Here is a 68,121-nt window from a genome sequence, read left to right as displayed (position 1 = left end):
GATCGACATTGTACACAACATTTAAAATGAGGCATTTCTAGTGCATTATACAATTTTAACACAACATTCCTTGATTTTAATTCTGTGCTTTAGATTACCGTATATACAGTGCAGTCCGTTAGTATTTGGACAGTGACACAATTTTTGCTGTTTTGGCTCTGTGCAGCACATTGGATTTGAAACAATGACTTTTAGCTTAAAGTGCAGAATGTCTTCTTTAATTCGAGGGTATTAACATCGATATTGGGTGAACCATACAGGAACTCTTTTTATACATAGTCCCCCCCATTTCAGGGGACCAAAAGTAATCGGACACATTAACATAACATAAATCCTTTGCAATTGATGACTGCCTGAAATCTGTGACCAAAAGACATCACCAGACGTTGGGTATCTTTCCTGCTGATGCTCTGCCAGGCCTGTAATTCAGCCATTTTCAGTTCCTGCTTGTTTCGGGGGCTTTTTGCTTTCAGTCTTGTCTTCAGTAAGTGAAATGCAAGCTCAATGGGACTCAGGTCGGTGATTGACCTGTCCAGTCAAAAACATTGCACTTTTATAATGACTTGGCTCAGTCTTCCCATTGTGCAGCCCTGAGTGCGCCCCCTGTCTGTAGGGACTGACGGAAGAGTCCTTTCAGGCCCTGTGGGGGGTTTATTAATCTCGAGTGCTTCTAGTACCCAAAACTCTTCTCCCTCTTCTGTGCTGATACTGTCCAGTACAGACCTGTGTCCTTCTGTTGCCTGAGGCCGGTTGTTGACTTCTTCCTCAGTGAGCACCTGAGAGAAATACTCAGTACATCAGTCATTTCCCCTTCATTGTCCAGATGTTTCCCATGATTGTCCCAGACGCATTTCATAGAAATACATTTAAAAAATAATTTAAAAATAAAACTTTTTTTTATTTACAAAATTTTGTGACTTTTTTGGGAGGAGGGATCCTTTTATAATCCTTAAGCATACAAAATTAACATCGTTTCCTCCAACTAACGAGAAATCTTCCTTTGCTGGTTTCCACAAGCCTGTTTCCTGCTAAATCAATGTCCAAGCACTGCTGGGTGGGAATGTGCAACAGAAAAAACGTGGTTCCTCACAGTGGTTTGTCTTCTAAGTCATTTTAAAATGGTGAAATGTCAAGCTTGTCCAGGGCCAGAAACAATAACAGATCTTGTGAAAGAGGAGGAGAAATACTACAACTAACTACTACTGCTACTGCTACTCCTGCTAATGATAACAATGCACTGGTATCGATATCATAAGTGGCACAGCTTACTTTTTGGAGTTTCACCTCTCAGAATGTCCTATTATTTCTGTAAATGACATTTACAGTAAGTTGAAATGCTTTAAACAGATGTCGGAAAATGTGATCGGCAAAGGCAAAGCAAATTAAAAACTTTGTTTAAAGAGCCTCATTGTAATGATTACAATGAAAAGAGGCCATTCAGCCCATCTATCCCGCTTTTATCAATAGCTACAGAAGCAAGGATCTCATGCAGCTGTTTCTTAAAGGAAGCCAAGATATCATCTTTGACAACATCGCTGGGTAGCTTGTTCCATACTCCTACAACACTTTATCTCTTGTTCTCACTTTTAAACACTCTTCAGGTTACAGTCCAGAAAAACAGAATTTCCCATTTGTGATGTGAATGTAGCAGACTGCGTGTCATTCCCAGGCAACAGGTGTTTGTGTTTTTTGCTTGGTTTTTAGTTGCAGCTCGGCTTCAGCTCAGTCTGGTGTTTTACCAGTGGAGGACGGGTTTCAGGCTCGCCTCTTATGAGAAGCAGAGTTGGAGGAATGACTTCACAGCTTCCCCATCTGAACACAATACTGCTCCACTCAGCCTGGAACGTTGCTGTCGTTCCAGCAGCTGGATGGCCGCGGGCTCGGCTGGCTTGATTGATTGCCGGAACGGAGGGACAGCAGCATCTTCCGCACAGTGCGAACCCAGTGAGGGGCGATCGGCCTCAGCCATCTGCAACGTCATGACGGGACTTACGCGAACTATAAATGAATCATTCCCCATTACAAAAACTGTCAGCGAATGGAAAAATAAGAGATTTTGAAAAATCAGCAGGTTCTGTCCCCATGTGGCAGTCATTAAGAAACAATTGAGGTCAAATGATTCGCGTACTGGGACAGGCAGTATCTTCTCAGGCTCTGTACAGCTATAGGCAGAGCTGACTGGACTTGAAGCTGCAGTCACTGCCGGTTCTGCTGGTGGTCCTTACTGGTGTGTGGAGAGTCCAGTGTCCCACAGGTCAACTTGCACACCTTTTCCTTTGCCTTTCCTCTCACAGTCCTACTTTCGAATTTCCTTATGTAATCTCTTGCCTGTCCCACATTATTTGTTCTGCCTACATTTACACTTGCATGTACACTTGGAATTGAATTTTTTGTGCCAAAAATACTGATCTGACTTCTGAAGACCACACTTCAAAACACAGAAGAAAGGGAGCAGGGATGAACTTTCATGTTTCACAGCAGGCTGCAATGCTACCTGCTTCACTGATGGGCTTCAGAGCCTTGTACGACCACCAAAACACTTCACAATTACTCTGGGGACACACAACAATGTGAAAGTTTGCTTATGGTTTATTGATGTGAAAAGCCTTCTGGAAGAATCTTAGGGAACCACTGTCCATGGTGCAATTAAGTTAATCAGGTTAATTCGGTTAATCAGGTTTCTGGACTATCCAATTGCTATTGTGTTTAAATGCAAAGAAAAGCAAGAACAAAATGTCTTGCCTTGTAACAGGATCTGGAATAAGCTAGAAATTCAAGAATTGGAAAAAAAACATTTGATGTTAATTCACTTTTGTTATCCTCTGTGCTCCTTTTAGGAAGTTTAGATTGCAGCAAGGCATCTCTACCAAAAGGAGCACAGCATCAGGATATTAAAAACACATTTTCTCACGATCCTTTTTCTGTTTTTTAAAAATGTGATTGCCTGAAGGGTATTGCACAATAGCAAATATAAACTTTAATTGATTCATTTTGAGGAGCTAAGTGTTGTTTGCCTTTTAATGGGATGTCTTTACTTTTAGAAATAATAGAGCAAATGTCACACTGCAGGGAAGGCTTTGAAGAGGCTCCAGTGATCACTGCTGTGCAGGCAGCAAAAGACTGTGTCAGACGCAGAGTGTCTCTCCCAGGGCAGCACATGGACTGCACATGGGCTGCCTTTAGCCACCTTCAGGTAACACGTTCTCTTATTAGTCCATCGTGGCACTGGAGTCCCACGTGGATCAGTGATTAATCTTTGAGTTAGGAAGTATTTGCACACCGGCAGTCGCTTGGGAGCTGTGGCCTAGATGATGCTCTCTCTCTCAAAAGGTGAAATGTCAAAGACTCCCTGTCTGCTCTGTTTCCAGACTGGTCCTCTTGAAGTGCTGGAGCTGCTGAAACACTCTTAAGGTTTGCAAATCAAAATCACAGTGCTAGAGAAATGCAATTCATCATCTGAAGGCTTGAAGGAATGATTTGTGAGGTTTGCGATCTGTGCCAAACGTTTCTTGATGCTATTTTGTGTGTTTTCAGTGTGTGTTTCACTGAGATTATTGGACTGTACAAAATACCTCCTGAAGAGATTTCTGAAAGCTGGTAAGGAATCAAGTTAGCATCCTGCTTTGTGCAAGGGGTGAAGTTGGCAAGATAGGGTGTCCAAACAAGGACTCTGGCCAAGTTGTGCATTACCTAAGCTTCAGCAAGAACACTGAGACACCCCTGAAGTGTCAGCAAGGCATCTTCTGACACAATTTAGCTGCCAGAGAACCCAAACTGTTTCAATTAGAAAACAAATCTGGGGACTGGGACAGAGCACAGGCTCAACTATACTTTTGTCTTTTTTTCTTTAAAAGTTACTTTAATGGTTTTTTGCATAGAATTTTAAGTAAGTTTTAAACAAACAAAATATAGGAACAAGTAATAGGTTTATTCCATGCTGAAAGGAGAAGAAGGAAAACAATGGTTCAGCTGAGGAGCTTTCTTCAAGTGTAAGTACCCACCTGAACTAAAAAACATGTACAGTATATGTATTAGCAAAGGTAAAGTGGCATGTTTATGTGTAATCCTGAATCTCTCTTGCTGGTAATTTGTGGCTGGAAGCTGTTCTGGTGAAGTCAGAGGACGAAGCTGATGAATTATGGCGTGGAATTAAATGGAGTTTTCATGATTTGGCCTGGTATTCCCTGAGGCAAGATGATGCCAAGGAGGTTAATATGTTTTCATAGAAGCCTGGGTCTCCCTGCCAAATGCCAGCTCTCATAAGGGAGGGAGTCATGAAAGTAATCCTGAACAATCCATCAGCAGCTGCACACACACACTTAATCCCGGGACACAGCCTGCACAAACTCAACGAATTGAAAAGAAATCTTTTCTTCCACTGTGCTAGTCGCAGTAGGTACTGTAAGTCTGCCTCTGCTGACCCATATGTGCTCACTACAGGAATGGAGACTAGAAGTCATGTAACGTGGGGCTTCAGTTTTCTGTTAAAGTAGCGTGCACCCGTCGGTACCACTGGCACAATCGAGGAAACTGGAAAGCAGCCAAAGGGTGTGTGGCGTGGGGCGTCTCGATCAGGTTTGTGCCTGCCCTGGTCAGGTCGCACAGTGAGCGCCGTGCTTTCCCCCTAAAAATAATATGTCTTGAGGACGTCTGGCATGGAAAGCACAACGTGTGCCAAAGCCCTTTAAATAATAGCAGAACCAGAGGACACACAGTAAGTGGAAACAGCATGGAAGCGTAAATAAAAGCCAAAGCAGGAGGCTCTTCTCGGCCCAGAGGGTCACACAGCCGTGTTGCTGAAGCCGATTTCTTTCAAGAAAGGGCTGGATCTGGATGAGATCCTCAGAAACTACCAGAGTTTCCACATGAAACCCCCTCTTGTTTGTAGCTTTTCCTGTGTTCTTATGGGTTAATGCTCTTAGTCTTTCATACCCTGGGCCAAAGGCCATGTCCGAAGGCACTTCCTGCAGTGCAGTGGGCCCAGTCACACTACATGGGCATTTGATAGCGCTGGTCTAGAAGGAGGAGCGCCACCTACTGGTCCACCAACATCATGCAAAGTAACAATGTGGTTTTCCTTAAAGGTGTTCTGCTGGGTTATGATCAGGCCCAGCTTTTCTCATCTTCTGAGATCTGGGTTCAAGAAGGTATTGATCCTCTCATTGTCCATAGAAAGCTGTCTCTAGAACTGCCAGCTGTCCATTACAAACATCATCAGTGGTATGTTCTTCTTCCCCTCAAAAAGCAAGTCCTGTGATACGTATAGTATTTTGTGGAGTTAGTCATAGCCCAACTTTTGTTGTTTCTCTGAGAGAATAAATTATAGTGAACACAAAATAAAAGTATTTTTGATGTGTTTGTTTAAAGTAAATATTAAGGGTTTATAAGATTGATTGGTTGGCTGCATTCTTTCCAAAATGTGCAGATCTCCAGGGAAGAGATGGTGTAATAATGACATAACTGGGTTGTGCTGCCAGTGCAGTCCTCCAGTGTCTGTGCCCGTTAACTACAGTTTAATTGAATATTCTGTTTGGTAAGGGTGTCCCTGCACCTCTGCTCAGTGAAGATGACACTCAGTAATTGAAACAATGCAAACCGCTCAGAATGGGCTTTGATATTTGTGTTAGTGCTTCTGGTAAGTGTTAGTAAAAGTAAGGCCAGCCAGGCACTTTCTGACAAACTATGAATAATTCTGGCTGATTTCCTTTGTAATAGTGTGCAAATTCTTCTAAAATACAGGAGAAATTAAGTTTTATAACCTGCAAAATATTATTATGCAGATAAGTAGTATTTTATGCAGATTTCATATTCAATATTCACTGGATTCATATTTTGGGAACAGACTGTGTCTTCAGGAGTGTCAGGGTCCCCGACAGTCAAATGAATAACATCTTCTCTCGTTCTGTGCAGCGGTTTCTCACTTGGTCAAATCCTCCTTCCTGCTGAATTGCTGAGGACTCTTATACTGTATGTCTGTTGTCCCCAGACATTCTGAAACAGCTTGCTTTAGCCCAGGTTGAATTGAACAACTAAGAAAAAAAATTAAGATGAATTTCTGAGAATTTAATAAATAAGCATTTCTGAAACAACGTTTACAAATACACAGAATACGCTCGTGTGGACAGTAGAAAACAAACACCATTCAGACTACAATATATTGCTTTCTCTTTGTTAATCCAACCTCTTACAAACTAGGGGGAGATCATACAATCATGCAGAGGCAGCAGTGCTAACCACTGCTTCTGTGTGATTTCACATTGTTTAAACAAGAACATGTGACAGGGTGCAGATGAGAGGGGCCTTGTGGCCTGCTTAGCCCATTTGGTAGTTAGTAGTTAGTAGGATTGTTGGATACTAAAATACTGATAGTGTATCAGTAGCTAATTGTTCCCAGAGTCTCTTCCAGATGTTCTTTGCAAGAAAACAGCTTCAACAGCTTAGCAGGGCAGCTTGTTCCACACTCCCACAACTCTTTGGGTAGACAAGTGCTTCCTGTTCTTGTTTTTGAACACACCTCCATGTACAACAGTTTATGCTTGTTCCCTTTGGTTTGTTTCAGTCTTCATTCTGAAGAAGCCCACTGGGTTGACTTTATATTAAAATAAAAAATAGCGTATCTTGTGAAAGTCTGAGTAATTTACAGTACACTTGAAAAGTTTTACAGGCTTATTGTTATGTAAGGATTATAATTCCCACAAATACTTTTAAGTTAAAAATGAATTATAGATGCCCATCATGGTGTCAATTTAGACTAAAAACTAAATTATAGTAAAATACAGTATAACTAAGTTATCTTTATTCCCACAGCTTCTAACCGGCTTAATTTGGACAATTGGTGTGTACTTTATTTTTTCATCTCACATACAGTATATGTTTGTGTCTGTTAATGGCTTTATGTGGTGTTAAATGTATTGTGTATTGCGTTATGTCTCTTTCTGCCTGCGAAGCGAATTTCCCATGTGGGGCGATAAAGGAAGTAAGCAAGTGAGTGGCAAGGCTTTGATGAAGCCTCCACCAGTGTTTCCTATCCGTGCTGAGGCAGGAGGGGATCTTTTCCTATTGGCCAGAAGGCGCATTGCCCTCCCTGCGGTGTCTCGGCCAGCAGCAGCGGGTGCCACCATTAGTAGTAAACTTATAAAGGAGCACCGCGTTAATTTCATATAAATTATTATTGTTGTTGAAGAAGAATAATACAGCAGTAGCAGTGAAGCTTGCTCGAACAGAACCATGTTCAGAGTTAAAAAAAAAACGATCAAACAGCGCAACACGCCTAAAAGACATTGTGTGACTGAAGTTGCCACAAGATGGGCTTCGCCCCCGCGGAGCACAGGCGCGCTGCGCGCTGTCTCTGTCTCTGGATGCCGGTGTCTCAGCGCGCCTGTGGCGAATTCCGTTCTTCGCTTGAGCATTGAATTCACTTGCATCCCGGCCGTCGAGCTACCCAGTGAGATGTGATATTGCCCATTTGAATGCTGTCCCATTTCACCCACAACGTCGTCTTTATTTCCCTTCTCGCGCATTGTTCTTCAGCGTGTTTCATATTATTTTACGGTCTTTATCTCCTCTGCATCACAGACCGCTGCGCTCCGTACACCAGATTCCACCATTAAGCCCTATCTGGCACCAGTGGACACGCTCCCCGAAGTCCAGATGGACAGGAGGAAGACTCGCTGGAAAAGGCTCAGAAGAAGAAAACATACAGTAAACTCCAGCGAAGGCGCAAAACTCCCCATCTGCTGCCCGGAGAAGGGTTTTTGCGGTTGGTCCCTAACTGCTCAGACATGTTTAGGTCGTACAGTGTGTTTCACAGAGCAGTTTTAATGTAGGACTTTCTCTTTCTTTCTCTTCAACCTGGACGCGGTTGCTGGGCAGGATTCAGCTGCTATTGCGTTTTCACTTTCAGATTGTGGTTGTTGAAGGACTGGATAACCGCTTCAAGCTACTTCACAGATAGCGACGGATAAATGAAAAAAATAGTTCTGATTGTTCATATAATAATAATAATAATAATAATAAAATAATAATAATAATATTTTTATTATTATTATTATTATTATTATTATAGCTAGGTTACAAAGTGCCAATATATGTTTTACTTTATAACCTGTCTGAAAAAGCCAAAGTGTTCTCAGCCCCAGTTTAAAGTTCTTTGATTGTCTATGTTTAGGCAAACTTACTTAAGCTCTTTGTCATACGGTGTAATTCGATAAACTTCTTTTTTTTAAAAAAGAACTCTTGTTTCCGTGTCTTTTCAAAGCCCATCCACAAAACGACATTCGAGCTCCCTAGCAGAAGCGGTTCTGGGTCAGCTACAGCCTGGAACAAGGGAAACGCTCCACCGCCTTTGTGTCTCAACCTGCGCGGCGCTTAGTGTGACCGCGAGGGTCTCAGCCTCATGCTGTCCCCCAGGGGTGCAGGTAGAAATTGGTTGAGGATATGTAGTTTATTTAAAAGAAGGAAACGTCACACGTGTGGGTGTTTTCTAGGGAACTCTTGTATGTATAAAACGCGGTGGATTGTCTCAGGCTCTGACACAAACCTAGTGACGTTTGATCACAATAGCTGACGGAGTGAGCGCCCGCGGTGAGGTAAGTGCACGTTTATTTTCGCCAGCGAGAGCGCCCGGCATTTCGTTCCCACACTAACTCGTTTAAAGCGTTTTGAGATACCGGTTTACTTACACACGAAATAACTCCGTGTACTCAGCAAAGTCATAGCTTTGCAAACTCTGTGGGGAAGCGCTTGATGCTTTCTCAGCACTTGATGGATCTGCTGGGTTAACTCAATGCCAGCAGGTGTATGCCGCAAAACGGCACTCCGCTCTCACACAGGAAGAAGCTGATAAGAGGGGTAAATCTCAGAACAGAACAGAATCGTAAACATACCCACACTTTAAAACCAAGTTTAAAAAGTTCTTAACCACAAGTACACATACAGTAGATACGTTTCATTAAAAAAAAATAGAAAAGGTCATTTTTAAGAAAACCCTAACTCGAAAATCAACATTAAGCTGTAATGGAATTGTGAATATGCTGTGTTAATTCTCTGATGTCCAGGGCCTGTGTTTAACTCTTTAGCGCTTTAGTTGGTAATGTATATCCAGTACAGTGTGCGCGAGCTCTCCTGAGTCCACGTGATGTCGAGGTCGCGCGCGGACGCCTGTGGGTTTTCGGAAGCCTGACACTGACAGCCGTGATCAATGGCGATCCTCCCAGTCCCAGTTAACAGAACTGCTGCTGATGGTGGTGGATAACGAGAGGAAGCACTAGGGACAGAGCGTGTTCGGAAGCTGGATGCAGAAGCGCTAAAGTGCAGCTCACTTGGCGGGGGGTGTGGCTGATTGTCGGAGGCTAAACGATTCCCACGCGTGTTTCCACGGACAGCTCCGGCCACGGGAGATCTTCCCTTCCACTCAGTTTCTTTCCTCTCGCCTCCTTTCGGAGAAAGTGTATTTCCGGTGGGAGTAAACTGAAACAAGACCAGCACAGACCTGAAAGCGCACCTGGCATAAGGGGTCCAACATGCTGTACATCCACAGCTGTGGGCACGTTTAAAAACAGAATAACGTCACCATTAGAGCCAACACCCGGGAGGTCACAGCGCGCATACTTCCTTTTTAGGTGCTGTACCTGTTTCAATCAGTACCTGATTAAACTAATGACTTACATGAGCTTAACTTAACGAAATAATACACCGACACCAAATTGCGGAAAACGCATTGTGAATATAGGCCACCGGGTTTCATCCAGATGCTACTCGACTTGATACCGTTTTTTTGTGCAATGGATACACGCTGGTGCATGAAACGGCTTTATTCGTAAACAATCGATTAGGTCTGAGTTGTAATCACTTCTGCTGACTGATGCCTCAGATGATTGCTTGTTTACACTCTTAACATTTCTGCACACAGGCCTTCGTTTAAAAAAAAAAACAACTCTATCTCAAAAGCACATTCAGGACATAGAACTTCCCGCTGTATCCTTTCAGCCGCTCACCGAGAATGTGCTCTCAATCTTGTCCAGACCGCTATGAGCTGGTCCCCACTTTCCGGCCATCACACCTGCGAGCGCACCTGAATATAATCACTTCTGAAACTCAGAAACTGGTACAGGCTTGATGCCGATTACGAATCGCATTCAACGGTCCTATAGCCGAAAGCACATTTAAAAAAGGGTCTCGGAGCCCTGAAGTCTATTAGACTGTGATTAAAGAGCTCCCCTCGAACAAAAAGCAGAGGACACGGGAGTCACGCTAGACCGGGGCTGGGAACCAGTGCGTTAGACGAATGAATCTACAGCCAGTGCAGAAAAAGCTGTAAATGGCGGTTTACTGGTGTGCTCGCACTCGGGTCTAGATTATAGACGCGCCCTGATCTTGACCAGCAGTCCGCCTTTCCTCTGCCGCTCCGCTGCACCCTGCGCGCAAACACATCATTACAATGAAATTAAAACAAGCGTGCGAGTTAGCAAGGCGGGTTGTATTTTATGTCTGTGTTGTCTTAGAACTAAAGTCCTCCAGTCCGAAGGTCACAGAAGTCAGCACGGCTCGACCTCTTAGCAGCTGAAAGAGCCTCGGTACACGAGTCTCTCCTCGCCTCTCTCTCGGCGTTATGGAGCAGGTCCCGAGTGAGGCGCGGTTTGTAAACGCTGTTAGGCATCTTTGCGTTTGTTGCGGTGAGTCAAGTACAACCCAGGCGCAGTAAAACACAAACGTGGTGACAGCAGACCTCAGCCAGAATTTCACCCGGATGTCCGAGTTTGTGGGTTCAGAGGACCGGACAAGCTGCTCGTGTGCTGACAGTTGGGAGTCCTGCGAATACAAGTGCGTGAACTCAAATTTCGGGAGACTTGACTAAATATTAGCGCAGTAACTCGGACTAAATGAGTTACTTAAATATTCAGGCTTTCATTTCCGCCTGCGTTCTACTCTTCATTGAAAAGCTCTGTATACAAATCGCCGCGAGACGAGGCCCCGGCGCATTGATGCCCATATGAATTAAAGTCGCTATTCGCCAGGTCTGGTACATAAAAAGCCCCAGGCAGCGCTGTAAGGAGCTTTGTAGCCTTGTTGATGGTTGACTCGCCCTGTCAGCCCCGGATTAAATGTCAGGGAATGGTTTATGTACACTTTCCCTCCGCGATCCACTTGTCTAGCTTCGTGTAACTTGATGCGGATCGGAAGACGGCTGTTTAAAGACGGTAAATGCTTTGAGTCCCAACATCCGAGGGGACCGAGCGCCTGTGACAAGCTGCAGACTCTAAACCAGGTTGTCTCGGACAAACGCCTCCAAATTTCATTCGGCACTTCGTGTGTCGATTAAACGGACCAATGTGCAATGGAGAGTCCTGCAACTGTCCTTAAACCCAAACCCAGCGTCGTCGAACCGTACTGGTTCTTGTCATCCGCTCGCCACACGTGTTCTGTGTTGACGAGAAATACTTTCACAGGTCAGTGAATCGAAAAATATAAACTGTATTTTAGCATATTAAATTGGAAGAATTAGGTCCAGAAATATCTGATGGAGATTCTAATAACAACGAGTTGCTAAACATAAACCAAGCACAGACAACGGAGAATCGTTCAATCAAATGTTCTAGACCTGAGCGCTCAATGGTGTAGTTCAACAGGTGGGAACAGCCTCGCTCAGTGAGCACGGTTATTGCCGAAAAAAGATCGAGGGATATGGGTCACAAACCTAGCAACAGGCAGATATTAATTGCGTCTATAAATATAATCCAGAAGCCTTATTTAGCACAGCAGATTCAGAACGTCATCCAGACATTCTAATTAACAATGAAAACGGCAGTGACATCTACAGTATTTGTTCTGGGCGTTGCGCTGCATTAAATTGTTGCTGCAGTTAAATGTAAACTATAATATTTTAACTTTTAAGAAAATGTTATTTAATTGTATAATTGTAATAGACAAAGTTGACCAAAAACTGGATACGAACTATCAACGTTAAATTATGAGCTGTGAGCTGTTGGCGTTTGTTACCAAACTCGAGTGCCGCGCTTGTGCACCCCGGCTCGGGAAACGGCGATCAATGTTCATTGTCTCATTGTTCTTCGGTAAGAGAAGAGTAAAATTGCCAGAAAATACTAATCGCATGCGATGAATTTAGAAATATTTGAGAAGTAAGTGTTTTGGGGGCGATCTTTTGTACAAAGAAATATTACGGATAGTACGGTAAATAGTACGGTAGTTACTTAATAGTCTGATGCTGGTATTCTTTCTTCAAAATAATTATCCGAGTATCAGTCTTGGCGACCTTGTTTACCTGTAGTATTTAAATACTTTTTTCTGGTGATTTGATGCGAGTTCCATTAACATTAGACAAGTAAACATAATTGTTGGGGGAACAAAGAGGTTAGTTCCGCGCTGAAAAGTGAAGACAAAAACATATTTTACAGCCTGAAAAGTGTCGCAGCTCCCCCGTCGAATTTAAGTGGTTTACTGAAGTGTTAATCCAGCGCGAAATGAGTCTTTGAATCGAAATTACTGCGCGATCTATGGTAGAGGTTTGCAACCCGTGGTACAACGTGTCTCCCGAGAAATTCCACAAGTCAGCTATTAATTTCGTGAACGCCAGAGGCGAGGTCAAAACAGCTTCGTCTTGAAAAGAGACTCGGCCGCACGGAGCTCCCGGCGGTCCGCGGCGCCTGGTGGGCCGGGCCTGGAGCGGGCTTGGGCGGGCTTGAACGCCACGGCAGCGGCCCGGCCCGCAGTCCAGGTCGCCCATCGGTGCCTTGTAGTCGTCTGTCTCGCTGTCCTCTTCCCCTGCAGGTGCACCAGACAATTTTCAATTCAGTTCAATATGGTTTATTGGCATGACCGATGGGTACAATCAGTGTTGCCAAAGCAAATAAGAATACAATTAACATGAAACAAAACACAAAATAAAATAAAATCTACAGACAATTTACAGACATTTACAACAAATACGTAATAACATATTTACATACAGTATACTGTAAACATATGGAGCATTATTTGGAGACAGACTCACTGTTTCTCAGGCTGGGACAGGAGATCACATACTGGGCTGCCAGTTCAACTGAGTTGAACCAGTAGGATTGGGACCCGTTGTGATTCTGGCAGGTATGGGAACTCGTGGATTAGCTGTGTAAATGTGGGGAAGAATGTTTCTCTAATCCCAGAGTATCTGTCACAGTGCAGTAGGAAGTGCACCTCTGTCTCTGTTTCTCCCCGCTGGCAGTGGGAACACAGCCTGTCCTCTCTGGGCAGCCAGGTCTGTCTGTGTCCAGTGTCTGTGTCCAGGCTGTGGTCACTTAGCCTGTACTTCGTCAGGGTGTGTTTCTTTTTGCTGTTTGTCTCTGCATTGAGTCATGAGAATGGTTTGTCCTCTCCTCACAGCCAGGGCCCATAATAAGAGACATGCATATTTCCTTACTGTTTAGGGAAATTAGATCAGTCTCTGGGGGCTGTACAAGAAAGCGTTGGAGTCAATCCAGCAATAGGCACTTAAATCGCGCTTCACACTTTAAGCCTTACTTAATAACAATGCGTGTTAATATCCATAACATGAAAAATACCGAGTCAATATGAATAAAAAAAACCTACAGGGTTTTTATAACGTTCAGAAGAGACAACATTTTTTAATTTTGTTTCCCCTTCTGACAGAAAATGAAAATTCGAAACCAACTTCTTTTAACGCAGAGAATCGGCACAAAATGGTCTTTCAGCAAACAAGCCTGTGATAAACGGGCCGTGGAACGGCCGTGTGCCAGCGCTTCTGAGACCCAAGGCTGGAGAGGTCGCAGAAATGAAATCATACCAATATACGGGCTCTTGCGCCGGGCGAGTCCTCAGACAATCCAGCGACACAAAAACCGCGAAGGACGAATGAACGTCAGAGATTGCTTTTGGAATAAAGTCATGTGCGAATAGCGAAGTAAATGATATTTTGGCATAAGCAGTCCCCTATTTTTTTTATCACGATCTCTGCCTTGATATTATGCTGACGCGCTTCATGCGTTTTAATTGCTCTGCTCCTGACCGGCCTTAAGGTACAGGAGGTTGTGGGGTCGGCTTTCTGGGCTTCAGCCGCAACGTTAAGTAACTCTATTCTTACGGTTTGTTCTAACGGACTGGGCAGCCCACGGAAAAGGGAAAAATAACACATTTCATCATTCTTGTCAGAGGGAGGGGTTAATGACAGCCCTGCTCTCGGGGTTTGAAGGTAGCTTTTTACTGAGTTTCAGATCGATCGCAGTTCTCAGGCGTGCGCGCGAACAGCCCAATAGTTCTCTCTGGGCCGCAGCTGCGCCAGTCATTACCCTTCCGTTAATTAAGAGAGGCGTTAAATTGCGCTGTGATAGTAATCGCATTCGGGGAGCTTAGAGATATTTTCAAAGCTTAATTAGATATAAAATGATCATAAATAAATACAAGAATTATATAAAAGTGTGTTACTGCTGCTTCTAGATTTAATTTACCTTTTAGCTTTTCACTGGCAAAGACTAATACGTGTTCAAAAGTAAACTTAACTTTAATGACCAGCGGAACCCTTCGAAAACTACAGAACAGAGACAGAGTTTTCCCTGTTCTTTTCTCTATGGCCACATTATTTTTTTAACATATATAGCTATATTTATTGTAATATTTTTTTATAATATATTTATTATAATTCCATTATTGTATTGAAATAATAGAGACCGCAAAGCGAATGAATAAAAACAACACCATCGTGATATAATGGCTATAGTATATTTCTGTTAAAACGACAGAACCGCCGTCTTCAGACAGAACTGAGGCGATCGGGCCGGCGGTCCAGCTGCGCAGCTCGGCGATTCCGTCCCAGAGCGCAGAGCTGGGGAGAGGAGAGATCGCACGGCTTTCTGAGGCTGCAAACTTTTCGGAGCCGCTAGGCAGCAGTGTAGGGCAACGAGAAGCCCTGTTAACCAGCAGCTGCTGGAGACTGAAACGATTTCTTAGAAGAACAGAGTAGTAAAAAGCGACGAAATGAGTTGAATCACCTAGAGCAGGCAGTGCAAACACGGGTCACATTTACTTTGACCTTAGCGAATCCGAAACAAAATCCTAATATCAGAAGGAAAAGACAGGACACTGGAACTGCAACCAAAAAACCCTTATTGTAACAAACATGTAAGGATTTTACCCTCTCGTCTCACGGTCCTCTAGCAGAGAAGCGCTGTTCGCTTTCTCACACTAACGGGTTTAAGACTCGTTTCGGTCAACATGACTTCAGGGTCCCCGCCGTTCAAAAGTCCCGAGGGGCTGATTGACTTGATATTGAGGCTTTCTGTAGTGACAAGAACCCGCGGAAAAGTCTGCACCTCTGCTGCTTTGATTTAAAGATTTTGCTACCAAAGTGCTTCTCGAGACGCAGCCTGAAATAAAGATTACAAAGGCAGTTAAAAGATTGGAATAAGTCACCGTCTGCATTATTTTATTTTGAAGGGTATATCAAATAAAGATGTCTCATCTGGGGACCGCTGAGAAGAGACCTCGGTTCCAGCTGTCCTTAAAGGTCCGCTTCTACATGCTGTACTCCCGCAGAGGCAGCGCTCCGCTGTAACCCGACCGGTTCCGCGGTACCGGACCGAGAGACGCGCTGGGCTGTACCTGCTGTCAGGTGCGCCAGGGACCCGCCGACGCAGCGGCGAGGATGGTGTTAAAACCAGCGCTAATTTACAGTTATTCTGGACGCGAGTATGGAGTATATAACTGTTATTCTGATAAATGGTTTGAAAACCTTTAGCTGGTTACGAGCCTCTTATATGCTCAATTGCGCCTAATTATCGCCATAGAGTTTTTCAGTTTGCGCTAACGTCATATATATATATGCCGTATACGTGCATTTAAAAGCTGCGAATACCCCTCTGATAAACTGTACTTATGTGCGGCTGTAATGCTTACGTTAATTAGATTGTACCCTATGTGTTCAGGGTGAAGATCTGTATTAGTGATATATCCTGCTTAGAACGTAATGACCCGTCATACCCACTTTGGCTATTTAATTAATATAAAAATAATGGAAGTGAAAATGTCACTAACCCCGGGTACTACTACCACACGCAGATAGCGATGGTATTCCTAATTATCCAAATACACAACTGCGAATAAAGTGACACCTTTGCGCTGGGAAAGTTCTATACGAAGCTAGTTTTAATTTTATTACAATATATACATTTTACTGCCTGAAAAAATCCTTTTGCACGTTAAGGAACGGTACTCTTACGGCATAAATCCGTAAACACCAAGTAATCCCCTAACATTTGGGACTCTTAGTCACGTTCCCTTCTGTCTTCATGCAGACTCCGAGCTGCTCTGAGGCAGGGTAAAGGCGTGCTGTACCTCCTAGTGAACTCGGGTACAGGATTCGGCGCTTTCGAGCAGCGACATTTGCGCTCGTCATCTGAGCGCGGACGCGTTTCCCATTTCCAGGTGAGACCGAGAGCTCCCAGAAACGTCCGATGAGCGAAATCCAAATTTCAAGACGGGGAAAAGAAACTCTTAAGCATTAACCCCGATCGTCTGCCCCCCCACCTCACCCCCCCGCGCTCTCCCCGGGCCGCTGTCCAGCTCCCGCACGCTCCTGCGCTCGGGCCGCTCACTCTCCACCCCGCCTCGGAGCGGGGGGGGCGCCCTGGCTCCGCGCCGCCGCACTGCCTCCCCTATATAAACACACAGTGGAGGCTCGCTCTGCGACTCGATCTCACATTGAGAGACTGTGTGTGAAAAGAGAGAGAGAGAGAGGAGAGAGAGTGAAAGGAGGTAGAGAGAGAGAGACTTAACTTTCCACCACCATCTGAAGATTTTAAACATAGTAGCCTACAGCATCTGAGAGCGAGCTACAAAGGATTATATATCTCAGCCTGACATTTATTGCTACTGTACTTGACTCAGATCAGTTTGTTTTGTATAGGTGATCGAGATCCTACTTAATCAATTTGAAAAATTCGGGGGACAAAGTAGAAAGTTTTTTTTGGGAGGAAATGGAACTTTTTTCCTTTTAGTTCATCTTAATTTTAATTATTTCTTATTTTGAGTTACGTTTTTTGCAAACTGCCCCCGCCCCGATTATATAGGAGGATAAACTTTGCAGGAATATGGCTAAACTGAATTTCTAAAATGCGTGTGACGAAAAACACATCATCAATTTGATCAATTTGACTGCAGAAAACAGAAAACTACCTGTCTTGAACTAAAGCTGAAATGTTTTCTCCAATAACTCCTTATTCCACAATCTCTGTCAGTTTTATCAGGTGCTCCGCTAATTAGGATTTAAACTAGACGCAGTGAAGAGCAGCTTTAGTCATTAACACAGGAGAAAAGTTATAGAGAAAGAAAAAACACAAAATAAAAACAAAGCTAACAATGCTGGCTACCAGGTGATCTGAAGAAGTATATGATTGCTAGGTTCCATTTGCTCATTTCAAGTTTTTAAGAACTTTATTTTTGCGATTTTTTGTTTTATTACTCAAGAGACAGCGCAGGACTCCACCGCCGTCACGATGCTTTTTGACAGTTTTGACCTGGTGTCCGCTCTGGCGACTCTGGCGGCGTGCTTGGTGTCAGTGGCTTTGCTGCTGGCAGTCTCCCAGCAGCTGTGGCAGCTGCGCTGGACCGCCACGCGGGACAAGAGCTGCAAGCTGCCCATGCCGAAGGGCTCCATGGGATTCCCCATCGTCGGAGAGACCTGCCACTGGCTGTTCCAGGTAAGCGCGCCCGGCCGCGGTCTGCCTGCTGCTGCTGCTCCCGAGGCGGGCCGGTACCGGCTCTGGCACACGCCTGCTCACGGCTGGCCCGTGGTATTCCTGAGCACGCCGCGTCTGTGTCGCGAAGCCAGGACTCAGTTTCTTATACAAATCACACATTTGTTTTAACACACGTTATTTCTGTGGTGTCCGTTTAAACCGTTTTGTAAGGGAAAAAAAAGGGTTTTGAAGGATAACTTTTTATTTTTACTCATGCGTGTTAATCAATCTAATTTCCTGAAAACGGTGCCTTAATTGAGCAAAATTAGTGATGGCAGTTTTAGAACTGTTTTCACGCCAAGATATTAATCAGCGTTGGTCTTCGTGTGTAGCCAGCCTTTCGCACATTTACACCAAAATATTTTGTTCTCTCTTTCATTTTAATGCCTCTTCACATATGGAAAATGAAAACAGTCGTTAAAATGCTTGAAAGCCGTGGTTTATGTTGATATGGCAGTGAGAAGGCACAGAGCGCAGTGCGTGGTTTGGACTAGGGGCTCAGAAACGCGTCTGTCTCGGGCACTGCGCGCCGCGCTCTGAGGAGACGTCAGGCACTTTCCCTTGTCTGGGGCTGTGTGCGTTTCCGAGCCTCGGGCACTTTCCCTCTATACGATCTGCATCTATTCTTTACATTCAGCAGAAGTACAGGACAAAGTGCCTCATCTGCCTGAGCGTCCTATGCGCAGAGGTCTTGATTAATTCCTGGGTAAGGCAGCGCTGACGCGTTTTCCTCAGATGTGTTTATTAGATATTCCCATCGGCGACAGGACGTTACTTGGCAAACCCGAAGCCGCGTGTTCAGATCACTCGCCAGCGTTGAGCAATCGTTATTAGGTCGATTTCCTACAGCCAGGGAAGGGAAACTTTTCCTAATATTCCAGGGTTTCGTGGCACTGTTTCAAGTGGATATTTACCTCTGCCGGAGCGCGTGTGCATTCCCGTGGGTTGGCGAGTTTGACAAGTCGCGCGCGACAGCTCTAGCGCTGCCTTTCCAGCGGGAGAGGGCTGGTACACGAGTCAAGAGAGGAAAACCTATCCAGGTTAATTACTGTCGCTCTGTCTCGGCACCCTCTCTCAGGCGTGTTAGGAAACGGGGGCATGTTTGTGTCTGTCCCGCGGTCTTACATATTTGTGGGGAGGAATTCCGATTACCGTCTTGACCATTGAAGGGGTATGTTACTGAACCGACAGGTGTAGCGAGTGAACGGAGCACAACAGGAAGCCTTTTGTTTTGTTCTGTTTGAGATCAATTATATTTCCCGTCTTCCAAAATCATTCCACATTGAACACTTCTCTTCAAAACTCGTCACGCCCACTCTTGCTCACCGTGTCAGAATCACCATGTGAGAAGTAACACCGAAGCTCGTATAAAAAAGCTCACATCACGCCTATCACGCTTTTGCGTTATAGTAAAAGAAGAAAAAAATGCAATTAAAAACGTCATTGCCGTAGCAAATGAAGAATTAGGTATTTTAGCTGTTCCAGGTAGTCTAATTCACTAACAATCCGGCATTGTAGAAGGAGCCCCCGGAGACTGGGACTGGTTTGCACGACTGCTCGGTTCTGCTCGGGCGCCCTGTCGTGTCGGTCCTGACGCCACAGCGGCGCCGCTTCCGGCTCCTGGACGGAGCGCTGTGACCACGCGCCGGAGCGTGCCCTCCCGCGCGTGCCGGGACGCGGAGCTCCGCGCGCTCCTCGGGGGTCCCGGCTGTCAGGCTGGCGAGGACGCTGCACGGCGCGACCCTCCTTCACGGCCCGCCGCCGCCCCTCACACCGCGCTGCCGCGCTCGCCGGAATGTCCTATAGTACCCCTTTCTCGGCCGCGGTTCAGAAGGAAGTTTCTCGTTTTTTCTTCTCCTGGAAGACATTCAAAAATCTGATTCTCTCTCCCCCCTCCCCACCCTTTTCGTGCTTTGAGAGGAAGTTTTATCCGTCTCTCTCCATGCACCCCCGTGGCTCTGCCCTTCTGGTGTTCACTATGGGTCGTACAAGCTGTGAAGACATCGTTGTGGAGTCGTGTCTTCGAGGACAGCAAAGACTGCGCAGGAGACAGAATTCGCTCAGCCTTGAATATCGTCGGTTCACATTTTAGAACGAGGCTCGTGGTGCGCTGTCTCTCTATATAGCCCAAAAGACCGCGCGCAGTGCATCTAAAGACGTAGGTGTGTCTTGTGCTCTTCACGAGTCCAGGCCGGATCCCTGCTCGTGTGTGGAAAGGGCCAGGACCTGTGTGGGCAGGAGAGGGAGCTGTGGACAGCTGACTCCAGCGAGCCTCTGGACGGCCCCTCGCGCTCCACATTCATCAGGTGGCTGAAGCGGATCAGGAGCGCCTCCTCCATGTGTGGAAATTATACTCTGAAGAGGGAGACGTTGTGAGACGAAACAACACATTTATCAGGGCTGAGGGGTCAGGGGTCAGGGGCAGGGCGGCGCAGCGGTCAGCATTGGTGCCTCGGGTTCGATTCCCACAGTGCTGTCTGAGTGGAGCTTGTATGCTTTCCCCATGTTCGTGTGGGTTTCTCGTGCCTGTGAACCGGGGGTGGACGGGCATCCCGTCCAGGGTGTACCCCGCCTTGCGCCCCTTGTTTTGCCGGGATAGGCTCTGGCTCTGGCGGAAGGGGGTCAGGAAGTGGATGGAGGACGGTGGACTGGGGACCCGGGAAGCCCTCCTGCCGGGAGACCGTGAGTCCTCAGAAGCTCCTAGCAGGACGAGGCCGACTGCAGATCGCCCGTCTGCTACCGTCAAGGCTGTCCGAGATTCCTTTCCTCTTCCCAGTTGGACAGGACTGAACAGGCGCTCACAAATCCCTCTCAACCAAAATCCTTCCCTGCCGCAGCGCAGAGAGGTTTCTTGTTGGAATATTGTGCGAAAACTTGGTTTCATAAAAAAGCGCTCCGTTCTTGTCCACACGACACGACGAGGCGCTCTGGCTCTCTGACGGCACCAGTGGCACATGCGTTCTGTGTCGGACTGTGTTTGCCTTAAGCGCCCAGGCAGGCGACGGAATGCGTCTCTGGAGCGCTTGTGGCAAGAGCCATTTTTTTGTTTGACTGATTGAACTATTTCTTTGGAATCTGAGTCACTCGTCTTGCCCTGCGCAATTGCTGGCTGCGGAAAGCCAGCAGCACAAAAAAACGCTCCTCAGATTTCCATTCGCATTGTGCTGCACAGGAGTCTTCTCTTTCCACTGGCACAGAGCTGCTTCTGTGGCTTCCTTCTAAGTGCCTATTGTGGCCTGTTTTCTCCTTTTCCTCCTTCTGATTTTGAGCTGGCAGCTCTTTTCTCTCTGTTTAAGTGTAACCCATTCAGAGTGGGTTGCCATCCACCCTGACCTGCCTCTGCACTCCTGTGCTGGCTCAGGAGAATCAGAGACGCAAGCCCCTTCCAGACATGTGTTGTTAATCTGGTGGCTTCTTTTTCCCCCTCACTGAAAACCTGGAATGAGAAAAGTTGAAGGCTTTAGAGTCGGGGAGACGTGTCCGGCTGAGAGAGGCCAGTGAGCGACAGGGGTCGCTGTTGCTTGGCAAACCGAGGGTCCCAGAGTCGTTACTACTGAGCTCGTTCCTGGGGGCTTGCAACTAGTTTCACATTTCCATTTAAACCACTGCCATCTGAAATTGGCACCTCGTGGCCTCATACCAGCCAGTGCCAGGCAGTGTAATTCACCCAGTGTTGCTGTGGTTAAAAGAATCTGAACGTTTTTTCTTCATCTTTTCAGTTTTGCAGTTTTCAGTAATGCTCACCCAGTTTCGGATTTCCTTTTAATTGTGGGTGAGTAATTAATAAATACCTAATTCGCTCAAAAAGCACTGGTTTGGTGATGTGACATTATGTGTCTGTTGATTAACCCTTTATTCTGGGATGTTCAGTGCATTACTGTTGCTGTTGGGTCTCTGTACTTGGGTGTACTTGGGTCTCTGTACTTTACACTGACCGGATAAAAACTTCCAGTTCTGTTCTCCTCCAGAGTTCAGCAGGGTATCTGGTACTGTAGATACTGCACTTCACAAAAAAGCTGATGTCTGGAGAAATAACATAAAACGTATGAACTGGCTGTTAGTTATTTTACAGATCCCATTCTGATGAAACTACACACTCACAGGGTGGGTTCTTAATCAGCTTTGCAGGGACCAGCAAACACAGAGATAAGGCCTGCCTCATATCTACATTTAAACCTTTAGCAGTCATGGTCCATTAGGGTTCTGTCTGACCTTTGCTCTTTGCAGTCACCAACAAAGGCTCCTTCACAGGCACTGAGTGTGATTTTCTAGGAGGCTGACTTCAGTGCTCATATTCTCACAAAAAGCTCTTTATTCTTACCATGGCACCTCACACTGCTAGCACACTACAGCCAAGCAGGGGGACTGGTACTCTTCCACAGAGAGGAAGAGGAGGGCAAAAGCACAGAGAAAACAAAGCAAATGAAAACAAACACATGGTGACATGTCATAAAACCAACAGTAATGCTTACTGTGCCCAGTTGCAAAAACTGTCATAAAGCACAAGGACTACATGAAGGCGACATTAGAAGACTACCTGTCCATCTTTCCCTCTGTATTGCATGGTATAGCGAGCCATGAAGAGACACTGGACTGGCAGTAAAGCACTGAGAGGAATCCAGGCAGAGCAGCTCAGGAACAAACGCTCTTCCAGTATACTTGGTTATTGGGCCAGTGGTGCCCTCGCAGGGTGAAGACGCCATGCCAGCTGTTGCAGGGTCTCATACACGGTGCTGTACCTGCTGCTGATCCTGCTGCGCTTTGTGCCACTGCTGGCACCTGGCACGGGGCACGGCTAGCCCTGCTTCTCGGTTCAGGCAGCGGGCACCATTGATTGAGGCTGGAGGCAGTATGGGGGGTGGCAGCCTGCCCAAGGCCTTGACAAGCCCAGCCCCGGGGACAAAAAGAGCTCCCCAGGGGTCCCATCCTCACGGCCCGGTCTCACCGCCCCCCCGCCGCGGGAGGAGACGGGTGCTTCGAATCTGCATGCAGCGCGCCCGCTCGCTGCTCACTCCCCGGAGGCCCCGAGCGAGACTCGGCTTTCTTCACAACACTGCCCAGATTAAGAACTGACTGGCACCGCGGCCCGATGCCCTCGCATTCACCTCTGGAGACCAAAGTGTCCTGAAACGACTCTTGTGTTGGAGCACAAAGAGGAAAAGGTCTAGCAGGGCCCAGCTTGGCAGCGCTCGGGGTCTTTTCACAAAAGAGGTCCTGGGGTGAGCACTCACACACACTGAACAACCATAATCTCGCTTCTCATAGACCTTCCAGGTTGAAGGTCAGGCCATTTTCCTTTGCTCCTCGTCCACTCTTGGCCCTTTTGTTTGTGGGTTTTGTGTTTCGGGGGTAATTGGTTGGCTTCCACCTCTTTTTCCCAGCCCTCACAGCCTGCAGTGAACGCGTTGCCCCGCAAACCTCCAGCCCCGCGCTAATGCATCGTGCGGGCTCTGAGACTGGCACTTCTTTTCCTTTTCATACACAAACGGAAGACCTGTCACTTTCTTCCTGGATTACAGATCCAGCTGCCCCTGTCCCTGGCAGTGGAGCAGTGACTGTGCAGTGCCACCAAAGGGAGAAGAATAGCAGGGCCATTCTCCCCGACAGCCACACAGCCCACTTCAGTGCATTCATTCCCTCCTGAAGTCATGCCAGTGTGCCCTTGCTAAAAGACTCCAGTGGTTATGTTTATGTAAATAGAGTAAAAAAAAGCAGCAAAATCTGTCTTTAACTGTTTGTATATGGTTTTTGAATATGATACTCCTGCAAACATCGGTATGCTATGTAATCCTTTCTACTTCATTCCCTCTGACTCTCCCAGACTTGGTAATTCTGAAATGTATGGACTTTGGCCCCAGCTGTTTCTGTGTTAGTGGTGAAAGTGAGCACACCAAGGTCAGCGGTGGACATAGACTGAGAGCTTCCTTGTGAAAGTGACTGCTTTTCCTCAGTAACCTTTAATATACATGGAGCAGCAAAACGAGCTGAAGAGACAATAACAGCAGAGCCCCAGACATGTGCTCCATGTGATACAACCATGTCACATACATAAAAATTTTATACAAGAAAGTAATTGATTTCTGCTTCAGCAAACAATAAATTCGACTGAGGTGGCTATAGCATCTACACCTCACTTGTGGAGGATTATAGTTAGACATAAATCAGAACACTGGAAGACAAGATTAATTAAAGCTCAGAGAGGACGAATTCTCCATCCATGCATTTATCCTGTTTTTAACCACCTTGTCCTCTCCAGGGCTGCAGGGCACACAGGGCCTATCCCAGCAAGCGACATTTTTCATTTAAAGCAGTAATTGCACTGAACAATTCACGTAATCAATACGGTATAAATAAAAAATATCATATTAATCTGCATTTTGAATCCTCCGCACATTCCCATGTCCCGCACCAGAGTAACAAGAAAGACGTCATTCTGATGAAAGTTCTTTTAATTTGTGGTGATACCAGTACTTCAAATATCGCCATGGTACAGATGGATTGACAGAAATAGTTTTTGGATTTAGTAATGTTCCAAAATAGCTCAGTGTTTCATTTCTTTATGTTGTGAACTCCTTGCTCAATGTGCAGTTTTAAGTCGTCTGTGAAATGACAGACTCTACCTGGAGGACTGATTGCATGAGAATCCTTTACTGTTAAAGGGCTAATGAACTCCAGTGTTAGGGTAACTCCTGCACTGATCTAAATAAATATAATTAAAGGGCTGTTTTGTGGTGCTAATAAAAGAGTCATTTGTACAACATTTCCACTGCTGCACAAAGACTACCTTTATGTGATGGGAGTTTCAACCGGTGTCCAATTTATACAAAAATTTGTATTTTTAGTCTTGTGCTCTGTTTGGAAGGAGTCAGTGGAAAAAGCAGTCCCCTTTATTGCACCCCTTGTAAAATATCTGATAAATTTCTTTTAAAAAGAAAAGAACTATTGAGAACTGTATCTTAACTCTGTCATTTCCAGCCAGCCTTCACAAGAGCATAAGCAGTGCAGTGTGTGTGAGGCCTGGGATTGCTTTTTCAGCACAATTTTCACAGATTAGATACAATTCAGAACCAACCCAGGTACAGTAGCTGTCTGTCTGTCTTCCAGTGGGTGACGGACAACATGAGATAAGATTGCATGCTGCAAAACAAGTTTATTTTCCTGTTCAATTTTTAACTGGAAAATAGTGACTCCTTCTTCCATTTCATTTGTGTTTTGAGGTACACAAAATAGTTAATGCTGCCCTACTCCACCTAGTTTGCCTTCAGTTTCAATTGACCAATCAGAATGCACTTCATCACTCATACTCCAGAAGCCCTGCCAGCAGAGACTGAGGTCAAAGAGCAATTTGGAGCTAATTTCTGTTCTCCGTCTCACTCAGGTATTCTTGCTGCCAGGAAAAGCACGTTTAATGTGTGAGTTATTCATTAGACGTCTGCAAAACAAGCAAACAAAAAGCAGATTTCTTGATCTGAGTTATATTTTCTGATAGGCATGGAATTTTCTGCACACAACATAACCAGAAACAAAAAAAAAATAACGAAAGCTAGGAGACTCCTATAATTTAAAATGGTTTCCACTCATCAGAGCTAATAATGCAGGCATGACATCAAAGCTTGCAAGTTATTTGTTTCAGAAAATGAAAGTGTCTGTGAACTTTTCAAAAGCTAAAAAGATGAATTTAGATTTTCAAAAAGGATAGTATGATACACATGCACACTCAGCTATATTACATTCCTGTTACTGGCTGGACTGGTTGTGAGTTCACTTGCACATCTGATTTCTTGTGAGCCCCTGGAACCAGAGGGCATTCCTCGCCTGCTAACTGAATGTCACCACAAACGTTCCGCTGGAGAGAAGGTGTCATATGAAAGGCAAAGCCAGAAAGGCTCAGTTTGATGTACAACAGGCAAAAGCTCAAGCTTATTCTCGCTTACAGGGTCCAGTGGGTAATACAGCTCTATGAATTATCCCTGTGCCAAAATACAGTTGAAAAATATAAATGATAAAATATAAACCAAAGGCACAGCAGGAGCCCAGAGGGTTCACTGGAGGAGAGCAATGTCCCTAACCTCCCCTCCAGCAACCTGAGCCTTTAACAGCCCTGGGAGGCCACAGGGGGCGCTGTGTTACTGAACCTGGATCACAGAGCATAGCCTGCGCCCAGGAGAGCACCTTTACCCATCCATTGATACTTCTGAACAAAATCAAGCATCTTCAGGCACAAAGACTGATCAGATTGTGAGGTCTTTACTGAGTGGAGCGTGTCTCAGGTGAAGCAGACTGGGACTGTTTAAACCCACCCTGAGCTCGCTCTTCTGCGTGTGTGTGTGTGCTCCAGGGCTGGCCCTCATGGGCCCAGGCCCGAGGTTTATTCATATGGAAAAGCTGGCAAGGAGGAAATTCAAAGGAGAAACAGAAACAGAAACAATGCAGGCCAACAGTGTGCACAGACCAGCACCTGACAGGTAGACAAACACAGCAGAGCTCTTAGCTGTACAGGTCTTGGGGGACAAGAAACCAGCTCTGGACACTTTATCACCTACTCCTTCAAAAAAAAAACTTGTTGTGCCTTTAAAATCTTTCTCATTTTCTGATATTAGACAAACAACAGAGCATCTGCTTTGGCTACTGAACATATGAACTACTTGGTTACTTGGGCCTTATAAAATTCTTACAGGAACTTTTTTGTTGTTAATAAACCTTTAAGGATAGGCATCTCAATATTTCTACTGCAGAGAATGATTTGTAAGTACGAGCCTAAACTATTTTAATATTCTCTACCATTATTCTAACATAAACAACAGCTTTCAGCTTTTTTTAATCAAGAACAGCACAACTTAATTGGACTACAAAGTAAACACATCAATGCAATAATTATTTGTAGCTCCCAAGCACAAGAGAAAGACTTCAATCTTTGAAACGTCTGCTCTGTCAAGAGTTTGAAAACATAGCCTTTCCTCCTCAGACGCCTGGTATGTCTGAACAGTAGCTGGCAGTGTTTTTGCTCCACTGTGTTTTTGCAAAAGAACAAATATCCTTGGATAAAGGTAGGGAAATAAAATGTCTGCCTAATGCAGCAGCTTGCATATTGAGAGAGGCCTTAAAGGTGTCGATGTAGAGTCCAAAATTGCAGGTACTGTATGTTCATTGATTATCCTGTACAGTCTCTTATCAGGAAAACATCATCTGGGAGAATCGGAGGAGACCGCTTTACAGATTGTTCTCCTTTAATAACACAACAGAACTACTTGTAGAGAGCAAACTTCCAAACAGACTAGGGGACCTTGGCAACAGCCATCTGAAAAGAATTTTTAAAAACAGGCAAAGAAAATTGAATGAAATGCTTCTTTGGAGAAGCTGATTGATTTTTGAAGGTGTAGAAATATAACATAAAGTCTAAACATGGGAATATGTGTGTATGAGAGTGTAACTTTCTCTGACCCTCTCTAGTTCTTGTTTTGTTCTTTTGGACCTCGCTCTGCTGCTTTGGCAATAAGGGATTCTTTCAGCTTGTCCCCTCTGTGATTCACAATCTTCTGCACTGTGTCACAGTGGCAGCGGTACAGTGCCAAAGCCCCTTCAGTATAATTGCCATGCCACTCTGTTGCAGCCCCATTCTGAAGCCTCAAACGAGCTGTGTCTGTCAGAGGCGAGAGATTTAAACCATCCCAAGCCGGGAGCAACGGCTGCTCTGCATCCATACGACCCTTCAAAAGGGCAAAGAATTTGCTCTAGTGTTTGTTTTCATTAAGCCCTATTCATTGAGAGAAAGCCTGTTGAGGGCTTGTTATATGATGTCTGAGCAGGCTGCTAATGCACCATGTCAAGCGATTGGAGTGAACCTGCTGTTGGGTTAACAAGAGACGATTAAGCCCTGCTTGGCAGAAATGGGAGGGACTTTTCTCCCTGAAGGTGAACAGCCAGTGAATTCTCCCAGAGCAGCATTGTGATTTTCAACACTTTGACACTGATTGATCTGCCTTCCTCATTATGTGCCAAAGAGTTTGGCTGCTCTTCATCTTCCTCACTCATGGAAGTTCTTGAGGAGGAGCACTTAGCCTCCGGCAAAGTCATTTGTTATAAAACCCCGCACCTGACACGGTCTCCAGCTGGCGCTGGCTCACACAGAGGACAGGGATCCGGTCCTGTGGGAATCGGGCCGCTCTGGGAGATACTGTACCTGCAACATGGGTCAGACCCAGTTCAGCCCTGCTGCAGCGTGGCGGGCTGACTGTGCAGTTCCTGACTCTGTCCTTGCTGTAGGTACGGCCAGCTACAACAGACTCTGGCACGTCGAGGTGCTTCAGATATTTAATTTGTACTGTGAACTGCTATTTCTGTGTCATGGGTAGGCAAGCCAACATTACTGGCAGTGTATGCATGTCTCTGAACTGTATTTTCTTTTCTTCAAAACAAAACAAAACCCCATGAAATTCCAGAGGGCGAGACTGAAACGGTGGCAGAATTTGTAACTGTTCCAGCTCGGAGCATTCCCTGAGGCTTTTGTGCACGTAAACGATTTCAAGCACGTTTTTTTTTTGTGAATAGTGCCTGTGAGTTGAAAATATGAGCAAATGAAACCCCAGATATTTATAGCCTGTTGACTTACTGTGACTGACTTAAAAAAAAAAAACTTCACTGCAAAATACCTTTAGCGCAGACAGGGCAGCACGGATACGCCAAAAAGCTGTGGCAAAACCCTTTAGGAATTTGTACAAAATCACCCTCTAAGCTCTGTAAAGATTAATAATATAAATAAAAACAACTGTCACTATTCGAACCTTAGCAAAGGAAAGTGAGGCCAACCCATTACTCGTTCTGGGTTGACCTCTACAGCCTATGTCGCAGGCCATGTCAATAGCTGACTATGACCAGGATCTCTCAAATGCCAGGGGCACAGCTGAGTGCCTGGGGGCACGTCTGGAATTAGTAGGATCCTCTCAGCACCCACTAGCCCCTGCTCTCTGGTGGACACTAGTGGGCTGGCTTCTGCACTTGGAGCTGTCTTTCCCATGATGCACTGCAGTGCTTCCCTCGTGTTGCAGGACACATGGCCCTGCAGGTGGGTCTCGATCTCTTCTGAGCAGGAGAAAGAGCCACTTTCTTGTGGGTGTGTCCCATATTTCAAGATAGTTGGCAGTCCCAGAATTTAACGCTGTCCTTGGTGGGTAGGACAAAATTCAGTAGCAGAACTGGGAACTATGTGTGGGCAGCCTGGGTGTCTAACTGCGTGGCCTTTTAAGAATGTTCAAATTGTTTTGGGTGTTTCTGTTTTAAAACAGAATGAAAATGTTCTGCGAGGGCTTTGTCCGGTTGTTCTGAAGTGTTGGAATGAAATAGGTTAGGCCTTTGGTAGTGAGCTCCAGGTCCTGTCGCTAGATTTCCTCAATAATAGCCAAAACATTATTAGCTTCCAGTTCCACCCTTCAGACACCATATTATGAGTCATTAAACTTTGGAGAGTTTTGTCTGTAGGCCCGAAGGAAGCTGTTGGCAGCCCAGATTGAATCCTGCGTCTTTGAGCTGATTTGTCAGTTGTCTCTAGAGCTTCTTCTTATGCACTAAGCACAGGCAGACATTGTCGTGTGGTAGCTCAGTCTTCAAGGTGTCCATGTGGGAAGAAGACAATTGTATGAAATGTGTTAAAGGGTAAATAAAATGAGAAACAAAAATCAGACACAAACTATTCCAAACTACGCCAGCCCTGGGCCAGGAACAAGACGGAGCAAACACAGAGTCTCCCCAGTCACCAGGCAACAATATTACATCATTCATCATTGTTAAACTGTAGAGCTACAAATATTTATATAAATATTTGCATCCTAATGAGTACATAAGGCAAGTGAATCAATCAAATAAGGTGGTCTAATAAACAGATCTTGAGTCAGTGAAAACTGGTGGTTCTAATTTAAAATTTGCATTACAACTGGAGGACAGAAGGGGAAACTATGTGGATGTGCATTTCCAAGCACAAGAGGCCCTTCTTTAGCCAACCGAGGACGCAGCAGCACAGTCTCTGACAGGTTAAAAAGGGCTCAGCTCCATGAAAGAGGGTTACGCATGAAATGCAGCAACAGAGACATTATTGCATAACACTATTAATCGCCTTATTGTACACCTTTGCCACAGGGACTGAGGGCACACGGCTTTCACATCGCAGGAAAACCTGCACAGCGGATTGGAAATGTCTGGCAAAAGAAAGTCTGCAGTGTGGCTATAGAACAAATACACTGAGCTTAAAGGTTCACTGACATCTGTGCTGAACTTTCTTTCAGTGCCTCTCTCATAGGGTTTGTGCTAATATCTGCAGGAACGCCTACCTCTGAGATCAGTTCCCCCAGTCTAAACCCCCAGCTACTACCCATAATACAGATCTTAAGCCCCTCCAAGTAATCTCTTGAACTAACCCAATAACAGTAATCCTTCACTGTAATTCATAAACCCTTTTTTAATCCCTAAAGCTAACCCTTGACACTGCAGCCCCAAAACCTACAAATATCCGCTAATGTTAACACCCAGCCTTTAAAATAATCCGTTAATTTAAAACTAAACCCTCACACTTAAAGCAACATGAGACTTCCAGCTCTGGCCGGCTGTTCTCCACCACAGAAGGAGCTCTGCTGCCTTTCCCAGCAGCGCTTATCTCCCTGTCTGTCTGTCTGGTAATGTTGCAGAAATACATTCTGATTTGCATGGGGAATAACCACGCTCATCTGTGGTTTTCAGTCTTTGCAATTTTACACTCCCTTTCAGATCAAATTATTTTTGCTAGTGCACAATTGAACTGTAAAACATTCCTTTAAAACAAGAAAATGTTTCATTTTGCGTTCTTGCAATATTTATTCTCATTCTCTTTTATACATCTTGGCAGTTGGACACAGTGTAAAATACATGTTATCTCATCCCGCTGTGTGTTTTTATACTGTGTAATTGCTGCCTTTCTTGCGCAGCCTTCTTTGTTGAATAAAAAAAGACAAACCTCTGACTCCTCCAGCACTCTGAGTAAGTATAGAGAAAGATGAAACAGAGTAAACAGCTTTTTGTGTACGGTGGAGTTTGTGTGAAGGACTAGTGCCTCGGTGGAGTGCAGGCTCAGTTTGCCTCTGCCTGTTTCCTTAGTGTGTTCCTGTCCCCTGTGGACAGTGGAAAGTGGTCCATAAAGCTGGATCCCAATCCCACTGCTGTGAAGAATTAAGGGGCAGGAGGACTGAGCTCCTTCTATAGGAATGTACTTGCAGGGTCCTGGGGGTCCGCCATGCAGGGAAGCAGAAAGACAAGGCAACGCTGTGGTCTCGGTAGCTCATGGTCTTCCCTCTGCAGGGATCCGGGTTCCACGCGTCACGGAGGCAGAAATACGGCAACGTCTTCAAGACGCACCTGCTGGGGCGGCCTCTGATCCGTGTGACGGGTGCGGAGAACGTGAGGAAGGTGCTGATGGGGGAGCACAGCCTGGTCAGCGTGGAGTGGCCCCAGAGCACCAGCACCCTCCTGGGGCCCAACAGCTTGGCCAACTCCATCGGGGAGATCCACCGCAAGAGGAGGAAGGTAGGAGGCTTGAGTCGCGCTGCCGTGCTCGACCGCGCGTGCACTTGCGTTTGTGCACGTTGTAACAACACAGCATGGTGGAAACGCCACAGCCCCGGGCTGATCAGACAGGATCTGCTCTGTAGAGCTGACATCCTGAAATCTGTTGGACCTACTCTGTCAAGCTGTTCAGTTTCTGTTGTGTATTTGGGATCCAGAGCTTCTTGAAATCACATAAGACCTGTCACATTTTCTAAAAAGAGAATTGCTCCTGGCTAGGTTCTGTGGTGTCTCTTAATTGGCGCTGTGCGTGTGTCCTGCTCTGGACTGGCGTCTGATGAATGGTGTTCCAGCACAGCCCTATGCATCTGGGATAGACTTTGGGCTTCTGCCATCCTCACCTGGGCTCAGTAGCGTTCCGATAATGGACCATGATTTAAAACCGTGCTTTCCAAGGTGCTGATTCTGGAAAAAGGTCATGAACGTTCAGGGTGCAGTTGATTTAATATAAATTGTGAATGCATAAATCTTCTAGCAGTCAGGTTTCTAACTGCAGGCTGGTCACTTCTCAGAGTCTAAAGCAATGAAGGAAACATTTCTTGAATGGTTCATTGTTTGAAGCCCATCACTGATCCCAAAGGAAGCAACAACAACATACCTAAAAACAGTTAATAGGACTGATATAGATGTGGGGTTTTATTCATCTATATCCTGAATTATCCAAGAGCATGCGAGACCTCAAGGATCTTGAGCTTCAGCTTCCCACTCAATACACTGCATCCCTTTAGTGGGTATTTTTGCCACAGAGCTACAGTGCGGAAGCTACTAGCTGGTCTGAATGCTTTTCTGACAAAGTGTTCTGAAGAGTTTTACTGGGATGTGAAGAGTTGTGAGTTGTGTAAAAGAACTGTCCCTGAGCCCATGTGCTTCTGGAAATGAAAGTGAAGTCGCTCTGTCACAGAGATGAATCAGTAGGTGGTGACGTTTTAGGGTGGCAGTGTTTCTTCATGTGTTTATTTAGTGAAGATGTTCGTTGCGCTGCTCAAGGAGGGGCGTAGAGCATGTAGGCAGAGTGCATCCTGGGAATGTGTGTGCTGGTAAATCCCAGCGCGTCATGACATGAGGAAGGGCCTGCTAATAGGGCGGAGCCCGCGGAGGGGGACGAGTGAAAGTGGATCGTGGGTAGAGCCACACAATGCAGGAGTCAGGCAGAGCAGTGAAAGGTAAGACTCATTTTCTTCCCCTTGCTTTTGTGTGAAAGCCTGCTTATCACCCCTTCAGCTTGGGCTCTGTGAATGAGGAGCGCCTCTCCAGAAGAGCAGACGCAGCTATCGCAGGGGCATCTCTGCCCGCTCCCTTTGTGCAACCGTGAGAACCTCCCTTCGTCGGGAGTCTGGAAAGAAAGGAAGGGAATGTCACCATCAGACCGGGCCCAGATCCGCCGATACTGACTAACGGGTTAACAAGGAGGTCTCATCGGGCCATTACAGGAAACTGCACAGGCCTTCCTTTCTTCTTCCAGCTGAATACTCCGGCCCCATTGTGCAGGAGCTGAATGCTTCTGTCTCCTGGCCAATGTGAGCAGATTCTTCCTGCAGCAATTCCAGCGGCTAGTGTTTCGCCTCACACACCTGTACTATTGAAAGGTCAAAGGAGTGTAATCATCAGCTAATCCTCCTGCACTGGGAGCCTAATGATAGATAATTAGTTATGTAGCATTTTCTTTACAAAGAGGGCTTTTTCCCCCATCGTAATAACATTTTCTCAGGCCAAAGCTGTCAGGGAGTGCAGGGCTGAACAAACACACATGAATGCAATGGAGCAGCATGCTGACCGAGCTCAGCCTGTGAAAACCCGAAAGACACAGCAGGTCTGATGCCGACGCTTGTTAGCACGGTTCCTGTATCCCTGCCAAGGCGCGTTGCCCAGGGATATTGTTTATAAAATATTAAACGAAACTTAAATGTTTAGAGAGGCTGTCTGCCCTCTCAGTGGTAACAAGGCCAATTGTCCGTGACTTCAAATAACAGTTTCAAAGTGTGTGGAAGTGCTTACAGAAATGGGAATTTCAGTACTGTTACACAGGCATTGTCTTTAGAATACTGTGGCAGTATTTATTTCACAGGGCCTGAAGTTTACATACGGCTTACACAAAATGTCAGGTCAGCTGAAGGAAACACTCAGAACACAAAGGTCACGTAATAACTTGTCTTTGCAGTGATATATGTGTTGACAAAGACCTGTGTTCAACATGGAACAAGCAGATACATTGTTGCAGGCAGCAGGAAGAAGCCAAATGGATTGGCTCTATGACCAGTCACGGGCCCACACAACTCTTTCTGCCTTACAAATTCACACTCAAAGAGCTTTCCTGGCATGACAGATGAATGGCACTGTTTCCGAAGTGTTTCCAAAGCAATAACAATTAGCAAAACATTTAGAAACAATTACAATAATAACCTATTATTATTCCGGAACTGGGATTCCAGTTCTATTTTGATCCCTGTTCTCTCTTCACTCTTAATTGATCATAATCCAGTTCTCATCAGAGCAGTAAAATACACCAGGAGATTCATCAGTGCCCCTATCTATCATTATGTTCGTGTTTCTCTCACTATGGTTCATGTAAAGGTCCATACAAACTGCATTTGCGTCCTTTTAATTTTAACAGGAAATGATGCGTTTGGACACACAGGTCACAGGCACTGCACTCAAGAACATCCGAGAGGTTACAGCTTAGAGGAGCCCGTTCGGTCGGTTTCTTGTCAGTAAGAGAGGCCAGGGTCAGCTGTTTCCTGAAGGAAGCCAGTATTATATCTGTACATCATTGTGCCGGAACTATTTTCTGGTTGCACACCTGGGTGTTGTTCATGACTTGCTGTATTGCATGCATCAGTGTGGATGTCAGGGGTGATGTGAGAACTTTTCTCTGTTAAACGGACTAAACAGAGTTTCCATGTAGGCCTTTCCTTTGAGATCAGACCACAATGCAGCTGACAGTGACAGTGACAGAACACCTAACAATGTAGCTGTGATGTGGAAGAAGATGACCAAAATTGTACACAATATTCCACATTAGATATTAGATTAGACCAGAGCATTGGGTGGTTATAACCTAACATCTCTTGATGGAAATTCTACACTTTCTACTACAGGTCTTGACATTTTAGCATTTTATTGCTTCTTCACATGTTCTAGAAGATGAAAATGATGTCTCAGCATGACCTACATAAAGAGCTTCAGAGATAGCCCCTTCTACCTCAGTGTTTTATGTCTCGCATCTTGTGTTTCCTGCTACCTGTATGCTCTGCAGTTGTTTAAATTTAACACCATTTGCCTGGTGTTTGCCCAGGCTTGTATTTTGTTTGTCTTATTGAATTTCCCCTACAGCTTCTACTGTGTTTGCCAATCCTTATTTTCATATCATCTGTAAATTTGACTTGTCTGCTACCTATTACAGAATCTAACTTGTTTATATAAATTAAGAATACCAGTGGGCCTAGTACAAATCTATGTGGTACTCCACTAATTACATCACTTCAATTAGAGCAATTATTCAATCAGTGGGTTTCAGCCCAGTCTTGAGCCACTTTTGGACGTTTTGTTAACAGTCAGTAAACAACATTTCCAAGCACAATTAGCAAAATATCATCAGGTCCTGAGATTTGTTTATCTTAAACTCTTATAATCCCTGTAACATTACTGTCTCTGTATGCTAATACTATTTAATATGAGGCATATGAAAGTTTGCTTAGACTGAAGCATTTTGTCTTTCACTTCCTCAGTAAACACCTCAATGAAATATTCATTTAATATTCTAACCATTTCCCTTTCATTGTCCAAACATTTCCTGTTGTTATCTCTGAGATGATACAGTGATAGATGCATCTGGATCATTCTTACAGTATATCTGTCTGTCATCAGAAAGATCCCTTCCAATTTCCGCTGAGACCTGCAAGACAAACTCTTATAATGAACAGCCAAAAAAGCCTTCCTTATACCTATTTCTTATACTACAAACCTTATGAGAAGTCCACTATAGCTACAAAGATGCAATCATCGCTGCTTCCTCTGACTGATGGTTTGCTAATCTGAGGTCGCGAAACCCACAATAAAACATTTCTGTGCAGGTTCAAACACTGGGCCCAAGTCGGAAAATGTCAGCTACCAATTTATTGCAGAAGCTGATGAGTCAAAACCAGGTCTATGAAAATTTCTTATGCTAGCTGGCTGCGGTAAAATACATCTGTGCCAGCTTTAACTGCAAAAAACAGACTGGACGCCTTGAGACTTGGCACAATTTGATTTGAATTCGGCTTTCCCAGACATCTCTTCCCTGCGTCAGGCAGACCTCACAGGCAGTGAGTGACTTGTGAAAGGGCATGTTTCTCTGCCTGGCCTGGCAGACTATGGTGGCAAATGTCTGTGAACTTTTAACAGGCAGTGACAGTCCTGGTAAGCAAATTATATCAGAGAATGGACCTTTTTTTCATCCTCTTTCATCATTTTGGTCACCACATTATGGAAAAGATATTGCTGCAGACCAGAGGAGAGCAATCAGATACGATTCAGAGAATATCCTGAAAGAACAGGATATTTTTCAGTCTTGAACAAAGGAATACAAGGCAACCTCATACAAGTATTCAAAGAGCTCAAAGGCCATGACAAAGTCAACCCAGTGGATATCTTCTGAATTAACAATCAAACATGAGCCAGCGGGCAGAAGTGGAAAGTATTAGGAAAGGATGATAAAACTGGCAACAGGAGGCATGTCTTTACACAAAGGGTTGTGGGAGAATGGAACAAGCTGCCCAGCCATGTTGTTGAAGTGGATACCCAGACTTCTTTCAAGAAATGGCTGGATGACATCCTTGGGTCGACTAGTTGCCGCCTGCCAAAAGGTCTAATAGGTGCCTCCAGGAGGTATCTGTTCTTATGCTCCTGGTTTGGGCTACGAGACCTTTGAGTTAAATCTCTCCTTTGTCCTTGTTCCATTTCAGCGCTAAAACGCTTCCATACATCAGACTCGGGTGCTGTTATTCTGTGAAGTTAGTGTGCTAAGGCGTGCAGGGGACAGACAAGTCGGAGGTGTGAGCTCTGCTCTGTCCTGATCCTCAGGCTCCTTTACACAAGTATGTGCAGCCCTAACCAGCGGTGCTGCTGGGCCTGGAGCAATTGGAGATTACACTAATTCACCCTGGCAGCATGATGCAGTTAAATGCTACCCAGGGGCCAACCCAAAACAATGTGCAAAATGGTAACATATGATTCCTACAGCTTCAAATCAAAAAGATGATCTTCCTAAAGTCAAAAATATTATTTTTTTTGCACACGTCGTCATGGACTTCTGATTTCCTTGCAGAAGAAAACGAATCTCTCCCATGGGAGATCCCTGCCCTAGCAGGTCTGTCTTATAACAGGAATTGTGTGTGATGTCCGCAGATTAAGAAGGCTGTGGTTGCTAACCTGGAACTGACTCCGTGAGCAGGCGTAGCCACTAGTTCAAGGCAATTAGACTTTTTTTTACAAGTCGCTTGAGAGAAAAGGATTGCCTTGAAAGTAAAAATACTTTTTTAAACAGCGTCTAATGCTTGTACTATGACCCCTTCCCCTCCCATCCAAAGAGGATTTACTAGTTGAAAAGAAATTAAAATGCAATTGCATAAGTGGGCCTCCTTCATACAAAAGCTGTCTACAGTAGTTCAGAGAAGCTAAAGCTGAAAAAAACATGTATTATTTACAAAAGGGTTAAGCATAAAATGAAAAGGCAAGACAGCATACTTGTGGTTAACATTACAGTACATGACTGTAACAGGCCAGCTTTAAATAGCTCTGTGGTGTGCCTGCTGTTCATTGGAGTAACACGCATTTCTAAAAACAATCAGTAGAGGGCGCAGCAATTTTAGTCTGTAGCTTGTTGATGGCTGCTTGTGCCAAAATTATGAATGAGAGATTGTGTTTCAGCCAGTGTGGGTTTTTTTAAAGTCCTATAGAACAGAAAAAGTCAAACCAGCAGCTTTGAACTTTTTAATAGAATTTTAGACATATGGAAAGTTTTAAAATATGAATGGAGGTTATTAAAAGGTCATGTTTTGTAACAAGGTAAGGAATAAATTTGAACTTTTTTAAAATATTTGAGATTCTCCAAAAAAATGGGGCTCCTCAGCACATAGACAAAGGACAGAGTCCTTTAGCAGCATCATAAATCTGTGAAGATGAGTGTCTGATATACTCATGTACTAACTGGAAAGCCCTCTCAGCCCTGCTAAACACAAACAGCAGTAACATGCAGCCCGTGAGCACCCTGGCCATCTGTGGACAACAGAGGGAGGGGCTGTCTTTGGCTGTCCTCTGCTTCGACACGGTCCAGCTCTGTGCCGTGATCCTGGTGTTAAACTGGGCGCTCCATGTGGAAGTGATGCTAATATGGGAAATGTCTCAAACAGGGAGGTGATTAAAGTCAACTGATTCCAGCTAAAGGGAACGGAAACAGAATGTGATTCTACTGCTGAGAACTGCTTCCAAGTCCTGTTGATGCTGGACAATGCACAGGACACTCCCAGACTCCACTGTCATTATAGAAGATGATCAAGCTACAGAAACAAGACATAATTCAGGGTCATTTAATTACAGCAATTTCAACAAAGTTTGAGAGAGTTTCTGACACCGTGACTCAAAATTACAAAAGGCTATTCTGTATAGTGTGGCATAATACAATTCTGTACAGTACAGAATGAAGTATGATATAGTATACAGTGCATTATAGTGTAACTGTTTCATGTTATACATACTTCAGAATTGGATGATACGTTTTCAAAAACGATTTCAAATAGCACTGCTTAATTACAGAAATTACAGAAAAAAAGTCAAAGTGGAAACCACCAATATTTCCAAAGTTTCCTCCAGTCTCTGGAGATTCTCCATGAATCAGATTTGCATCTGCGTTTTTTTCTTAGGTGTGGATTATTATCAGTGAGGAATAACAATTGAGCATAGTTGAGAAGCTGCTTGATTTGAGCAACAAAAAAAGACACCAAAATAAATTTTAGACTTGAGAGCTAGCATCAAAAGTCCCAGCAAGCCAGCAATCGGCTGGGCAGATTCCAAGTAAAGTGATCCCATCTGAGCAGGCCTCCTTCTCTGGTCAGATACAAATACTACTCAGAAGCAGTCAGTGTCTTTAATGGCTTAACAGTGATGTATACTGTCTAAGAACATAAAACACATGGAAGTGTTTATAGGAAAATAAGTCTTCTGAGGGAGCAATTTAAAAGAAAAAAATAAAAAACCTGCAGTTTCCATGAATCCAAATGAATTAAAAATAACTGTTCCTATCTGAACACTTCCACATGCTTTGAGTTGTTCTTTTCACACTCTTTCTTCCCCTGGAAATAAATCCTCTGCCTTCAGCCTTTAATAGTCGAGTCGCACACAAGGGAGTACCCTGCACCGCTGTGTACATGTAGCACAAATCACTAGGGGACTGAGGAAGCAGCCCCCCAGTATGACACAGCGATACACAGACAGTGACAGAAACTACACCCCTGGACAAGAGCTGGCGGTCAGAGGGGCAGGAGATCTGCCCTCCAGCAAGCAGCACAGGGCTGCTGGTCCTCCCGGTCACTGTAACACTGCCCCACATCCACCAGCAATGGACACCTTAACCTCTTGGTTTATCGTGGTGGAGGGGTGTCCCACTCCCTTGTTTATTTGGCCAGGTTGATATCCCTTTTTCCAAGCAGGTTAAGGCCAAAATGTCAATTAAACGTTTTACTTGAGCGCTTCATTTATTGCTGGATTAATTCACTATAGCGCAGCCTGGCAGCAGAGCCTGCCCCTGGCGTTGACAGGTATCCAGAAATGTGATGCTTCAGTCACTGCTTTGCCATATTTTCATGTGTAGCGTAGTGTGATCGTGTGCAGGAGCCCTAGCTCTTTGATGAGAGCTGTAACCAGTGTTGTTCACGTGTCCAGAATCTCTCTCTGAATCGCACTGTGAATTACTGGCTGTCCCAGAGGGGCTCATCAGTTGCAGTCAGACGCTGACTATCCCCAGTCTACCCCTCCACCCCACAGTAGCGGAGACCCTGCAGTGTGTGCTGCCTGTCTGAATCGGGAAGGAGAGGCATGCTGGAGAGCAGCGTACAGATTCGCACCAGAGAGCCTGGAAGTGTACAGTACTTAACTTCTTAACACAGCATCTGATCTGAACTTGTGCCTCAGCAGTGCAGGGCTCTGAATGTCTCATTGTTCATTCATTGGCCTGACCCCTGAAAGCAGCAGGGAACATTTACAAAGAGAGGGAGAGGGAGGCCAGGCTGGAGAAAGACTGGGTGTAGATGAGAGGGGTGTGTGGAGACATAGTGAGGGAAAAAGAGATGGGAGTGTCTGGGGAGGAGGGAAAAAGAGAGAGAGACAGAGAGAGGGAGGGAAGAAGATACATTTGCAGACTTAAGGCTACCTCTCTGCAATTTTACAACCCTGGAAAACCTTCCTCAGCCAAAGTATTTGGGGTCAGATCTTGCCGCGACAGTGGATAAAAAGTGCTATTGTTAGCCCCCAGAGCTGGAGTTTTAAGGGAACATGGATGTTATTTTACCAAACAAACCCTTGCGAGTGAGACGCATTAGAAATGCACAGCCTGGGCCAGGAAAATCTTACCTTTCTCAGGGGCTGCTGACAGTCAGGGAAACTCTCCTGCTTACAGAGTATGTTTAATTTCTCTTTTGCTTTAACGTTAAAAAAAGAAAGAAAGATTTTTCAGAAAATTCCATTGGAAATAAAACACATAAAAAATGTGTTTTTGCAAATCGTTTGACCCTTTGGCAGAGTGACTGGGTAATAGTCGATGACATTTTCTCTTTTTCCTACTATTAATCAGGCAGCACTGAACATGCTGAGACCTCTGTGGCTTTGCCTTTGTTAATAAGTTCAGTGTCCCGCAGGGGAGGAGAGTGTAAAGGCGGGCTGTGCTGGTCAGGTCCGAGTCAGTGCTGCTGTCAGAGACAGCTGAGTGATGTGGAACTTGAGGACAGCCACTGGGGAACTGCAGGAAGAGAGACAGAGGAAGGGAACTCCAAGAGTGATGTGATGCCGGAGAGGGGCGGTGTTATCAGGCGGGGGGTTTGCCCTGGAAGGAGGTTTATCATGGCTGATTGATCGCTTAGCAGATGTTGTCAAGAGCCTTTTCTGCCTTGGGGGCGAGGCAGGTTGGGGTGAAATGGAAGCTGATGAAATCCTGCAGTGGAGTGTCAGCGAGTGGCAGAGGGTGTTGTCACGCCCTCTGCAGCCAGAGGGCGCTCCTTCTCTGTCCTGTCCCTAGTTTCCGGTCTGCTGTCCTTCCTGTCCCTCTCTTCCTTGGGCTATATATTTCCGGGTCTTGCACTCTGTCCTCGCTCAGCATTGAGGTTCGGATGTCCTGAGGCCCGCCTAGCACCAGGGTGCCCCACGTCCGCTCCCTGAGGGCATAGGTTTCTATACGGCATTCCTGAACTCTTTGCACTAATGAGCCCGGGCCTTTTTCCCGTCTTGCCGCTACGCATATGGGTCTTTTTCTGCTCTCCTGCTCCCCACGGTTAGTCCCTTTGGACGTCCGCGACAGGTGTCAGTCCTAGCATGCAGAGGGCATGCTGGGAAACCACAAATCTCCAACCTGGTTTCTGGAGTTCTACTGGCTCAAGAGGCTTCTTGAGATTATCTCACTGAGGAGTTGCCAGTATGTGTTTCTGTGACCAGCAATAGCGATTGAGCTTTCACCTTACTGTTTCTGCCCTTTCATTCCTTTTCATACCGAACCCTTTGTTCTGAAAATACGAAATTATGTTCTGAATGCGTGAGCTTATTGGCTGCCAGTGAAATACTGTCTGTCACACTCTGCTAAAGTAAACAAACACCTGCAGCCCACAGGGAAACAGTATTTTATCCCTTGTGAAAACTGAGGCCCTCTATAGAGGCCAGAAAAGTATCCTATGGCTGTTAAAATGACTGGGTGATCTTGAGATCGGAAAATGCTGTGAGATTGAAAGAGAGGACATTCTCCATTTCTTCTGCACACACAGCTGATGGGAAAAACAGCAGCTCCTTTAATCAGGGTCTGCATTTCAAACCCTGTCTTTGGATATTCTGCCTTGCCGGACACCAGATCAGCACCAGTGACACAAAGCACAGTCCCAGGGCTGGACACACTGGTCAAGTTGGATGGCATCTAGGGGATGGTGCAGTCTGGGGCTCACTGCCTCTCCTCCTACTGCTCTTTCCTCTCCGGTGGTCACTCAACAGGCGCAGCTGACCCTTCTTGTCCCTCCTGGCTCCGCAGGTGTTTGCCAAGGTGTTCAGCCACGAGGCCCTGGAGAGCTACTTGCCCAAGATCCAGCAGGTGATCCAGGAGACGCTGCGGGTCTGGAGCAGCAATCCCGAGCCCATCAGCGTGTACCGGGAGGCCCAGCGCCTCTCCTTCCACATGGCCGTACGAGTCCTGCTCGGCTTCAGAGTCTCCGACGATGAGCTGAGGCACCTTTTCCACACCTTCCAGGACTTTGTGGACAACGTGTTCTCCCTGCCCATCGACCTGCCCTTCACTGGGTACAGGAAGGTACGGCTGTTCTTCCGCTATGCTCCCTCTCGTTTCCAGGATAAGGGAACGAGGGCACACAGCAACAGTTTGTATTTCATTCTCTGAACAGAACAGTGCCAAACTAGAGGCGGACCTTCTGGAGAAAGTGGGCCTTTGAGGGCTTCTGGAGCATGTACTGCATAAATTAACCCCTTTCTTCCAATTCAATTAACATTTTATTTTTGGAGGTATTTCATATAAAATTACATTTCACTTATGGATAATAAAGATACATAAAATCTAAATCTAAAATGAATCCTAGGTAAAAAGATAAAAACAGAAAAAAGTCATATAATTTCTAATTATACAGTATAATATCAGAAAGAAACCTCTTTTTTAGTTCAAGTTGTATAGACCTTACAATCAAAAATGATATCAATCAAAATCTCTCTGGGGATGATGAATTGGAAAGTATAAAATGAATATATAGTAAGTGTTTTAGTTATTTCAATCCAAAAAGGACAGGTGACGAACACATCCGGTTCAGTGTGATTGCTGGAGTTCAGGGAATGTTAATGGTGCCTGTGTCAAGTGTGTGCATGCCGTCCCTACAGGGCATCCGAGCGAGGGACACCCTCCAGAAGGGCATAGAGAAGGCCATCCTGGAGAAACAGCACTGCAGTCAGGGGAAGGACTATGCTGATGCCCTGGACATCCTGATCGAGAGTGGCAAGGAGAACGGCTCGGAGCTCAGCATGCAGGAGCTGAAGGTAGGCTAATCCTGCATTCCTCTGGGCGTGCACAGAGTGTGGGGGAGACCCAGGTACAGAGTCTGCCGCGCACCCTCTGGTCAAACCTGCTGTCTCGCTTCAGGAGAACCAACAGTATCCTTGTGCTGCCATTGTAAGCAGTACGAGAAGTGAGAGGCGAGACCGCTCCGTCTGCTTCTCCTCTTGGCTCCTGTACTGGGGCGGAGTCCTTAAACAATGCTAAATTGCTCAGATGGGAAAAGGTATTCTGGCTGAATAGCATTGCTGATGTTTTCTGTTTAGAACACAAGACATCTTTCATGACCGGCGTCTGGGTTTTATCCAGGTGTGCTTGAGTGCTTCAGAATTGAATTGATTTTCTGATAGGGCGCTGGACTTTCCGGAATCATCAAATGTTGCTTTAATGTGAAATTATTTGGTGGGAAAGCCTCAGTCTTTCTGCAGGCAAGTCTTGCCTCTGGCTTCTGAGGCAAGCTAGTGGTGCACACCCACAGCTCTGGAGGGCTGCAGCTTCTCTGCGCTAACTGGCCTAATGGAGATGATTATTAGCATCATTACATGTTTCAGCTTTGCACAATTTAAAGAGACCTAGAAAACCTTCCTGATTTTGTCCCTCAAGGATTGGTTTTGAGATCCTGTGGGTTAAGCTGATTATACCTCATTTCATAAACTAAGTAATGTTTATGTGCCTCACATTCTCCAACAAAAGAGTGGCAAGTCAATCAGGTCATTTCTGGCTTATGAATGCCTATCTCAAATGACTGCAAAGGAACAAGTAACAGGTGACACCTGAAGAAGGCTCCACAAACTAAATGTTGTGTTTTCTTTCTTCTTTTTTTCAGCATGGAATAAACCTATTACTTGTTCTTTTGCAACGTACGCATGCTGACGCAGCTCCCCACCTGAACTATCTTAAATGACTGCTTAGAAATTTCTTACAACTGATTTATTCATTTGGCGCTTTTATCCAAAGCAACATTACATTTTTATCAGCTTATGCAGCAAAGTATTTTGCTGAAGCAGTCTGATTGTGGTACCTTTCTCTAGGGTACAGGGCTGAACCAAGTTGCAGTTTGAATTTCTATGGCTCCAAAAATGCTATAGCACTGTTTTAGTGACATTGGTGTAAAAATCAGTACAAGCCTTTAAAAAGACAATATTAAGTTATCAGTGCTGCATTAAAAAAATGATTGACATAAAGTCATCTCATAAAATTAATTTAAGAATCTGTAGAGTCTACATGGATCATAATATAGCTCTCAGGACAGGAGAACTAATGACCTTACTCAATGTCTACCAGTGTTCCCTGTTTCCATGAACACAGTACTCTGTGTTCTAAGTCCTCTAGTTCTATGCTAGACGGGAGGAAAAGCATATGCTTTACAGGAGTAGAGCAAATGCCACTTGTAAATGCATAGCTCACTGGGATCTTGGTAGAATGGATTAAGCATGAGACACACATTGGGAACACCTTCAAATGTTGAGAATTTGAATAACCAGGGTGTTGTTTGGCCTTATCCAGACGTGGCTCAGCATGTGATGCAAGCTAAACCACTCTGATAATCATGGAAGATTCCAATTAAAGCTTTTACGCTAAGAATCTCAAAGGTTAATTCTCTCAAATACCTGAATGGTAGACTTAACAGCCTGGTTTCATCCCTGACCCCCTGCACTGGAGATTACTCAGGGTTTCATTTCAGTCACTGATACAAGGCTTTACCAAGCCTTTCAGTTCTGTCTCCTGCTGCTGAGCTGCTGAGCTGCTGAGCTTGTTTGAAAAAGTCATGCCCTCTACTAGGGCATGCTTGTTTAGAGGCTAGGCATAGGCTCTGTCCCCTGACAGCTGAGGTCCTCATTGACTTGCTGCCAGACAGTTTCCACAGATTGTAACAGTCCAGGAAGATCATCAGGAAGACATGAACAACATATTGGTACACTTCGGAAATTCCACCTACTGTATCTTTTACTGCCACAGGAATTGAGGCTCTGCCAAACATGACTCAACACTTTCTTGTCAGAAAGCCTGTGCTCCAATGTCAGAGGCTCTGTGTGTTTTTTATCTTTACTGCCCTTGTTGCAGAGTAAAGTTGAAAATGGTCTTGTTGGAGTGTTATTTCATGAAACACTCTCAAGTGGTGACAGAGAGATGTTTTAACATAAATGCCTACTGAGGTTTTTACTTCAACTCAACAAAGTGTTTTTCCCAGCCAAAGAGAATGTTTGGCTTCCATGTAGTATACAGTACATGGCTGCCTCGATCTCTGACAAGGCAGGACATACCTCCAGACCCCAGGTGGATATCCCATATCATCACATAGATATACGGTGTACACTGTTTAAAAAGCCAAGATTCCATGCTCACGCAGACGAAGTGACACTGCCAATCAAACATTTTCTGTGTCCAGATCTATTATACAACATGACTGCATCACTTAAATTACAAAACCGAAGCCAATATCGAAATGAATCATGTTGTAATACATCGTATGCTTATTAGACCATGCCTGTGTTGATAATCAGTGAGTGTGAGGCACCACACAGACAGCCTTTTCCCAACCAGACAGCCAGATGCTCTTGCTGCTCCCTTAATGCAAAGTGCAGCAGGGAGCCCAGCTGGGGAACCAGGTCCTGTCGCGCGCCCTGCGCCCTGTGCTCAGCCTCCAGCGGTGGTCGTCCTGCTCTCCCTGCTGTGCTGTGACCGCGCCCTGCCTCCCTCCCGCAGGAGTCCACCATCGAGCTGATCTTCGCGGCCTTCGCCACCACGGCCAGCGCCAGCACGTCGCTGGTCATGCAGCTGCTGAAGCACCCCGCCGTGCTGGCCAAGCTGCGCGAGGAGCTGCGCGCCCACGGCATCCTGCACAACGGCTGCCTGTGCGAGGGGGCGCTGCGGCTCGACAGCATCTGCGGCCTCAAGTACCTGGACTGCGTGGTCAAGGAGGTGCTGCGGCTCTACACGCCTGTGTCCGGGGGATACCGCACGGCCATGCAGACCTTCGAGCTTGACGTGAGTGTCACTGCATAGAGTCGCCGATAACCATGACATATGGAAGAACTAATCATTATAATAAGAATAATTCCTTACACTTACTGTATATAGCGCTTTTCTAGACACTCCTCTCAAAGCACTTTACAGATCATGGGGATCCCCTCCACCACCACCAGTGTGCAGCCCCACCTGGATGACGCTCCAGTACTCTCCCCACACACCAGCTCTCAGTGGGAAGGAGAGCAGAGTGATGAAGCCAGTTCAGAGATGGGGATTATTAGGAGGCCATGATTGGTAAAGGCCAGGGGGAAATTTGGCCAGGACACCAGGGTAACACCCCTACTCTTTTCGAGAAACGCCCTGGGATTTTTAATGACCACAGAGAGTCAGGACCTTGGTTTTATGTCTCATCTGAAGGATGGCACCTTTTATACAGTATAGTGTCCCCGTCAATATACTTGGGGCATTGGGACCCACACAGAGGGTGAGTGCCTCCTACTGGGCCCACTAACACCTCTTCCAGCAGCAAACTTAGTTTTTCCCAGGAGGTCTCCCATCACACCTGCTGAGCTTCACAGTTGCTGCTGGCCAATGTGCCTTAACGCACGTTCAATCCTCCCTCTGTCAAGAATTTCAGTTTAGTGACCCCCCCCCCTTCATCTGGTGATGGAGAGCAGTGAGCTGACGGCCTCTCTCTCTGTCTCCTCCTCCGCTGCAGGGCTTCCAGATCCCCAAGGGCTGGAGCGTGATGTACAGCATCAGGGACACGCACGACACGGCCGCCGTCTTCAAGGACGTGGACGCCTTCGACCCCGAGCGCTTCAGCCAGGAGCGCAGCGAGGACAAGGAGGGCCGCTTCCACTACCTGCCCTTCGGGGGCGGGGTGCGGACCTGCCTGGGCAAGCGGCTGGCCACGCTGTTCTTGAAAACGCTGGCCGTCGAGCTGGCCAGCACCAGCCGCTTCGAGCTGGCCACCAGGACTTTCCCGCGCATCATCACCGTGCCCGTGCTGCACCCGTCGGACGGCCTGAAGGTCAAGTTCTTCGGCCTGGACTCCAACCAGAACGAGATCATGGCCGAGTCGGATGAGATTCTCGGCGCCACCGTCTGAGCCAGAGAGCCGGGCTGGCAGGAGGGACTGCGGGGAGGACGTCGGGTGACTGCGTCCACAGCAGAACAATGCAAGCAACACGACAAAACACAACAAACAGCAACACAACAGACTGGTGCCAACAGCGCGCGCAACCACCGCGGACCACACCACGGACTTTCTTTCTGAGCGACCGATTTTATATGAAGAGACAATACGAGAAACAACTGCCAAAAATGTATAGATTTCGTTCTCTCTCTTTAAATCTTTGCAAGAAGCCTCTGACAGGATTCGTCCAGCCAGGAAAGGGCAGGGGTCACGTGAGCCCCCTCGGGGAAGTAAGACAGCGGGAGGGGAGAGGTGGAACACGATGAACAAGAGGGAAGGAGGAAAAGGAGGGATCTAGGAGCTGCTGGGAGGGGATCAAGGAATGTAAGGAATGGGACTGGGATGGAAATTGAGTGCTGGGAGAAAGGGGGAGAAATTTGTAGGGATGAAAGAGATAATGCCTTAAGCAGTCATATTCACAGGAGAATATGACCTTGCATTGCTTGCATGAGGTACCAGGGAGAGCGTGGAGCTTCATGTGAAACTGTGCGGAGGTTGCTGTTCCAGTTTTGTGCATATCTAACAAAGAGGTAGGGAGTCAAATCGTAGCTTACTAACGTGTAACGTGTGCTTGGTCACGTTAGTGCCTCATAGAAATAACTGAGCAGATAGGACATCCTGTGTGCTGACAACCCACTTAGAATTATAAATACAGGAGAAATGAAAGACTGGCAAGTGTTGGGTTTTGCCCAGAACAGCTATCTGCTGGTAAAAAAAATAATAGTGAGGTTGAAATGTTAATTCATTTAGACTGCTTTGTGTGCAGTTATTGTCCCTTTGTTTTGGTTTTTTTGTGTTCTAAGCAGAAAAAAAAACTTTTAAGTTTATACATAACATTTGCAAATCCTTTGTTTTTTTTCATTAAGGGTTAAAGGAGAATGTGAAGTTTTGCCAGCTGCACAAAAATCACATTCTTAGGAGGTGGAAAACTATCCCCTGGTTAACTGAAATTCAAGTGTTTTGAGCAAAGAAATTGATTAAAGTTAAAACCAAACTGTCCTCCAATTGAAAAGAGTTGCTTTTCTGTGTAAGATATTCCCTTCTCTTTTAACCTTTTCAAAATACATTTAGAATCATTATTTCTTGTTGTACCTGCCCGATTCAGAACAGACAATGGTGTGATTTTGTCATGTCTCGGCTCGCAGCTACAAACACTGTGTCCGCACACGGGGAAGAATGTGGAGGCGTGGACTCCCACTCCCACCCACTCCTCACAGGAAACACAGACCCTCATGGCGGCTCATGGCCGACGGGAGGAGAGGTGCCTCAAGCCCCCTGGAGCCCCCTGGAGCCCCAAGGGCTGGCTGTGTCTCTGTGATCCCGGAGAGCCCTGTCCAATAATCCTGTCCTTCCCTCGGGAACTGGATTATGAGGCATTGCCACTTCAGGAATCCCAGTTAGCGCACTGACATGACCCAGGCTCGAACCCGTGATCACAGAGCTCAGGCTGTTCTTGTGGGGGAAGTGTCTTGAACAATTGAGCCACTCAATTGAGCCCTGGCCCTTTTCCATTTCACAAGCACATTTTGACAGTCCGTGTTCAGACCCTTGGTCAAATCTGCTGCACGATACCACTGACAACGCTGTGCCTCTGCTGCACCTTGTACTATTTTCACTCACAGGACTTTACAAACTGTCATAATGGTTTAGCGAGGTGGTGAGATTCGGAACTCTCTTTGGAAAGCAAGTGTGGTTCTGAGAGCCAAGAGCAATGGGTGAGAAGAGCCTTCAGGCCCATTTTAGCGCATCATAGGGTAGCATATTTGCAGTTTCTCGTTTTTCTAATAACCTAATGTTATTGTTATAATTATTATAATTATTATTGTAATAATAAATATTATTTTTAAGTGCTATTTTTGTTATATTTCAGAATAGAGATTTAGTATAAATAAAGTTTTGTTGGTAAATATTGTTATATTTAGTACAATAAGAATTTCCATTATATTGTAAACAGTGTTTAAATGTTAATATTGTTTTTTATTATTTTTATTATTATCATCATCACTGGTGTTGTTTTTACATTTGGTTAATATGGAACAAAAAGAAAAAAAACACAAAAGTGTGATGTTTGTGATGTATGTTAATATTTGGTGCCATGTGACCACATTCTGTGTTCAGTGGACAGCTGTGTGCGTTTGTCCTTTTGTATATATTTCTTTTTACGATTCAGCATTTCACTTAGTTAAAATATGAATGTTGTTTTTGTGTCTTGGTTTATTTGTCATCTGTGATCTTTAATGTTTTTTGACAATTTTATAGACTCCTATAATAAAGTATAAAAATTCTCAACTAATTTGTGTCCTTTCGAATACCTGCTGTAAAAGTGAGGCAGTTGGCAGACTTACGGAGTTATTTGGAAACTGTACCTTCTGTTAATCATGCAAATATCTTCTGAGCACTGGAGGTTAAAGAATCAACACTGTTTCTCATCAGCGACTGACCAATAACTACCTGAAAATGAATGGAACTTCATCTCGCAGTATTTATTTTTGTTTTTTTTTTTTTTTTCCATTTTGTTTCGTGTTGGAATAAAAGATGCTCAAAGCGACTATCTGGAAAATACAAAGGACACACTCATTCCCCTTACACAAAATAATAAAGTTAGTATTCACAATCGATGAAAAAACAACATTTTCACCACCTACTGTGCAGCAATTAGAAAGCGGCAACAGCTTAGCGTGGGAGATTTGTAATAGAGTGATTATTTTTGCAAAATTTAATAGCTGAGCAAAACTTTGACAACAGTTTCGGAAAATGTGTGTTAAGTTGAGGGGCAGAAATCAAGAGGGTGCGAGCACTGGTGTGATTCTGCACAGTGGAATCAGAAGTCATCGATCCCTTTCCCAGTAATCCAATATTCCAACAGAGCTGCTGGCAGCTGTTTGCCTTAACCCTTCCCTTTACATAAGAACCTACAGTAATTCAGGAACCAGGCAGAGCTCATTTGGTCCAACTAGCCTGTTAGGAAGTTAGTAACATATTGATCTGAGCATCTCATCCAGCTGGGTTTTTGAAAGAAGCCTGGCCATCAGCTTCAATAACATGGCTGGGGTGCTTGTTCCAGACTCCCACAACCCTTGAGGCAAAGCAGTGCCCCCCGTGCTCAGGGTTGATGCACATACTCTACACACAGTTTCCACTCGTGCCTTCTGGTTAGTGTTTCACTCTTTATTCTGACTAATGAAGTTAGTCATGGGACTCACTCTCCTTCAACCGAGACCATCATCGCTGGTTTTGCAAACTACATACAGAAGGAAATTCTAATTGTGGTAGATTTTTCTGTCTGGATATCTCCAATCTCATGCCGCAGTCTGAACAGCAAACACAGCTGAGGAAGTTCCTAAGCAACCTGTGGTTAAAGAATGTTTTCACCTTGATTAGATCACACACTGCAGTGTATTGCTGTGGTTTATCACACTTTTTGGCCCTTGATAAACATTTCTTGCCGTTAAAATTAAAAAGAAGGATTCTACTCCTTTAACGTGGTCCATTAGTGGAATGCCTTACAATGGAAGCCCCCTGGTTTTGTTCCATGGGTTCAGGACTCCGGATTGCTGAATGGAGCAATTTTATTCATTTGGAATTTGCTTGTTTTATTATTTTCTGCCCCAAGATTCAGCCCAGAGTTTTCAAATGAACGCTCCATCTTGCCTGAGAAATTAACCCAAATTCACCTACGTATTGGAAGCTTTTCCATGTCAGTACTCTTGTCTCGAGCAAACACACTTTGACCTTGCTAGTGTCATTTATGGTATTAATATAAAAGTCATAGCTGAAATATTTTTCTGTTAGGAGGATGAACTGTGGCTAAGGAAAAGATTTTGTAATCAGCGGCCTGGAACATCAAACATGACATTAGTCATGTCAAGTGAGTCTGCAGGAAGAACAACAAGTGAGGTCTCATGTCTTGATTGATGCAGCACCAAGTCAAGGTTGAGACCTGTCACTATAACTGGATTTCTGTAGTGAACGTAGTGGATATTGGTTCCTTTCTGTGATTACTAGAAAACAAAGTAAAGAAAAAGTGTAGCTTTTTAAAATCAGGTTGATATAATTAGTGTGGCAACCTTATTTACTGTATCTCTTGCAGTAAATGCCCAGCCATCTACATTGGGGAAACAGGAAGGAGACTCGGAGACCACTTCAGAGAACACGTCAGGGCTGTGAAGATTAAAGATCTCTCCAAGCCCATTGTTTCTCATTTCACCTCTGACGGCCACGACCACTCTAATCTCTCCGTCTGTGTTCTCAAAGACGGTTTTCCGAACTCATACATCAGAAAGACCACCGAAACTAAAATTATCCTGCAGCTAGGATCACACATTCTCCCTTCCCTTAACGACAGATTACTGTTCTTTTAAATTTTCTCCATTCATTGGAAGTTTCATTTCACACCTCTCTGCACCCATTCTGACTTCACACCTCTTGATTGGCCTCTCTTTCTGTCCCCTGCTCCCGCCTCTCACTCCTCCTCCCTCTCAACCTTTGTTCTCCCGCTACTTTACCTTTGCCTACTGCCCTGTCTCTCTCACACCTGAAGAAGGCTCCACGGCCGAAACGTTGTGTTCTCTTTCTTCTTTTTTTCAGCATGGAATAAACCTATTACTTGTTCCTTTGCAGCCTACGCATGCTGACACAACTACCCACCTGAATAATTAGTGTGGTACCACAGGGATCTTTGCTAGAACCACTTTCTTATTAATTTATGTGCTCTAATTTCAGTTTAGTTAGTAGTTAATTATGCAGATCATGTAAAAATAGTGTGATTAGTACTTGTACTTTCCTTCCCTTGCTGTTACAATTCTTGGCTTGCCTTGGACAATTGCACCATCTTCAGCTATCTAGTGTGTAAATCTGGATGGGAGAAGTGGGACTAATCGCTATCCAGCGGTAGAGTGGACCTTTTACAGATGAGCTAATGACAGCAGGTAAGCCGACTTATAATCAAAAGCCACGATCTAAAAATAAATCCTTCAATATCACACATTCACCCTTATCATGTCAATGGGAAAGATTGGGTGCTTCCCTGCACCCAATTCACTGACACCACACGATAAACAGAAAAGGCTTGGCAATGTCTGGGTGAGGTAAAACTTGAGCAGACTCCTGGCTCTATGACAATACAGTTATTAGGTTATAAGGGCAATATACGTGTGGTACCGTGCTGGTGTTCCTTGATGTCTGTTGGGGCTGGATCAACAGACATCCCCTCCTCTGACACTTCATGTACAGGACATTTCAGGCTTCTCTTATAAAAAGACATGTTAGAGTGTTAGTGTTAGATGAGCCTGGGGAAGATGAAAAAAAAACAACAGGTTTCCAAGTATCCAAGTATTGTTTCTCATAGGATGCATAGTCAGTGATATCGTCGCTGTAGAGAAAATAACAAATACCTTTGGGGTTTTATAAGAATTAGCTGCGAGAATAAGTTCAAAGGGTGAAGCCAGTTTTTGTTTGCATTTCCATTCCATTGCCTCTGACAGCAGCCAGCCCAGTGATCCAGCAGTCCACTGACTGCTTCAAAAAAAGCAGAGGACAGGGATTGAAATAGAAGCTATGGACTGAAGTTCAGGTGGGCTAGCAACAAACAGCAAGTCAATCTCACCCAGCTGTTCCTAATCATAATCATTACTGAAATTAGCCATATACAGTATTACAAGAAACATCCCCTTTTGCATTTGTCTCTTGTATACCTCAAAACATAGACCATGCTCTTACAAACAACAACAAAAAAACCCAAAAAATCTACAGTTCTTCCATTTCATGACATTCTACACAGCACTTCAACACAATAATACAGTGCACACAGCCAAGAAGATGGAAGGTAAGCTTCTACTCACAATAAAACCTAAGACAGAAGGAAAGGAGCCTGTCTTTTATTGCTGTACCTCTACATAGTGTATATTCCTCTCTCCACCGAGGATCTCTACATCTGCTGTTCAGACGAACGGTTTTTGAACTTGAGGAAGAATTTCCGGCTTCTCACAAATAGCTTCCTGATTCGTCTCCAGCCTCTGTTTCACCACTTTCACATTCTCCATCAGCTTCATCATCGCATTTAAATCCTCTTGCTTCCAGAGCCGTTCCCGTTATTCTTCGGCTCATGGAAACTTCACCATCACAACCATCCGCTGCAGTTTCGCGTTCAAACCCCGACGCCAATCAATGCCACTTGCGCCACACTGCTCCTCCTGCAACTCCTGGTACTGTCCCTGACATCAAAGACTGGACTGGCTAAGCTGCAAAGGACTCTCTATAATCATGGCATACATTCTAAAGGAATGCATTGAAAAAAGCCGTTTTTTCTTTATACATCTCTGAAGTCCATAACAAGCCAGCTTCTGTCCTTCAGCATACTTCCGCTTCTGTCACTGACGTCACCCAGTACACAGCAAGATGTCAGTTTACAGAAAAGACCCCTGGGTCACCGCAGCTACCAACCCCAGGACCTTCTACTCTGTTGACCCCCTTTTGCTGTTTCTATTATTAACATTCCTTCTTCACAGTCTATTAGAGTCCTCCTGCCTCTGTTACTAGCATCCATCATTGCCCAACACCTGTGGTGAATTTGTCCCCAATTTCTGTCCTCTACACTCTTGCTGCTCTTGATGCCACCTCATCAGCCTTGGTTCTGTCAGGCATCCTACCTCTGGCTCGGTCAGCAGGTGTCCTACAGCCTTCTCTTTGAATGTAATATGTGACTTTCCTTCAGACTCCTGACTCCAAATGGTCAGCATGGCCCAACACCTTGGCTTCTTCAACCCTGCATCCGTCCTTCTTGGCCCCTGCTGCTCCAGTTGACATCTTCTCTGGCCCAGATCTGTCCAACACCTTATCTTCAGCCCAGTCAGGAGTCATCCTACAGCATCCTACATATACTGTACTCTTTCTCTATCTTCATCATTCAACATGACTCAACACACTTGGTGCCTTCGGCCCCAGTTTTCTCCTGGACTCCCAGTTTGTCTACTATTCCACCTCTAGATCAGTGGGTATCCTACCATGAAACTTTCACCCATGTGTCTCAACATATAACAGAAACCACTGATCAAGTCCAATCAACCTTTTTGCCCACAAATCAAATTTTCTATTTAAACAAACACTGAAGAAATCTCCTTCCACCTAGCTTTCAGTCACAGATCTTTCTGATTCACTTTTTCTTTTCAGTTACCTTATTGGTGCTCTTTTTCCAGCTCCCCTACTGTTTCTATCCCTGTTGTCCAACACTGTGCAAAACCTACGCCTTTGAAGCCTTTTGGGGCCCTGGCTTCCTCCCTCTTGGCCCCTGCTGTTTCTGATACCTCCTCCTCGACCTACCTCCTCGACCTCAGGTCTGTTTGGCATACTATGTCTGACTCAGTCAGCAGGCTGAGACAAATCCTTCTTTCTTTTCCTTTCCTTCTGCTCAGCAGCAGTGCCTATCAAACCATCCCTTACAGTGTCTCTAACATCTCCCCTTACCTTATCTCTGTGACTTGACATGCACTCCAGCGTCTAATCCATCCCTCCCTCTTTCCATTCCGGTCACTTAGGACCACTCCCCTTCTAAAGCCATTCCTCTGTGTGGCTTTACAACTCCTTGATGTTCACTCGACCTCAGATTCCACTTTGATTTGAACCAGCAAATCTTATGAATAGTAGATATTAGTTTCGCCAGACTTCTCACGATTTTCCATTAATTTGCGGGACACTTTCTTTTATGAATATCACAAACAGTTCTCCTCTAAAGCTGCAGCCCATCTGCTTCAGAGAAACCAGTGCTGTTATTGAGGAGCTCTCAATATCAATCTTTACTGCTGCATATTCACTGGCATTAAACACATCTTTTGTAGGATTTGTGTTGCTCCAACTCATTCCTCACACCTGAGCCCCACAGCTGCCTGATTAATTAAGAACCTTGATTCTTATTCTTAATTAAGAATTCTTAATTAAGTCTGATCCTAACCTTTCCCACCCTTTTGAGTTTAAACAACAAGTCTTTTTTAACTCATGGTGTTTTACAGACCACTGTGACTATCCCATCTTTATCATTGGTGATCATCATGAAATTCCACTTTTATTTTAAATAGTAATAATTGTGGTGTCATCTTCAGACCTAATAATGTGGTTGTTGCTGTAAGTGTACATGTTGTACAGTTGTACATGAACAAGGAGTACAGCCTAGCACTGAGACAGCAGCCTTGGGAAGCTCCAGTATTTAGGATCATGGTAGAGGAGATATTGTTACCAATTTTCGCAACCTGAGGTCTGCCTGTCAGGAAATCCAGTATCCAGTTGCATTTGTGCTGATGCCCTGCTATACATACCTACACACTTTCATACTTTAATATGTCTCTCCTGGAGATAGTAAAGCAGCAACATGTTTTCATAAATAAACCCAAATGCAGTCAAATAAACACTGGGAAACAGGCAAGCAGATGTGTGAGTCAACTGACACATACTGTATACATTCACCTGTGTAACAGTTGTCATGATCATTAGCCTTGTTTATTGTATTGTGATTGTCATTTGGTCTGTCTTCTGTTTAATATGATTACATTGTTTTGTCCTTCCTGCTGTTTGTCATCTGCCATATTGAGAATTTGGAGACCTTAAAAATGTAGTGCTATTTCTTGCTAACCACTGATCTACCATACCAATCATGTTTCTCAATACATTACCTTTTGAATCTCTTATAGAGACAGTGTGGCACTGTGGTCATGCAAAATCGTGTCTTGCAATGGCTTGGTCAGAGCTCTGTGGGCCTGTCAAGGTCTTCAGGTATGGGTTCTTTACCAGGATCTGAACGATGACTCATCCATGAAGGGATGATTTGTGATTTACTGTGAGATGAAAGTGTCTTAGCATCTTGATGCCAAAGGGGCATGAAGACAGAAAAACTCAGACTGTTTTACCTGTTAGTCTGATGTTCTGTCTCTCTTAATGCATACTGCAAGAGAAAATAACATTTCTATTTCTGCCCATGTTTGAATCATTCCTTTTGAGTTCTGTGAGAACATCCAGCCCCAACACTAGATGGGCAGCATTCGTTGTTCATTGTGCAGGTCCAAGGTGAGCTCCATGGCATTGTCCATTGACCAAGACAGTTTTGATTTCCATACCCAAAGATTGCTTTTCTTGGGCCTTTTAAGTTTTTGCCACAATCCTTTGTATGTTAAGGTTATCCTCCATTCTGGATGGCCAGAGTTCTTACAGCAGACAGTGAGCCAAGGACGGCTTTGCAAAAACAGCAGGGGTTTCAAATCTGATATCTACAGTAAGTGTCGTGGTGAATGATCAGTAGGGTTCCTTTAGATCCTCCAATCACACTCGTCGAGCTCAGCAGGTGGACCAGACTCTCTCCGTCCCCATGTGTCCTAATCCAGTTCTTCCACTGTCTTCACAGAACCTCAGACACATGCATCAAGTCTTGGATTCATGTTTTCTGTATACCTTTGATCCTGTTATGTCGGATCTCCATCTCAGTCACAGGGTGCGGTAGTCCTAAACAAAGTCTTGAATACTTTCGCCAGATTCTTGAACTGCTCTGCACTCCCCATAACAAAGACATGGAAAAGAAAGGTTTTCAAAATAGGCTTCTTTTACATGCTGTATGTTTATGCCATCTCCTGTCTTTCAGTATTACTGATTCTGGGTTTGTTGGTAATAAATGTACAGTATACATTTTTTAGACTTTCAGTCTTGGTTCTTTGGAGTCTTTTAGTCCTTCTGTCTTCAGTGAGATAAATGTTCAGAAATTGCTGACAAGACCAAACAGTTTTTGGTTATGTGTTACAAAATGATACAAGACATTAGAGGTAGAAAATGTTGCTCTTTGCTTTCTTAAAAGTTTGATTGCCACTGACAAAAAAATAATTTGCTCACAACCTTTCAAAATGACACAGCATTTCATATTTTTTTTGCAGGATAAACTTGAAACCAATTATTACATGCACACCTACATCTGCTTTAATTGAGTAGGAGCAAAGCTAATCCTGTGGATTTGTTTGGGCACAGCGCAGCAAGATGGAATTCTCTTGTCTGTCAAGCTGCCAGAGTGCAGGGATGCTAATAAGACAGCTAGCTAATTTATGGAGGTCATTACACTTCAAGGCGCAGTGCAGATCAGTAATGTGTGGATATGAAATTCAAATCAGTCCTTATCACAATTTGTGCATGATAAATTATCTAGCACTTGGAAGACAAAAAGATTTCCTGTCTAATTCTGCAATCCTTTTGAATATATCCGAGATGGATTACTGGGTGGCTTTTGAAATGTTTTTTAATGATTAAGAAGCTCAAGTTTTAAACCTGTCTGCATAAAATATGAAAATTGAAGCATGAAATACAATATATGGATAGTTAGCATTCTACAGGATAATGCTGCTAAATTCATAACAAAATCTGCTTTCGCAATGTTTGCCCTTTTATTCTTCTTAAGTTGAGTTATTGGAAGTTGAATCAGTTATGGCAGCTTCCACATACTAAGTTTAACTACAGTCCTAGACGTGTTCACCTGAAATAACATTAGATAGTTCAAGATTAGTGGAAACCACTGGTTAAAGTATAACTTCTGTATTTAACCCTGCCAAATTCATTTGAACTTTCCAGAATAATTGAAAAAAAAGTTCACAATGCCTCCATAATTAGAGAATAAATATCACCCTGCATGACTATTTTTACAGGTTATGTCAATTGCTGAACTGTTGTAGATCCCTTTTGTGCTTGTTAAGTATCCTGCATTGTCGTAGCATCAAGGCTGTCATGCTAACATGGAAAACCCTTACAATATAATTCAACTGGACACAACTGAATGCAATTTTGTGGCTTAACGGAAGATTTGAAAATTTGCCTCACCCGTCTAGAATGAAGAAATGATCATTAAAATGAAATCCCTGACCCAGAAATGATGTTACATGAAACAGCAGTGATTTTCAGATTCCGTTTGGGACTTAAAAGCAGCGTTACTTGCTTCTGTTTCAAGATCGCAAGAGCTTTGAAAAACCAGGCTGCTGCCATGAACTCTGTTTGTGGACCAGTAGGTGGTGGTCTTGCATATGGATGAGAAATAGGAGGTGCTTGTTCTGCTAGGATACAGAGGTTCTCACTAGATGGTCATAAATCATCCCTTACAACTGTACAAAAGAGCCTTTAGTGTTTCTAAATTGTTTACTGTCGAAAGTGTCCATTTGTGTGCCAAATAATGGGCTGGCTTCCTGCCCTGGGTATAGTTCCAGCTTGTACCCCAGGCTTCAGGGACACACTCTCTGACTGTATCTATGAGCTCCTGGCTTTCTGATGACTGATGGACTGGGTGATTGTGTCTATTGCTTTCCCACCCAATCTGGGTTGACTTATTCTGAATTTCCTTTCTGGACAGTCTCCTTCTCCATGTGATGCCTTTGATTTACTTTCTCTACAGAAAATCTTGATTCTTTCTTCAGACAAATGAAAGACCCCTTGCATGTTTAGGACTTTGCTGTTTTTCGTCTGTTCTGGGAAGTGGAACAGCAAGATATTTTTAATTGTTGGGAAGTAGCTCAGTCCCCCTGAATCTCATTTATCTGGGGTGTCTGGAGCTGGAGCCCAACCTGGGGGACAATGGGAAGACAGGGAACAATGTTGAATGTTTGAAAAATGTCTTCTGTGATGTTCAATACCTCCATTCCAGGTGAGCACTAGTATTGGGACAATTGATCGACAGGTGTGTCTAGTTGCTCATGTGTTCCGTGTTGCATTAATTGTGGAAACAGAGCTGTGAATGAAGAACCCTGGTCTACAGACTGTAGGGGTGGGTGAAAATATCTCAATTTGCAAGGTGAAGAAGACTTCAACAGGAGAATTACTAGGGCAACACTGTAAACCTCTCATCAGCACTAAAAACCAAAAGGCCAGATTAGAAATCAATTCAATAAGGTTAATTCAATCAATTCTAGGGCTGACAAAGAAGCACACAACAGTTCAGGAACAAACAGTTACAGACAGGCAAGATACATGTAAACCTTTTCAACAAGACAAAAAGGCAGACGTGGAGGAAGAGGGGAACTGCACATGATCCTAAGCCCCCCCTCATGTGTGGAGCACGGTGGAGCAGCCCCATGGCTTGGGCTTCTGGAGCTGCCACACTTGTCTGAAAACATCTTATCTACCCATGTGCCAAAAGACGCCCCCAGACACATTGGGCAGCAATTCACCCTGCAGCAAGACAATGACACAAAACACATGCACACGTAATCAAGGGGTTCATCGTTAAGATGCGAAACCTTTTAAACTGGTCAGTGTCCTGATCTGGATCCTACTGAGCTCGTACAGTATTTCACTGGTTGGGTAGGAAACTAAAGTCAGAAAATCCTACAGACAACAACTGAACGTGGATGCAATTAAGGTTTGGCAAAGCATCTTAAAGGAACATATCAAAAGTCTGGTCACAGACTTGAATCAGTTATCGTATGTGATGTCAATGCGACCAAATACTAACTTTACACTAGATTAATTTTAATTACTTTGTCCCAACCAACACTTATGCTGACCTGAAATTGGAGGGTGGGGTTGAACACAAACATTTCTTGTCCTATTATGGTTTAACATACGTACACGAGAATACCTGGAAATAGAAATTATCTTGTCCTTTTTTTTGCCTCGCATTTTTCTTTTGGTCTGGAATAAAATATTTGAATAGTCCACAGCAAATTTTACTGTCCCAGTACTTTCATTTTTCACTGCACTTCCATAACTGCTGTCTTATATAATTATTTGATTTTGTTTCCCAATCAAATGATTCTGGTCAACTCAGAAAAAATCTTGGAAGTTATTGAAACCTTGTTTTAATACTGTTTTAGCTTAAGCATATAGTAAGTGTCATTTTGAGAAGCAGTAGTTCTTATTGAACAAAGAATACACTTCAAATATCCAGTTGACCTTCGTACTGTACATAAAGATGACAAAAGAGAAATTATAGAATCCTTTTTTAAGAACATAAGAATGACTACAAAAAATGGAGGCCATTCAGATCATGTAGCACGTTTGGTAGTTACCAGAACAGGATCTCATCCAGCCAGTCTTTGAAAGAAGTCAGGGTGTCGGCTTGGTCACTTGATCCACACTCCCACCACTCTTTGCTCATTCTGCAGAATTTAACCACCAAATTGACTCAGTGCCAGGGAGGTTTTAAATACTTGAATCAAATCAGCTTGTAGTCTTCTCTATTCAACGTTAAAAAAGGTTCTGTTCTTTTAGCCAGTCAGGATAAGTGATCAAGTATTAGTGTCAAAGAATTTAGTATAAAATCAAAAGAAAAAATCTTGTTAGGGCTGCACAATAACTGATGGCTTTTGGTTTTGGCCTCAAGGCTGAAGATTATTCAAAAGAGACAGGTCAGCAGAATGTATCTGGGCACAGCTTCCTAACACGATCTGCTGATTAGAACAGAAAACACTAGAGCTCAGAAAAATAATGCCAAACAAACAATTTTTTGGTAAAACTAGAAAAATGTCTCCCTGGCCTGGCCACAGGCCGTATTTCGCTTTCCTAAAAATATATCCTGATTATTATAGCCAACTTTTGACCCACATGTGCAGCATACTGTCAAAACTTCTTTTTTCACCTTAGAAATATCGCAAGACTACGCCCTATGCTATCATTAACTGTGGCTGAAAAGCTGATCAACATATTTGTATTCTCTCGAATTGACTACTGCAATGCTCTACTCGCTGGGATATCTAAATCTACTCTGAACAAACTGTAGTATGTCCAAAATTCAGCAGCCAGAATCCTGACCAAGTCTAGTGCAAGTGTTCACATTACTCCTATCCTGGAGTCCTTGCACTGGCTTCCGGTCAAATTCTGCGTAGACTTTAAAATCCTCATGCTCACCTATAAGGCTCTACATGGCTTGGCACCTCAATACCTGTCTGAACTATTATCGCCCTACTCCCCACCTCGCAACCTCCGCTCTTCAAATTCTGCCCTCCTTACTGTCCCCCAAGCCCGTCTACATTGTATGGGCGACAGGGCCTTCTCCTGCTATGCCCCCAAGCTCTGGAACTCTTTGCCCAAGGATATTAGAGAGTCACCTTCTCTAAACTCCTTCAAATCCAGACTCAAAACCCTCTTCTTCAGAAAAGCCTTTACTTAACTGGTTCCATTCTTCACCCCTCTGCTCTTCTTAGTACCACCTTCCACAGTCTCCTCTATTGTTATTGTTGTATTGCTGTAATTGTAATTGTGTCTTATCTTGTGTATTCTTCTTTCTTATTTATTGTTGTAGTCTTCTTATTTATTGTTATTGTCATCCTGTAAAGCTCTTTGAGAAGCCACCTTTAAAGGCGCTATATAAAATAAAGTTTATTATTATTATTATTATTATTATTATTATTTACTCGGGATAACGAGCCGAAAGCACCATCTTAACCTCGATCCATTTTGTAGAATTCATATCCATCCACAAGAGCAAAGTCTTTTTATCAGGACAACAATGAATACACTTACTTTTTGTCTTTTTAAAAGCAAGGGTCACGTCTGAGTTGGAGAATGGCTTGCTTTAGAGGGCAGGCTGAGCTTCACAACTCTGTAGCTGAGAGTCTGAGTCCAGGTATTGTCACTGTGCCTGGGATTCCCATGTACTGTAGTTGCACACCGCTGGCAGAGGGCCGTTGGGGGCAGGCCTGGGATTTCTTGGTCAGGGCTGCCTGCTAGCAGTGACATCAGCTAGAGACTCAAGGCTCCTCCATTCAGCACAGGCTCCCCTGTCAAGCAGTATGGAGTTCACAGGGCGTCGAATGAGAATCAGGTTGGCAGGTATTAGGAGCATGTCTGTAAAGTACGTCAATCTCTCCGAACTGGAGACCGCTATTTCCAAACAGGGAGGGTGTGTCAGAGAAAAACATTTAATGATTCCCCATTTAAAAAATAAGAAAAATAGAGTGGAATCATTTTATTAATGCTGTCATATTCTCTTTTGTTCTCATACTGTAGTCCAGTGTAGTAACAGGGTAGCCCAAGACATTTACTAACCTTAAGACCGTCGACTGGTCTGGATCCTAGTGGCACACAGTGACAGCCACACTAAACCACCTGTTACCTGATAGGATTTATTGAATAACAAAAGGTCACTCACAGCTGCTACCACTATGAAACAATTTTGTCTCTATTGCCAATATGGCACTGCACCGGACAACTAAATTAGCTTGCTGACCTCATGAAGTTACCTGTTCACTTTTTTTGTGTGATAAAATGTTACCTTGAGTTCACTTTCTAAAATAAAAAAACTAAAACTAAACGTTTTGCTGTTGTGTTTTAAACTTACTTTCTGTGTCATTGTAGCAAAATAGAAGGGTCTGTTGGCTGGCAAGACATTATTTTGAGCTTTATAAATGCAACGCCTCTGGAGCTCGAAGAAGATCACTGAGGCAGATAAAACTCTTCACACACCAAAAGCTCTCGAAGATTAAAAGCTCTCTGTTGTGAGTCTTACAAGTGCATACGCAGTTTAGATAACCTGAAAAATTCTGCTAGAGTTAGACATTTATCAGAGCTTTTTGTTTGTTCATTTAACTTTAAATTACTTGGCGTCCATATCACCGAGGACCTCACATGGTCTCTCAATGCCACCTGTCTGATCAAGAAAGTGCAACAGCGCCTGTACTTCCTCAGATGGTTGAAGAAGGCCAAGATATGTCCCCAGATCCTCACTAACTTTTACAGATGCACTACAGAAAGCACACTGACAGGTTGCATCACAGTGTGGTATTGCAACTCCAGTGCTGCTGACCGCAAAGCCCTACAGCGGGTGGTGAAAACTGCCCAGTCCATCACTAGGGTTGCCCTCCCATCTATCCATGACATTTATGACTGACGGTGCTTGAGGAAAGCTCTAAGCATCATCAAAGACCCCACACACCCCAGCTACAGACTGTATGACCCTCTACCATCTGGAAAACAGTACTGGAGCATTCGGGCCTGGACTACCAGACTCAGAGACAGTTTTTACCCCCGCACTATCAAACTATTAGGGAACAAGTAATAGGTTTATTCCATGCTGAAAAAAAGAAGAAAGAGAACACAACGTTTCGGCCGTGGAGCCTTCTTCAGGTGTCTATCAAACTATTAAACTCCCAGCCTCTCTCACTCTCACCTCACCTCTCTCACCTATGATCTGAACCTCACAGTGCCTTCTTTCTTACCAAAAATTCAAACACACATTGAAATCTACCTCTACCTTACATGTCAAAAGTTCACTCCCCATAGTTTCTATCCTTTTATTTTATTCTGTTGATGCATGTTTTTGCACATTGCCTGCTGTTGTTTTGCACACTGCCTGTTGTCTCTGTCTTTCTTTTATTATACAATTGTATTGTTGTTGTTTTTTTGTACTACTTATCGTCTGAGAGCTAGCTAAATAGCATTTCGTTATACCATATACCTGTATATGAGTATAATGATAATGAACTTGAACTTTTTTTCCATTGAATGCTGAGTCAGAGCCCAGTTTGAAGAAATCTCCCCACCTCTGCTATGAACTGAAAGTGACATTTTCTGTGTTCCTTTTCTTTTGACACAAAATATTGCCAGAGGGGGGAACTCCGCTGCTCTTGGCTGTTGGCTTTCCACCTCGATGGTGATGCCTGTGACTGGTGGGTTTAACAGCGCAGTGGAGCCTGCAGTGTGTCAGACAGGTGGGCATGTCAGAACAGTGTGTCCACTGCACCGGTGGGGACAGGAGAAACAGGACAAAAATGAGCCAAAAGGAAGAGAGGGGGAAGAGGGAGTAATTAGGAGCCTCAGGACAAATTCACCAGTCAATCAGGGCATGAATTAAAAGTGGAAGGGACAGCAGTAAACCTAGAATGGGATGTCCTATTGAACTCTGAATTTCTCCTTAATTGCTCCACAGTGACTCCGGTCCCAGCATTGTGAGAAAAACTGTAATGTGGAAGTGATTCATGTTATACTGTGGAGTGCAGGGGTCAGGGTCACAAACTAAGGGCCGTTAAAAACTTCCCTGTGTAATTAAGCACTAAATTCGAGTTACACAATTTCCTTTCAGAAAAACGTACTGTTTAGCTGAAGTGAGTGGTAAATTTCTTACAGTCATCTTCCTGTTTTCAAGGCAGCAGACTGGTTATTGTTAGACTGGTCAATAATAATAATAATAATAATAATAATAATAATAATAATAATAATAATAATAATAATATTTTCAGAATAATAGTCATTGCTGATCCCCAGCTTGGGAAACAATGATAACTCCTTTGCTTATAAATATAAATAATATGTTTAAGACATGACAGGATTCTTGTGTTTGCACTAGTTGGGTTATATCCAGCTGAACAGGAGAGAGACGAAGGTGTACGGTGCTCGGTGTGACTCTTGTAGCTTCGGGAATGGCGGACCCCAGAATGGCTTCTGGCGATTCCTACTTCTCTGCCTGTTACTGAAGATGAAACAAAACATTTGTAGCTCAGGCAGGAAAAATACAAAAAACATGCTGCAATCACATGAGCAACTAAACAATAGGTAACTAAACAATACACCTTGTCAATTTGCAATTTGGTCAGCGTTTGTTTATTATACCCTCTAGTGTGACGTTCCGGGGGTTATTGTAAACAAAGCACTGCAAAGAAAAGACATGAAGGGGAAAATTAAAATAATATTTTTGTCCAAGAAGATATGATGACATCTGCATTACCCTTCTGTGGCTTGATCTGGTCAGATCTCAGAAGCTACATTTAGCTGATTTTAGCCTGGTCAGCACTGGGATGGCAGACCTCCAAGAAAATCCAGGTTGCTGTTGTAAATGGTCTGGGTGGACCTGTGGGTGGTGCTCTTCCCTCTGGATCAGAATTTCCAAAGCACTGCTTCAGTATGGTGACAGGGGATACTCTTCTGCAAGAAGTGCTGTCCTTTGGGTGAGATGTTAAACTGAGGTTCTGACCAGTGTGTCTTTAACAATCCCATGATGATTTGCAGAGCAAGGGTGTTAACTCCAGGATCTTGGCTAAAGTTTCCCCTGGGTTTGTACAATCTGGCCTGCCCTTAATTCATTTAGCAGAGCAATTTTTGATTGTATCTGCTGTATCTGCTGTGTAGTGGGGCTGCTGGTGCAGAATGGCCTCTGTATGTTTCCCAGGTAGGGCTGCTGGTGCAGAATGGCCTCTGTATGTTTCCCAGGTAGGGCTGCATGTCAGTTTAGGATGAATATGGTCCCCTCATAAGTGAAAAGGGCTGGAGGATTCTTTGAAATGTCAGGAATGATTAATTAGCCATTACTGGGGTGCTCTGAAAGTGAAAGACATTCAAAGAGTTGAACAGTGACTCTTTATATATATGTCTTTATTTTTATGCAAGTAATTACTGACAAAACAGGAATTTTACTGGTGGGCAGCAAATGTCAGCTGGAAAAGCTGGAGAGCTTCACAATGATGGTGGATGGCTTCATCCATGCATCAGGAGTCTTTTAAACCTGAACACATTAAAAATGTAATTGTCCTTAGAAATATTGCCTGCATTAGGCAATTTCTATTAATGTCTGATGCTGAGGGCCTGATTCATGTATTTCTAACATCAAGGCCTGATTCCTGAAACTCTTTACTCTATGGGCTCCCTAACTCTCTTCTCAAGTTATAATATGTCCAAAACTCTGCAGCTGGACTTGTAACTCACACTTAACCCTGGCAGCAAATCACTCCAACTCTTCAATCTGCACATTTATTACACTGGAGTCCTGCTACACTGAAGTGACAAATAAGAAAGTCCTTGAGTGGCTCGGTCAGTGAGTAAGGCTCAGTAAGTCCTGACTTGAAACCTTCTGAGAATATGTGGAAAGATTGAAAGAGCTTGAGTAAAGTACTGTAGAATGGACAGGCAATGTAAACAGACTGACCCAAGAAAACTTGTGACTGCAATTGCTGCCTAAGGTGCTTCTACCAAATACTGAGCTCACAGGTCTGAATACTTACCAAACAATGGTCTTTAGTATTGTTTTCTTAAGCTTTTGGTGACATTTACTTTAACTTCTCTCACCCTTAGGAGTCTTTGGTTTAAGCATTCAGATTTGGAATAAAATGTAAAAAATGGGTACCATTCACAAAATAGGACAGAAGGGTCTGTGTACATCTGCAAGACTCTGTATATCTGAGCAGCTCACAGACACAGTGTGAGTTCTTTCTGTCTTGAGTTCCATACTCTGTTATCCTAGGAGGCTGCAACATGATTCACAGACAGTGGTGGAAAAAAACAGGTTTCAGTTCTTGTTCTCAGAGCTGCAGGGCATGCACATTGACACATTGCCCAGAGTGACTTTCAGGTTTTTCCTTGCTGAGTTGCGCAGGCTTTCCTGTAAATACACTGGGAGACCCAACGTTTCCCCTACAGATATTTCATGTTTACAATTTTTCATATTTTCCAGTAAGACTTATAAATGTAAAACAAACCTTTCAGTTGCCTATGTAATTTCCGTATTCACACATAGATTTGCATACTTGCTTGATTGTTTCCTGTTACTCAATAAACAAAGTCAGTACCATATGTAGACAGAGACAACGAGAAGGTTATGAGGCATCTTTCATGTGACTCTATTAAGAACATAAGAAAATTTACATGCAAGCGCAGATCATTTGGTGCATCTAGTCTTTTTATTAGTTACTAATTGATCTGAGAATCTCATCCAGATGTTTCTGTAAAAGAGCCAGGGTATCGGCTGCAACAAGGCTGGGTAGCTTGTTCCATAACATAACTTCACTTTATTAGCCCTATACAACTTCTTGCATTAGGAATGTGTCTTTTCACATACCCCAGCTTGCTCTCCATGAGACACAGACACGGAGTGAAGCTGGGGGTCAGACTCCCACACTCCCGCTACTCATTGTGTAAACAAGTGCCTCCTGTTCATGGTTCACTCTACCATAAGACACTGCCCACCCAAACAGCTGAGCCCAGAGAATTACCCTTTCAGCCATTTAGTTCATTGCTCTGAGCCACACAGATGCCATTCATCCTCAAGCCAGCAGTGTTACAAACAACAGTGTTAAAATCAGTAAACCGAATTATAACACAGCATTAACAAAACGATTTCACCCATTAGGACACACATAAGCTAGAGGGATACCAAGCCCTATAACACACTTTAGTCTAATTTCAGTATTCAACCAGTGTTAGAGGCATAATGCAGAGGCAGACCTTGAATAAGTACAGGCTTTAATCAGAGCCTGGTCATAGAAACTGGACACAGGCTGACCTGAAAGCCCAGAGATGACAGCCTCAATGACCACAGCCTGGCTATAGAAACTGGACACAGAGAGACCTTGCAGCCCAGAGAGGAATCAAGCATGAAGGAAGAGCAGACAATGCATCAAGGATGTGGTGCAGGGTATAATACACCTGTCACAGACCCACACCACAGAGACCAGGGAAATTACTCAGATTCATCCTGTTTTCACTTAAAATAAAAAGCATTCCAATAATGAATGCTTTTTTCATAATCATCACAACTGTTAATATTTTGACATTCGTAATACGAATACAAATACATCCCTGCACATAACAGGGATCCTGGCCGGTGGGCTGAGGAAGGTCTCCTTTAGCTCAGCCAGCAAGAGCCCTGATGAGGGATGCCAGAGACCTGGGTTCACGCCCATGTAGTAAGGGCACAAGCCTCAGTACCTGAATCTGTTACAGTAATACTAAGTAGTGAAAAGCTCTTTTTGTTCCTTTATGGAATTTGTAACAAAACTTCAGGGGGGATGACGTCACTTCCTCTCCTAAAACACTATAAATACTATCTGTGATCCCCTACTCTCCCTTACACACATGCTTTTATATCCCTCTTGCACCCCGTCTCCACCTCTGCTGCTGCCCCTGGGTCACCCCTCACTCTGCAGGGGGTCCCAGCCTGCTTGACCTCTGGGCAGGAGGTCAGCCCACAGCCAAGCGGGTTAAGTTAAATTTTGACTAAACACGCTATAATCACCTAATTCTTGGGTGTTGTTATTCTTAGTAAATTGCATGTTTCTGAAAGTAGCCATGTTGGCAATGCTGTACTGTAAATTATTATGCCAGTAAATCACATTGAATCAAACCGAGAGATACTTTGGCAGTTTCCCAACTGACTCATAACAAATTCCAATAAAAAGTTGGTTTCTGTGATTGTTTTCTCACTTCTTTGAAGAGAGCGGAATTTCAGTGCTTCAGATTTTGAGAATAATCTGGCGATGACCAGTCCACTTCACACACATCCGCTGACAGCCAGCACTGCCAGGTCCACAGACACTGATCACCTCGTTAGACACCTGGATGGGAGCTGATGACTGTTCAGCTCTAAAGAGGATTCAGGTAAACCATCCAAACAGGAAATCCAAGGAAGGACTTGTTCA

At 44.3% G+C, this 68,121-nt stretch overlaps 1 protein-coding gene across 1 annotated transcript; it reads left to right on the top strand.

Annotated features, from left to right (window-relative positions):
- The first annotated feature begins 8,440 nt into the window (after window positions 1–8,440).
- cyp26b1 (cytochrome P450, family 26, subfamily b, polypeptide 1) lies at window positions 8,441–49,067 on the top strand. The gene is made up of 7 exons (XM_006629094.3): window positions 8,441–8,588; window positions 17,473–17,705; window positions 31,065–31,289; window positions 41,584–41,859; window positions 42,435–42,590; window positions 45,313–45,594; window positions 46,295–49,067. The coding sequence occupies exons 2-7, from the start codon at window positions 17,502–17,504 to the stop codon at window positions 46,685–46,687; spliced, it is 1,536 nt and encodes a 511-aa protein (XP_006629157.1). The 5' UTR covers window positions 8,441–8,588; window positions 17,473–17,501; the 3' UTR covers window positions 46,688–49,067.
- Window positions 49,068–68,121: the final 19,054 nt, after the last annotated feature.

This window comes from Lepisosteus oculatus, chromosome 1 (assembly GCF_040954835.1).
Source record: "Lepisosteus oculatus isolate fLepOcu1 chromosome 1, fLepOcu1.hap2, whole genome shotgun sequence".
NCBI lineage: Eukaryota > Metazoa > Chordata > Actinopteri > Semionotiformes > Lepisosteidae > Lepisosteus > Lepisosteus oculatus.
Note: the sequence above shows the minus strand (reverse complement) of the source record. Positions and strands in the feature narration are given on the sequence as shown.

Excerpts from the sequence above, each read along its gene's own strand:
- cyp26b1 (XM_006629094.3), top strand. The coding sequence starts at position 17,502 with ATGCTTTTTGACAGTTTTGACCTGGTGTCCGCTCTGGCGACTCTGGCG. Across the intron at positions 41,860-42,434 it reads CCTTCACTGGGTACAGGAAG|GGCATCCGAGCGAGGGACAC; the intron begins GTACGGCTGTTC and ends CCGTCCCTACAG. Across the intron at positions 45,595-46,294 it reads TGCAGACCTTCGAGCTTGAC|GGCTTCCAGATCCCCAAGGG; the intron begins GTGAGTGTCACT and ends CCTCCGCTGCAG.